At 39.0% G+C, this 72,089-nt stretch overlaps 1 protein-coding gene across 1 annotated transcript; it reads left to right on the top strand.

Moving 5' to 3' along the window:
* Positions 1-31,327: 31,327 nt before the first annotated feature.
* Positions 31,328-66,233, top strand: LOC117409353 (ankyrin repeat domain-containing protein 50-like). The gene is made up of 5 exons (XM_034015272.3): positions 31,328-31,764; positions 32,715-34,115; positions 41,598-41,827; positions 60,430-63,992; positions 64,432-66,233. The coding sequence occupies exons 2-4, from the start codon at positions 33,628-33,630 to the stop codon at positions 63,987-63,989; spliced, it is 4,278 nt and encodes a 1,425-aa protein (XP_033871163.2). The 5' UTR covers positions 31,328-31,764; positions 32,715-33,627; the 3' UTR covers positions 63,990-63,992; positions 64,432-66,233.
* Positions 66,234-72,089: the final 5,856 nt, after the last annotated feature.

The following is a 72,089-nucleotide window of genomic DNA, read 5'->3' as shown; positions in this document are numbered from 1 at the left end:
TCAAAGGAACTGTGCTGTGAAATAGGAAGGAACTGTGCTGTAAAATACGAAGGAACTGTTCTGTAAAATACGAAGGAACTGTGCTGTAAAATATGAAGGAACTGAACTGTGCTGTGAAATATCAAGGATTGCAGGGGTCAAACCTAAGAGGTTCTGCCAATTCTGATTTATTTTTTCCCCAATAGTTCATATTCTTTAACACAGTTCCTGGAACACAGGAACTGCTTGTCTTGCATATAGAATATAATGGAGCCCATACAAAGAATAAGACAAACAAGAACAACTGCGTTAAACCACAGTACTGGTAGATCAGGGCCAAATGTACATAGATAATAAGGGCATTGTGTCCATGCCAGAGACAGAACTTGACACAAACCACATCCAAAATGCAGCCATACCAGAACTATGATTCTGGGCAATAAATTAGAAGTCTGAAACTTAAAGCACAGTCGTTTTCTCAATATCAGGTTACCATTGATATGATAAAAATGCTCCTTTTTCCATGCATTGTTTGTCTGCTGTGCAAGTAATGGATATGCATATTAACATACTGTAATATACTTATGGCTTGAATTTTTCAATATATATGTTGCCCAAAATACTGCAAGAAATCACTTACCTTTTAGAGGAGCATATTTATTTTGGGCCAACTCCAGATTAAAACCTGAATGAAACCTGTTGATTGTGAAACATGTGTCTGAGGCTATGCCAATGTGATAACTTCTCTGCTATATCCCCAGGCTCTATGGATCATACAGCAATATTCCAGGTGATGTAATGTAGGAATAACAAGACTTTCCAGTAGGCTGTTAAGTAGCTACAATGGTCTACTGTTGTTTTAGGGTAACTCATTAAGAACGGGTACATTACAATTACCCACCTTCTGCTTTTGAAAGGTTCCCCATATAAACCCAAAAGAGTCATACAGTTGTGTGACAATACAGTCTCACTACAGTAACACCATTTTTCCAGCAACATTTTAGCTTTTTCCTTCCGTCATTGTTGGCCTAAATGCCCATGTCTTTATTTTGAATGAATTTATCTGCTGTATTGTACTTGGATTTGGAAAAATAACAATGGGCCAGTTTACATGTGTGTTTTTTTTTCACTTGAAGTGGCCATGCGCGTGCATGTTGGGAAGAATAACCTGTGAAAGTGCTCCAAAAAACGGCGCAGTGTTTCACCAGGAAATTCTTTTACCCATGAGAATCAAGGAAATGCTCGTGAAATCAACGCCCACTTACACATGGAAACACGAGTTTCTCATGAAAATGTTAATAAGCTTGTTCAAGTGCCTTACCTAAAGCTGCTATAAAAGTCACAAAGGTATACGTAAGTTACCATGGTCCAAAGATGGCAGCAGGGAAGTACGTTTTTTGTTTGTAGTATTTTCCTTATCAGATTGATGTTGCAGTTAAACCCACTTTTTTCTGCGTCTTCCCTGAAGATTGAAGTTCCTTTGTAAATACAGATTGTTCAGTGTACAGTACTTCAGAATACACTTGTAAATAGCTTTCCAAGCAACTCTCAAAATGTCTTTACTGTAAAGTACTACTAAGTACTACGTTTAAATGTGTAAAACTATACTCCCATGCAATTTGTCCTAGTTATGTCTGAGCAAACCCCATGTCCTCAGAGACTCAGGTGCTACTATCCATAATAAGGGAACATGTGATGAGGCAGCTTTATCGCCCAAAGCAACGGAACAGTTTTGTCTACCAAAAAGTAGTTGATGCTCTTTCTAGGAACAAATAACTGAATGTGCAAAACGATCCAATTCAGGAGGAGGACAGTGCCAGTTTCGATTCTAGGAAGAAATGGACTGCTTGTTGGTACAGCGGCGAGTGGCATCTGCGACTACCCACTTGGTTGCCACCTCCCAGCCTTCAACATCTGCAGCGTCATTCAGCTCTCCTAATCAAGGTAACTGGAAATGGCATTTCTTGCTTGCTATTACACTCCCTAGTTCTGAGCCGTCTCAGAGATGTTTCAATTTTTGTTTTAAATACCCTTTCACACAGCACGAAATTGCACAATTTATGCCGGTATAATACCGTCATAACCCTTTCATACAGGCAAAGGGATCATGTGAGGACAACTTCCAAACCTGTCAGTCAACAGATCTTTTTCATGGCAACCGAAACCAAACAAAATGTAAAACAAAAGAAGTAAATTCAACTGCATTTTGTTTGCTTTTAATTTTCAGTTATATTATACAATGTAACAGCCTGTTAAGTGTCAAATTGCAGGAGCTTCAGGCACAATGTATCAGTGCTGGTCTGAACCGTCATAAGTCGTGTGTGAAAGGGGTATCTTGGGCAACTTTAAACATGTTTTAAGCATGTGTTTCATTTTCAATTTTTAAGAAGGCTCCAGCACTAGCACCGCTCTTCCAGCCCACTCTAGTCAGCAGCCGGAGCATCGTCACAGTTTGTCGCACAGCATGGTGAACGCTTGGGGGAGCTCTGTAATCCAGATGCTCCTTCTGTGTAGCAAATAGAGGCAGGAACCAGCAGATGGGATTTCACATCCTCCTTTGCATACATAATGTGGTGTTACGGGTGACCAAGGACGTCTGTTTATATTTCATATAACTGCAATAGTTTTATTTTAAACAAGCTGTATGTATTTATCATATGTTCTTTATCCATTAATAAATGTATACTGTTCAATGTCTGTTGCATATATATTTATTTTTAATCACCCATAGGACGTCAACAATACCCTTCAGCGGCATAGTAAAGGCGATCCAGAGTACAGGCGATCCAGTCTCGTGGAAACGAGACTGTTGAGAGACCAGATGCAGGCCATGCTGCCAGACAACAGATGTTGTTCCAACAAGCAGAGCGTCTTTGTCAGCGTGACTGGGCTAGGTGGATGAGGCAGCAACCAGCAACACCAGCAACACCAGATTTCCTACAGTGCATTGCTGAGACTTTGAGACCAGCAACGCTTATGGTTGATGTTGGCACTGACCCAATTCCGATTCCCAGAATTGCCTTTTCTGGCAGGGGACGATCTAGCACCATTCGCCGGTCCGGTCGCCTTTCTCGAGGCATTCGCACCAGGCGTGGAAGACATCATGCCTTGTAAATTTTAATTAAATAAATAAATAAATGTATATACTTTATTATGGTATTTTTCTGTATTTTCTTTCCAACAACTATTTTACATTGGTATGTTTTAACCATTAATATAAAGAGATACAAAATAAGCTAATGAAACAACAACAAAAATGTGATACATTTAGACTGCAAGACTAAACACACAAGATAGAAATGTCTCGAGCAAGACTGCAAGACTAAACACACATGTAAACTAAGCCAATGACACAGGAACTGCTATTACTGGTATTACTGGATTGTCATTCTTCTCATATTACTGCATATAAACATGCAGAACACAAGGATAGATCTAGTCCCCTTTAAATGAGACCCAGGACACAGAAACTTGAATTTTAGATGCTAACGCGCTATTTTTAATAATACAAAAATAGATAAACAAACTGAAACCTAGCTCTTTTCGAGCACTAACTAAACACAAACAGGAACCTAAACTAATAACCGGACAGGTAAGCTGTTTAACCAGTTTGACTAAACAAAACACACAGGTTTACAAAAACACATTTCACAAAAAAGGCTTTACACAGTACCCTTTTTTCCTACAATTGAGCACACCTTCAATCAGGCTCCTTCACTCAGCAGCAGCCCTGAGCAGACTGCTTGCTCTCCTTTAATACCCTGCACCTGGCTTTAAGGTGCAGGTGATAATTAAACAATAAATAATAATTAAACAATAATTAAACAAATAAACAAATACATGTTTCTGGCAAGGAGGATATAAAAATAACAACCTCTGATTGGTTAAACAGCATCACATGACCGTGCATATATATATAGTGTATAGCACGGCTTGCATACTAATGAGCCGCTTCACACTGAATAAATCACTAAGCATCACTACATTCTAAATTCCATGACAAACTGCCATTTTATTTGTTATTAGTTACAAAACCACTGCCAAAAAATGAGTGGCATTGACCTATTTCCTTTAATATATTTGGGGATGAAACTACACACAACTGGAACAACACCAACTTTGAGTGAAGACAGCAGTCCATCTGGAAAAAAAAATAGAAAAATAAGGGCACCAGCAACAGCAGACACATAACAGTAGATGAGGAACAGCTAAATGAAATAGAAGAAAACAAAGATTAAAAAAACACTAAAAAATGTTCTGTTAATGTACTTAAAGAAGGAAATAAGTCCAAAAAATCTCAACAACATTAAGGGAATTTTATGCCAGTGCAAGAAATTCAACTGGGGACCAGTATTCAGTCTCCAGTTTTATAACGCTGAGCTGGACTAAATACATATTTTAACAGTAGAAGTTTTAACATCTCTGCTGACAGCGATTTTACAACCAGAAATAATGTATTCCTGTCAGTCAGGAAAACTTTTAGAAAAGCAGGATAAAAAGGCCAGACACCCCCCCCCCCCCCCCCCCCCTGAATTACCGGTCTGAATTTGATGTGTCTGTGGGAAACGGAGGCACTGTGTTATTTGAAACTCCGCCCATCATCACAGCTTGTGCTCAGTCCTCTAGTTTCTAGTGAGATGACACTTTTCATGCAGAAATTCACAATAAATGAACATGTGCAATTTATTTTTAATAAGCAAACAATGGACTATAGTACACTGCGGATGTATACACAATAAAAGTTTCTGTTTTTGTAATAATTTAAATGTGTTTTAATAATTCTAATTGTTTTTCATCCCCCAAAAGGCAGGTAGCCGTGTTATAAGCGGTATAAAGCACTTCGGTTCTGATGATATATAACACTTCTGGGGTGGTCGCCTCGGACCTTATCACCACCCCAGGTCATGATATACATCAGGGGAACCGCGCGGCCGTCATGGTTTATACCTTACTGTGGCAAAGTGGTGAGTGAATACAGGTGAGTGCAGTGCAGAGCGGATACAAAACAGACAGACAATGATTTCCAGGTGCAAGGGTGTTTATTGATTTAATTAACAATGTCCAGAGCCTTATGACAAACACCTGTAAATAATAATGTTGGAGTGATACAGCGGCGTGTATCACTCGGTATTTGTAATTCCCCGGGTTTGACCCGTAACCAAAAGTCCAGTTTTACACACCAACACTAAACACAAAACACGAACACAGTTCTTAGTGATAGCGAATACATGCAAGTGGTGTAATACAGTTCTCTGTGAAATGCAGGGGTGAAAATGATGTCTGGGTTTATGCTGGCTTTCGCTACAGCTCCGGATCGTGCAACTGGTAGTCTATTAAAAAACAGACGACAGACACGAAACAGCACACAGACTCCTTGTAGGTTTTCAACACTAACCATTTACCAAGGAACAGATCACGTCAGCTATGACCCCTATTTATATCCTCGCTCATGACCCCTAGGTTAACGAGCGCATCCGCTCCTCCAATCCTCAGATGCCACACCGTTTACCGTCGGGGTCATTGAGTTTGGATACCGTAGCTGCGCCCCTTTTCCTAAATGACCAACTTCCACCTACCCTACGGAATAAATTGTCGTGCCATTTAGTTAAGGGTACTCTGTTCCCGTTACACAGTGTCCTCACAGGTCGAGAGGGAGATCTAACACCAAGCAGCACTCAATCTCTGTCACACTTACATATATATATATTTATATATATATTTATACACACATCAGAAGCATCTGCCTCTCTAATGAGTTCAATCTCAACAAAAGAGCATCCAAAACCAATTATGGCAAGCAATAAGATTGACTTAATGTGCAGTGTGTTCTGAAAGTCATCAGATCCAGATTCTGGAGTACAACTAATCGATATGCAAAGATAATACTTTGCCGAGAAAATGTTTATTAATGGGATGCTAACCAGCCCCCTTGTGATATTGTTATTTATAGCGCTGCAGTGAATCTAGCACGAGTTGCTCCCTAATTGTATGTTGCTCTTGAACTTAAACTGTCACAGGGTCTGTAAATGATGATAAATAGTAGCTTGAACTGTGAAAAAAAAAAAAAAGTATCTAGGTCAAACTCATTAAATTTACAATGAGCAGCCAATAATTTATACCACATGCTTCATGTCACCTTTGAGTTCTGTAATTTAACTGCTGTTGGATATGTAATTTACCCTTTTTAGAGTATACCAGGATTCTAATTTTATTTGAAGTGCCTTGTTGTCAATCACATGTTTCCTTGGTCCAAACTACATGCGAAAATGATCTAAAAATGCCTTAAAGCTGCTCACTACACTGTGTTGAATGACATACTAAACAACGCTCATCCTCTCACAGCATTCCTGAGCAGGTATGAGGAGGAACCTTCTGGAAAAGGATTTAGAGCTCCATCTGCTCGCAGGACTTTGACCCCCATGCCCTGAGCAGCTGCAGGGGACTGTGTTGGTTGAAGAGGTTAATGAAAGAATGCATGAAACCTAAATTGGCAGCATGTTTTTTGAGGCATTTAATAGGATAACAGTCCTATGAGACGTAACAACACTGAAGAGGAGGGGTTGGGCAGGGCTGCGGGTTTGGATTGGGTTGTACAACATGCTTAGGTCAAACTGTTTTAAAGACAGTATGGTGTTCTTTAGTAAGACCATCTTTAAAACTAACAGAAACAATGTCAACTGCCCAGTGACGTGGTTCCTTTTGTCGCCTTTGTATTGGGAACTTCCTCAGCTAAGGACTGACTGTTAGGTCCATGCATTAATAAACAGACTGTCTCAAGAAGGTATTATTTTGTAAAATAATAAAATGACTTGTGGATACGGACCAAAGTTAGGAAATCCCTGTACCCAAAAAAACAATCAGGACTGAAGGGGATAGTGTAGGAGAGACCAATGGCAAACAGCAGGATACTCTGTGTCAATATGAATGTTACCTCTTTAGGACAAAATTATAACGGGACTAAAGAATATCCCTTTAGCATACCATTACAATACCAGTGTATAATCCTGATAAAACTATGAACTGACAATAGCATTATCAACAATGAAAACACCATACCAGCTTTGATAACAAACTGGTATGGTATGGTAGCCATGGACAGTATTGCAATTATTTCCAATGTGTATTGTTAAGCCATTGTGATACCATTGATGTGTCAAAATCTGCTCATTTAGGTACCATTCTAACAATGGATCACAAGTGTAACTATACTGTTACAATAACTGTTATAAAATTAACAAAAGGCTAATGATGTTTCTGTATTAAAGAAAAATGATAGAAAGCATCCCTGAGCTTGCATTTAAAAAAGAAAAAGCCCAAGTCATGTGATTGGTTTCTAAAGTATGTTGTACTATAAGCAGTAATGCTGAGAGCCTATTCTTGTAAAACAGAAAGGAAATAACGTGCCTTCTCTGTTGGTATTTCAACATACAGAGCAATAAATCATACATACCAGGCTTATCCAGTTCCTTCAAAATGAACTCCCATGTATTACCTTTCAAATCTGCATCTTTATAATTGAGATGATCTTTGTCATAAAGCTCTGGGTATTTTTCCACGGCAAGTATTATTTTTTTTCATTTTGGATACTGCTTCACCCTGCTGGACCACGTGCATTGAAGCTGTTCTCTGATTGGTCAATTCCCTAGTTGTCGCACAACAAATCACAAAAAATAGGATTCAATTCTATTTATTTTGCATCGCCCTGGTACCGCCTCCGTGTCGCCTGTCATGTAAAAGATTATCAGAAGTATAGGTTCTGTTCATTTTGTCACATCGCTGCACAGTTTGGCTTGTTGCATCGCGTCTGGTGTGTAGCAGCTTTTTACAGTCTGCTGGTCTGCGGTATTGCAAGCATGAAAACATTCGCACTGAGCCTTAACACAGAAACGTAAAAAAAAAATCATTCCTGATGTTGCTGCAGTATTTAGTTATCAAGAAGTCAGAAGAAAAAACAACCTTTTCTTTTGTTTTTGTAAATTGCCATCTAAATTTGTGCACAAAAATCTGTCTGATTATTTAGACAAGGGTTGATTTTCAGGTCCTTCTGTAGTGGCCCTGCTGTAGAAAGCAATGTATATAAAGTATACACATGATTAGGCCTAAGATTGAGGAACAAACAGCTGCCTAACCCATTTAATGCATTGCTACAAGCCTCCTCTGCAGGCCCATGAGTGTTGTGAAGAACAAAAGCATAAGCCTCCTTGACATTTTGTTCTCAAAGGAAAACTGATAATAGATTTGTCATTGTAAACTGGAAAAACCAAAGATAGAGTGCTGAGAAAACAGTTTCTCCTGCCAGCCTGTCTCAAAGACAGCACATTCAACACACCTTCAGTCAACCTTACCCTTGAGTAATGTGAACCTGAAGATGTTCAGCAAAGACCTGGGTGTGTATGTCAAATAAACAACAATATATACATGCATATTAGTCACTGAGTATTCTGGATGAAGCAATGAAAGGGGTGGCTTGGAAAAAATGCATTCCTTTAATTTCATCGAGAACACTGTATGTTTAAGATACTGATAACATGAAGATTAACTTGGAAATGTGTCATGAGTGATTCACTTTGCGATTGTGTTTAAAATATGAAAGACAATGCAGATTTCTTGAACATTAAAAAGGTATTCCCATCAAGATGTAATTAAAGTGTTTATAGCTATACACAGTTCAATCATTTACATGTCTAGCTTAATGTATGCCACTGGCTCCATGAATAGGACATTCAAATAATGTAATTATCTATCTATCTATCTATCTATCTATCTATATATATATATACATTATTATTTGCTTATTTAGCAGACACCTTTATCCAATGCAATTTACAGAGACTAGAGTGTGTGAGCTATGCATCAGCTGCAGAGCCACTTACAGCATCATCTCACCCAAAAGACAGAGCACAAGGAGGTTAAGCGACTTGCTGAAGGTCACACAATGAGTCAGTGGCTCAGGGTCACACAGTGAGTCAGTGGCTGAGCTGGGATTTGAACAGGGGACCTTGTGGTTCTAGCCCTTTTCTCTAACCATTGGACCACACAGCCAGTCGTTGTCACTAGATGTTTAAAATATACCGGTTTCATTAGATGTCTACTGATTAACACTGGACATCATCTACAGTCCCACATTATAGCATATCACTGCTAACAAAAGCACTAGGAAAACAAATATTTCCTGAAAATCACGCATGTCCTTTTTAGATTACTGGCATGCTAGAAATTAGGGTAGTCAAATCAGAGCAAGACCACATCTGTATAAAAAGCTTGTAATGTAATGGCTTTTTGTATTATTATTAAAAAGTATTATTTTTAATAAATCTGCGAGATGCATATTCTATTTACTGTGGACCTGTGTCATAGTTACTAGAAAAGAAACCTGTTCTAAATTGTATTTTCGTCTCATAGACAATCTGCAATGGGGACCTTGGTTTGGTTTAGTGCTTGCTTTAGCACTAGCTTGTCAAAAGCAACCTGCTCTGGAAAACCAAGATGGTAATACTTGAGTCACAAGTGGATGCTCTGGCCCCACAGCACGAGAGGAATCCTGTGAACAGGGCTTTGCCAAGACTGTGGTGTAATGAGCACAATGAGCTTTGTGCCAAGCCTGCAGCTCTGAGGAACAGCAGGACGCCCTGTCTGTTTGTCTGGTTCACATTCTACTGAACTGTATTCTCTCTTAAGTCCTTCAGAGTAAACTCCACATTCTTTTAAGCACTGCATCTGCTTTATAGAAATGTTTGCCAGTGACCATGTATGTCATAATCCTTTTGTTATTCTATAATAGCTGCTTTGGTGGCTAATACAGGATCTTAACACGAGTCTGGCTGGAAAAAGATCAAGTTAAAATCTTTGTTTTATGTATTCTAATTTGTTGCAGTGCTTTGCCTAGCTGTAGAAGTTAATCACTGCACAAAGTCTATTCTGCTTTGACTGACAAAGATTTCAGTGTAGTTGTTGGGTTGGGTACCATTGATATTCAATTTGTAAACTGATGTACAGCCATGCACGTTTCTAACACATGGTTTTCCAGCACTAAGGGATTTAAAGCCAAAATAATGTTACACTTCAATCAACTCCTGTTAGTCATTTTCAAAATGCCATCATTCGTGTCCAACAGGATTCTTACTGGAATGTAAGCAAAAAGGCTGTTATCAGCTATTGCAGGTGTACAGTCTATACCAAGAGAAATGCATGCAGAAGAACTTGCTAGGTGATAGCAAGGGTAATGCAATCAAGAAGAGTTTCCTTTCATTTTTCAAAAATTCCACAATTGTAAGGAACTAGTGACCACTAATGCTTTTCATGAATGTATTGTCTGCGTTTATTTAAACAGGTGATGTATGGTATGATTTAAATGTGATATTGTGGGTTTATTTAAAAGAATGCGTTGCTGGTGTAATTTTGCTGTGCAAGGATTGTTTTTGTTTAATTATTTTATTTTTAAATATAAACGGCGCACCAGCGCTTTTCACCTGCAAGTCCCTGCCTGTGTCTGTCAGCTTACTGGTTTGGGGATGTCACGAGGAGCCAGCCTGACACACTCCTTTTTAACAGAACTGTATCTAATTCAATGAGAATAAGCAGATGCCCACAACTATTTTATTTTCTATGTCTCATGTTCATGCTGGTGTATTCACAGAGTGGGTGTGGTTATAGGCATTGCTTCAACCCACACTGATGTAGGGTAGTACATCTAAATGAGGCAGTTCAAAAGTAAGGTCACCAATGCCTCCAGAAGCAATATGTGCTTCATTGCCAGAAGACAATGAAGGACTTCACAATGCAAATTATATCTCTACTGTACTGTAGAGATATAATTTGTTTAACTGTATATGCAGAGCTGGTTAAAGAAAAGGGCTTGTAACCAGGAGGTCCCCGGTTCAAATCCAGGCTCACTCACTGACTCACTGTGTGACCTTATGTGAGTCACTTAACCTCCTTGTGCTCTGTCTTTCGGGTGAGACGTAGTTGTAAGTGACTCTGCAGCTGATGCATAGTTCACACTCCCAAGTTGCCTTGGATAAAGGCGTCTGCTAAATAATCAAATAATAATAATAATAATGTAATGTAGAATTAAAATCCACTCTTTGAGATGTACAAGTCTTTGTGCTCTTACAGTTCCTTATTGAGAATCTGATCATAGCCAGCTTACGTTTGTATTTCCCAGTGAACTGCCTTTAGCTGGAACACAATAAACTAGTCTGTGAAACTCTTTCCATGTGTCCTCCTATTACAAGTTGAAAGTGAAGTACAGAACAAAAGAGCATCACTGTCTTTAGGAAATGTTATCCATTTTGTATTTATTTATTCATTTTTATCAGAAATGGTGTCTGTCACTGTTTAAGCCTCCCCTTATCTCTGGAGGTGTTTAATTGACTGTGAAGGAGTCAAAGACCTGAGGAGCATCTTAGATACTGAGCTTTAAGCTTTCCAGAAGGAAACTGCAAATCAGCATTTTCAGCTTAAAGGTAATTATGCAAGTGTGTATAAAACATGTTTTTATCTAAGCAAAGCAAAGAGCTAAATTCATAGGCGACAGTCATTCATCTTTCACAACTGTAGTGGGGAAAAAATGTGAAGAGTTTATTATACGGTTTTACATTTATTTTTGTACTGTGGAAAAAGTGAAATGATTTTTCAACTGGGCCTCATGAAAGATCTACACTTTAAAAAAAAAAAAAGTGAAAGATTCCTGTGGCTTGTGATTATGATCAGTGGGTAGAAAAAAGATACAAAGATACAAATCTGTAAGAATAAAGATGAATGTATTTTATTTTCTTTATAATAAGTTAGATGGTTTGCTAGGTCCACACTGCCAGTGCTCACTGCAAAGTTATTTTTTGGTAGAGGAAGCAGAGATTTATTTTGAGCTCACCTTGCCATGATTACAGTGTTGTTGGCACTCTAGAGCAATGTCATGCAGGCTTGGTTTTATGATGCATCATCTCGGTTTGTGCCTCTTAGATGTGTGGCACTGTCCTTTTTAAACTCTCCTTTTTAAACAATACTCTCACATATCAACTGAAGTAACTGCATTTTTCATTTGCATAAAGAGAATTGATTTTTGAGCTCCATGTATCTCAAGTGGGGTAATTACACCGCTGCTTTCATGACAAACAAATAAACTGCTGGAATGTTATCACATTAATATACCATTTTAATGGATGTACTGAAGTACATACATAACAGAGCAAGGTGTAAACTAAAAGCATGAATCGCCCCCTTTTCAGTTTAGTATCTGGACCTGTTTTGTAATAACCAGTTGACGTGCATGTTTGTTAAATAACACACACCTGCATATAGAGTGACAGGCATATGTCACAGTTTCCCTATTGTAGTACAAAGAGATTCACGTTCAATGAGAAATGAGACAACACCCTTGTATAATGAATTGCATAATGTGCATATACTTATAGCAGCAGCATTTTAGGGTCAGCTGAATGTAAAGGTGAGTGTTATTTGCATAACATTACGGTAACTGTTTTCTCATGAAATCAAATGGACAGAAACACATTCTCCCACTGCTTATTACTTTTTTGTAATGTAAGCTCAAAATACATTATTTTGGTGAGGTAGCCGTTGTAGATAAAAAAAAATAATACCAGCCATGTACTTCCATTCGCTCTACATGTGTCAGATGCACAGTTTTATTGTACAAGAATTTGCATGGTGTTTGAAGGCTGTAAAGCATGCAGGTCAGTAACTGGTAAGCATTGAAGGGCCTGACAATGTCACCTTCCCAGTGGAAAAATAACTGAACGCAACAAATATATCCCAGTGTAGTTCCAGATATATATTTAAACATGAAAAATGTGTTGTTTTTGCTGTTTCATTCTGCACATTAGAGAGCTATGATCAAATAAACAAAACAAATTAATTGTATGAAATAGTGTTTACTGGACTGTGCATTTAGCTTATCAGGTTCTCATGTAGGTATTCATAATGCAAAGTATCCTGCTAATTAAAAACACATTTAACACCAAGTCTGTTAAAAATGTCTCATCTATTAAACTCAACCAGCCCCCTACTGTGAATGGAGGTCAGCCAAGTCTTACATAAAATACTCACTGCGGGAACCTTTCTTACATTGTAATCTGCATGTCAATCTGATAATATAAAACAAGGGAAGAAAACTATGACATCACAGCTAGTTTCAAAATGTTTGGCTTCAATTTGTAATGACTAATATGTTCAGCATGTGTAGTTTTACAGATAGCAACAGTCTAATGGTGTACACAATTCATAAGGGTAGGGTTGCTCATTAAAATTGTTTGCATGCATTTTGATATTGGACAGTCATTGTATTCAGGGATATCAAGATATTTACAAATCCAGCTGTGCTACCGAGGAATGAGTAATACATTATCCATTTCCTTGGTTGCTCTGCATCTAATCATCTCAGATTGGTTTCCAGGAGCATAATTTGCAATGTAATGAAGTGTATTAGCTTTCTTCCAATGAATGTATTCATATGCTGTCCACATACCAAACACTGTCCAATACACATGGACGTCACAGGGGAAATCAAGAGTCAGCTGAAAATGCTAGCTAAGTATCATCATGCGAGATTCCCAATACTTACAATGCAAATATTATAAATGTAATAATAGCTCTTCTTAACCCCGTATGACACTGTTTCAATGACATTTTACTCAGGACTGGCCCTGTACTATTAGTGACGTGTCAGGAAAAATGGAAACAAATAAGGATGCACATACCAAACGAGAGAATGCCTATATTGACTAGCTTTTCTACTGTAAAACACACAAAAATAACCCCCTTCTTTATCCAGATGCTTCAATCGTTTGTTTTCTTTTACAATTACTTTTACAATCACATCATGTAAAGCACTGCTTCCCAAACTTTGGGTTGCAAAAGTTTTTTTTCGATATGGGGGAAAAGGTCAAAAAAGTGTTTGTGTTTTATACTTTTTTGAAATGGAAGTTTGTGACCAGGAAGGCTGAAGAGGTGACGTCAGACCAGAAATATAAACCACAACAAGCAATGGCGGACAAAACTGAGACGCTATGGCGCTCAGCTTTTTATTGAATGAACAAAAAAAAAACAGTTGAACAAAACAAAGACTTACAAACAAAAGGGCACGTTGGCCAAACAAACAAACAACAAACGGTAACAAGTATCGTGCTGGTTTAGAAGCCAGGACGCGTAGCAATTGTTTTTTCTTCTTATTGTTTTTACCTCTCTCCAGACCCGTTCTCCACTCACGAACACACTTCTCTGTGTGCAGCCAAACTGCAGATCTTTTATAGTTGTGACTGGGGGACTAACTAGCTATCAATTATTTTATTATACCTTGGTCACATTTGGCACGGGTTTAATAATCTGTGTGACTGCCAGCCAGTTAAACAAGCAGTAGCTGACAGTCACGCAGTCTCACGAGGTAATTAAAATATAAACAAAGAATGGCAGACGGCATTTCGCTCGTCCTGCCAAACAATAATAACACATTGTGACAGGGTGACTAAGCGGTGACGTCACGGCAGAAGCAGGAAGGGAAAAAACTGACACCAGGGAAGTACTGCAGTTCAAAGAAAGAATCAACTGGCTGCCATTTTTATTAATAACAAAAATAAAAAAAATATTTAAACCAAAAACACACTGTGCTCAAAGAGCAAAATAAAAGGGTTGAACAAAACAAACTCACGAACACAAAATTAATAACAAAACCCAGGTCAGGCTGAGCAAATGCCTTCACTGTTCCTGGAGTTTTAAGTTTTAAGTTTTAAGTTTCGTTTCGTTTCGTTTCGTTTACGCTCTTCAATCGCCGTCTCTCTCCTTCCAACACCCACCCCGAGTGCCGAGAGCTGCAGGCTTTTATAACAGGTGCTATACTTAATATTTTATGGGATGCCATGTGTAAAAAAAAAGCCTAAATATTTTTTCCCCAGAGTTATAAATGTTGTGAAAATAAATAAATATTTTTTTATATGTGTACATTCAGATATAATTTATAAATCTAATTACAAGCTATGACAGGGAAGGACGAGTGGTGACATCAGGCCAGCAGCAGGAACAAAAACAAAAAGGCAGTACTGCAGTTCAAAAAGACGAAAATAAAATAAAGATTTAAACACAAACACTTGGCTCACAGAGCGAAATATAAAAGATAAACAAAACAAATCACGAACACAAAACTAAACAATACCTTCACTGCTCCTGTATGTCTTTCTATTCTATTCTAAATTCCTCTCGCTCCTGAACACCCACCCGGAACCGAGAGCGCTGCAGGTTTATATGCAGCAAGAAATTAATCACTTAATTAATTCAGGCGATGGCCACCTTATGCACAAGGTTGACCAACCTCGCCTCTGCCAGAACACGTTTAAATAAAAACAAAACGATAACAAACGATGCGGCTACGCCGTCATATATATATATATATATATATACATACAGACGTGCTCAAATTTGTTGGTACCCTTACAGCTCATTGAAATAATGCTTCATTCCTCCTCAAAAGTGATGAAATTAAAAGTTATTTTTATCATGTATACTTGCATGCCTTTGGTATGTCATAGAATAAAGCAAAGAAGCTGTGAAAAGAGATGAATTATTGCTTATTCTACAAAGATATTCTAAAATGGCCTGGACACATTTGTTGGTACCCCTTAGAAAAGATAATAAATAATTGGATTATAGTGATATTTCAAACTAATTAGTTTCTTTAATTAGTATCACACATGTCTCCAATCTTGTAATCAGTTTAAATGGAGAAAAGTAGTCACTGTGCTGTTTGGTATCATTGTTTGCACCACACTGAACATGGACCAGAGAAAGCAAAGGAGAGAGTTGTCTTAGGAGATCAGAAAGAAAATAATAGACAAGCATGGTAAAGGTAAAGGCTACAAGACCATCTCCAAGCAGCTTGATGTTCCTGTGACAACAGTTGCAAATATTATTAAGAAGTTTAAGGTCCATGGAACTGTAGCCAACCTCCCTGGGCGCGGCCGCAAGAGGAAAATCGACCCCAGATTGAACAGAAGGATAGTGCGAATGGTAGAAAAAGAACCAAGGATAACTGCCAAAGAGATACAAGCTGAACTCCAAGGTGAAGGTACGTCAGTTTCTGATCGCACCATCCGTCGCTTTTTGAGCGAAAGTGGGCTCCATGGAAGAAGACCCAGGAGGACTCCACTTTTGAAAGAAAAACATAAAAAAGCCAGACTGGAATTTGCTAAAATGCATATTGACAAGCCACAATCCTTCTGGGAGAATGTCCTTTGGACAGATGAGTCAAAACTGGAGCTTTTTGGCAAGTCACATCAGCTCTATGTTCACAGACAAAAAAATGAAGCTTTCAAAGAAAAGAACACCATACCTACAGTGAAACAGGGAGGAGGCTCGGTTATGTTTTGGGGCTGCTTTGCTGCGCCTGGCACAGGGTGCCTTGAATCTGTGCAGGGCACAATGAAATCTCAAGACTATCAAGGCATTCTGGAGCGAAACGTACTGCCCAGTGTCAGAAAGCTCTGTCTCAGTCGCAGGTCATGGGTTCTCCAACAGGATAATGACCCAAAACACACAGCTAAAAGCACCCAAGAATGGATAAGAACAAAACATTGGACTATTCTGAAGTGGCCTTCTATGAGTCCTGATCTGAATCCTATCGAACATCTATGGAAAGAGCTGAAACTTGCAGTCTGGAGAAGGTACCCATCAAACCTGAGACAGCTGGAGCAGTTTGCTCAGGAAGAGTGGGCCAAACTACCTGTTAACAGGTGCAGAAGTCTCATTGAGAGCTACAGAAAACGTTTGATTGCAGTGATTGCCTCTAAAGGTTGTGCAACAAAATATTAGGTTAGCGGTCCCATCATTTTTGTCCATGCCATTTTCATTTGTTTTATTATTTACAATATTATGTTGAATAAAAAATCAAAAGCAAAGTCTGATTTCTATTAAATATGGAATAAACAATGGTGGATGCCAATTACTTTTGTCAGTTTCAAGTTATTTCAGAGAAAATTGTGCATTCTTCGTTTTTTGTGGAGGGGTACCAACAAATTTGAGCACGTCTGTATATACATGAATAAATCATAAAACAAACATAAAATAACACAGGGGTGGAGGGGGAGACCCTGTTCTAAAAATAAATAACAAATAAATGTACAGGTCTTTCTACAGCCCTGCTACATATCCCACCCCTTATGCAACGCACACTTGGCCCCAACGGCCACCTCCCCCCTCAGTCTCAAAGTCCCGGAAGAGGGGGAAGCAAGGTGTTACAGAAGGAAGGGGGCAGAAAACAAAAAAACAGAAGGGAGACCACATCATAACAAAGGCAACAACTCAGGTAAGACAACTATTAAATGTATTCATCTTAATGCTAGAAGTCTAAGAAACAAAATGTTAGAACTTGAAGCTACTGCACTAAGTAACTACTATGTGATAGGTGTTACAGAAACCTGGTTGTCTGAGAGTGATGGAGACGAATATAATATTAGTGGGTACACACTGTATAGGAAAGGCAGGACAGAAGAGGCCGAGGTAGTGCGATACATAAGAAATAGTCTTAAAGCACAGGTGTTAAATCTGGACAAAGAAAACAACGCTGAATCAATATGGGTCAGAATAATGGATAGGGCATAATAATAGGAGCATGCTATAGACCGCCAAAATTCAGACGCTGAGCAAAATAATCTGTTATACAATGACATTCGCAATGCGTGTAGAAAAGGAGAAGCCATACTAATGGGGGATTTCAACTTCCCCCATATAAAATGGGAGATCCCGGTGGGGAGCACGACGGACGAAATTGAAATAGTGTAAATGACAAATGACTGCTTCCTAACGCAATTTGTCAAGGCACTGACTAGAGGGGAGGCATGCCTTGATTTAATCTTTTCAAATAACGAAGACAGAATAACTAAAACAGAGGTCAGAGAGCCATTGGCAAACTCAGACCACAACATGGTCTCATTTGAAGTATTTTTTAAAACACCAAAAGTAATGACTAAAGCTAAGGTTTACAATTTTAGAAAAGCAAACTATGAAGGTATGAAACAGACACTAACAGAAGTAGATTGGAGTAAATTAGAGAACACATCCACAGAAAAAGGATGGCTGTTTTTTAAAAATGTAGTACTAGAGGCGCAAAACAATTACATCCCAAAAGTAGACAAATCTAAATCTAAAACAAAATGGCCAAAATGGTTTAATAGATCAAATAAAAAAAATATTCAACGAAAAAAGGCACTTTACAGAGGTTTAAAAGGGACCAAAAACAAAGTACACAGAAAGAGTACTTGGAACTGCAAACACAAGTCAAAAAGGAAGTTAGAAAGGCCAAGAGAGAGATCAATATTGCTAAGGGGGCTAAAACCAATTCCAAAATGTTTTTCCAATATTATAACAGCAAGAGAACATTCAAAGAGGAGGTTAAATGTCTAAGAGACACAAATGGCAAATTCATAGATGAAGAAAAAAAAGTAGCAAATATATTAAATGATTACTTTTCACAAGTTTTTACAAAGGAAGACACAGACAACATGCCCCACATGTCCTATCCAGTTTTAAATAACTTTAGCATAATAGAGGCAGAAGTGTTAAAGGGACTAGGAGCTCTGAAAATAAACAAATCCCCTGGGCCGGATGAGATCCTCCCAATAGTACTCAAAGAAATGAAAGAAGTTATTTACAAACCGCTAACCAAGATCATGCAACAGTCTCTTGACACAGGGGTTGTACCGACAGACTGGAAAATAGCAAACGTAATACCGATCCACAAAAAGGGAGACAAAAACGAACCAGGTAACTACAGACCAATAAGCCTGACTTCTATTATATGTAAACTTATGGAAACTATAACAAGATCCAAAATGGAAAATGACCTATATGGTAACAATATCCTGGGAGACAGTCAGCATGGTTTTAGGAAAGGGAGATCGTGTCTAACTAACCTACTTGACTTTTTTGAGGATGCAACATTGAAAGTGGATAATTGCAAAGCATACGACATGGTTTGTTTAGATTTCCAGAAAGCTTTTGACAAAGTCCTGCATAAAAGATTAATTCTCAAACTGAACGCAGTAGGGATTCAAGGAAATGCATGCACATGGATTAGGGAGTGGTTAACATGTAGAAAACAGAAAGTACTGATTAGAGGAGAAACCTCAAAATGGAGTGAGGTAACCAGTGGTGTACGACAGGGATCAGTATTAGGTCCTCTGCTATTCCTGATCTACATTAATGATTTAGATTCTGGTATAGTAAGCAAACTCGTTAAATTTGCAGACGACACAAAAATAGGATGAGTGGCAAACACTGTTGCAGCAGCAAAGGTCATTCAGCGACCCCAGGGGAAGCAGAGCCGGCAGCGACCCCAGGGGAAGCAGAGCCGGCAGCGACCCCAGGCGAAGCAGAGCCGGCAGCGACCCCAGGCGAAGCAGAGCCGGCAGCGACCCCAGGCGAAGCAGAGCACAAAGTGGGCGGAGCTCATTTGCATACAAACTCCAGATTTAGCTGGATGCATCCTAATTGCAAAAAATGGTGAGTTAATTTTAGAAATATCTGTATGCCCACAATTAACAGTGCAGTTTTCTTGAACCTGATTAATAATGTATTCCTGATTTATGATGCTATGTTTTTTATGTTAAATCTTGGTATATTCCCCACTGTGTAAGTGATAGCGGGTCCCTGCAAATCGCCTGGATCTTCACTTTTGTTGTGTGTTGGGAAAGTTTAACAGCCCCTGTTGTAAAGCATGGTAATCTCTGAATGCAGAACGTTCAGATTTGTGGTGTGGCTAAAATTACATTTACAGCAGAAAAGGGAGGGGGGTAAGGGGGGGGGGGGGGAACAGTGTAGATAGTCAACCCTCATAGCATACAATGGCTGAGAGCACTGTTGCCTTAAATACTTTTATTGACTGTGATTCTGAATATGTCTAGTTTCCTTTTCATAAGTATGTAAATTATCATAATGACTGTGCTTTTCAGTGACTCCATGTCCATTGTATTTTATAGACTGGGCTTTTTCCAGCTGACATTTTGCAGACAGGAATAAAATTGCTGCAATTATCCACATTTTCCCTGATTTGCCAGACGGATTCAGTCCCTTTAGAGCTATAGAATTTAGGGAAAACTGCACTACATGCTGCTTTAGGACCATTTAAAGAAACTTGTAACACAATCCCCAGTGAAGCCAAAAACTGCTGAGGAACTATTGCTTGCTTTTTATTGAAGAAAAATGCATGTTATTACACCAATGAAAATTCACTGGGGTTTAGTTGTGTATATAATACATTATTTTGTTCACACGAGGTCTAGTAGCTGAGGCACTACATTTATGACTTGTGGTTTGCTTTGTATTTACCATAAAGAACCGGCAACTCTATCGTTTATCAACATGCATGACAAGTACAGGCAAGTAAATGGTAAAATGTCTCTGAACCACAAGTGTAGATTTTACCTTATAATATATGCTTTACAAGAACACTTTGTTGTTCTTACAAGTGAAATAAACTGATGCCCATGCTTTCCATCAACCAATCACGTCGACACGGCAAACGGAATAGAAGGATCCTGAATCTTTAATTAATTCTCCTTGCACATCATATTATTAGACGCTATTGTCAGCACAACTGGCCTTCTAGAGCAGTGAGAAGCAGAAGAGGAAATTAATTCCATTTCCAATTTGCAGCACTGGTGGAATTGAAGGAGATTGCATTTTAAATCACATCATTATCTTTTACAGGAGGTTGGTCCAGTCACACAGTATTAATGAACTGTCAGTTTACATCAAAGATTTATACAGCTGACGAGCTGCCAAGATCAGCAGCTGAGGGCTGTTCTGTAGTGAAGAATCAGATTGATATCCAAGGACAACCCAAACTGCTCCATAACCCTATTTACATTGCCTAAATAATGCATGTGTAGAAGACAAAAGATGTTCATCTAGGAAGGAAAGCAGATTGTGTATTGCACAATCATATCCCACCAAAACCAAAAGAATGAATTCAGATTGAAGACATGTTCCCCAATCAAGCGATCATCACACTCCTGTAAAATGAAACATTACGCCTGTAATGTGGTTTTACTTATCTCTCCACCATAGAACCAACGTGGAGATAGTGGGATCTTAAAGAGTCCTCCAGCGCTGCTCTTTATAGTGAATAGAATACATTTGAACTGTCATTATTATTATTATGTATTTCTTAGCAGACGCCCTTATCCAGGGCGACTTACAATTGTAAGCAAATACATTTCAAGTGTTACAATACAAGTAATACAATAAGAGCAAGAAATACAATAACTTTTGTTCAAGCAAAGTACAAGTGTGACAAACCTCAATTCAATAATACAGCAGGTAATAGTGATAGTTACATCAGGATATGATTAAATAGTGATAGTTACATCAGGATGTGATTAAATACAAAGTACTACAGGTTAAACACTTGGCAGATTACAGTATTCTGAAGTACAGGATTAACATTGTACTGTTGCACAGGGTCATTCACATTGGCAACATCTAATAAGCCAGGTGACCACAGGTAACACAGACTGGGAGCATCACAGAGCAGTGTTCTTCAAACACTCTAAATGGATTATTTGTGAAAAGAAAAATATATTAATAAAGTGTATCTGTATATAAAAGTTATCCAATACTTCTACTCCAGCAAAAATACATGAAAAAAAGTAAATTAATGCATTTTTCATTTATTAAAATAGTGAAAACTGTCTTGCCAATTCTGTTGCCTAGGAGGTACTCAGGAACACTACCCTAATACACCCTGTATTTACTGGGGTGAGACCCGGTCTCAGTAAACCAAATGTCTTTCTTTTAGTTTGTTTTTCTTTCCCAAACTCTGCTCTGCGGCTTCCTGTCTCTGTAGTATGGGATATTACAACCGTTTGGTTTACCTAAACCTGCTGATCCTGGCTGGGATGTTTGTCAGGTGCTGATTTTATAAGCAGGTTAGAGATTCACAGCCAGCCATTTTCAAAATAATCACAATGGCTGACAGATGTTCTCATGCAGAACTTTTAGCACCACCTACATTTCAATAACAAAGCTTTATTTACACAAAACAATGACAAATACAACCAAAACAAAAAACAAACCCTGTTGTGTTATGCAAGAGCAAAGGCAAGAGCAGATTTTCAGCAAGGAATAACACTATAAAAGTATCAGGAATGATAATGAATGGCTCCTTCCGCTAAGTTGTTTTTTGTTAGTTTTCTACCATTGTTTCTCTTAGAAAATATACCTTTGCTTTTTGCGCTTGCTTTAATATAGGGCTGTGGCAGGGCAGAAGCCCTGCCCGTGTAAATACTGTCTTTGTGCGTTGTGTTTAAATAAAGTTATTATTTTTTTATTTAAGTTTGGCAGGGATGGAGTTAATTCCATCCCTGTGGAATATGGCTGGGTCTTGGTTGAATCATTGATCATCAATCAAGTCCCAGCCACATGGTATAAAAGAAAAGACGCATCCTTTGTTTAGGTGGAAGTGTTGGGAGAATGTTTGGAAAACCTGTAGAGAAACTTTAGTGAAAGCTACTGCCCAGCCTAAAGGTAAATATTGTTTTGATGTATGACTCGTGTTTTGTTTAACCCTTTAATTTGGTCCCTGTACCTTGTTTATTTTGTTCCTGTGCGTCTGCTTGTTTGATGTTAATAAACATGCACAACAGTACTTTAACTACAGCTCTCCATCTCTGAGTCTCACCCCAGCAGGTAACAGCCTTGGCTGTGATGCTATCCCGTCACAAGCGCCCCATAGCCTGATGAGCTTTATCATACCCCCAGTCTAAGGGTTGGGTGAAACCAAACCGCAGCTTGTTTTCTTACATATTGTACAATTTTGTCATAACAACCACCCAGCCCTAACCGCGACCTGTGACCTGAGCTCCGCTAATCCTTTGATTGTAAAGAAACGTCTGTAATGCAGAAAAGTACTAAAACTACACATTTCTTTTTATAGAACCTCATATCTTCTTAAGTGCATTACCATTCTAATGGTTTTTATGTAGCTCTAAACTTTGTTTGTGTTAGGCTCAAAAAACAGGACTTTGTACTGAAGCCCACAATGGTATAAGCAAGCCTAGGTATGAAAGAGGAGGTCTGAGTTCAGTGCAGGGATCCAGTGCTAATAAAATTTAATGCTTGAGTCTGCAGTTTATGCGCTCCATCACAGACCATTATTAGCCATGTTTTTTAAAGAGCTTGAAGATAGATGCCATAGCCCGAGTCCAAATTGACAAACAAAACAAAAATTGCCATAGTTAGCAAAAATTTTAGTCTGGATGATAGAACAGTCACCAGATAACAAAATGTGGGTCATGTTATCAACAAGTGTTTTCCAATCATCCGTTGAAGTCTGCATTCTATATGTTTCAATGAGCGTAGACATAGAGCCCCGGTGGTCATTTTTCAAACCACCTTACTTCGGAAATTAAGCTATTAGGAAGTCTTTTAAAAAGCAGATTCAGTGGTAGATTCAGTTTCATGAAAATGTTGATTGTAAAAGGTTAACAAAAGAGAAAATGCAATAGTTTACAGAAATCCTATATTACATATCCTACCTTCGGAAATGACTGAATATAGTTTGGAGTTGTGGGTTGCTGTACCCGTAGGTCACTTCTAAGTGCATCTGCAATAGATGCTGATTTTTACATAGGTACTTGCTATTGTATATCTTAATAGCTTCTGCTTAAACTAATCATGTGAATTATAGTGTTTTTGAGTTGTATTTTTTGTGTTTAGAATACAATGCATTGTGCTTCTGTACTGTACATTTTTTAGGAGTATGCATTAGACCTTTATGCACCACAGTAGCATTTACTATTACATGATAATAACATGGTAGCGTCAAAAGCTTTTCCTAATTACTATCATCCTAGCTGCCCTAACTACTGGTTCACACAATGCACAGGATGAGAGCAGATTCCTGGCAGTCTTCTTTTCTCAACAACGTTTTGTTTTGCTGTTGACTTAGTAAACTTCTCAATCTAGTGAGTCTTGTTTTCAATTACATTTACAACAGTAAACATTAAACAAAATATACTTTAATGGTGTATTTAACATGAACCCAAAAATAAACACACTGTCTGCAGTGTGTACAGTATGTGTAGAAGATATAAAGTCATTATCATATAATGTCTGGGTTGCCCAGAAAATGCGCATTATTTTTCATACATGTTGCAAATATTAAATACAATGTTGCAAACAGGGACATACTGTATGATTAAGTATTTTGCTGAGAACTACAACATTTTAAATCAAGTAGTCTGTAAGTTTGAAAAAAAAGGTTGACTACCAAACTGTATTATATACAGTACAATGATTGTTGACTTGGTAATGTCAGAGCATAACAAGAGTGTCCAATACCCTGTCCTTTGGTTTCTGCTTTTAGATTACCCCCAAGGACTGCAGTTTCACATAGGAACTGCATCACTTTGTTTGATCTGATCAAACACTACCCTTGTAATTGACCTTGTCCTGCAATCCTTTTATTATTTTAAGTAAATTAAACAAAGGACTTATGTAAATAGTACATTTACTATTAAGACTCTGCATGTAGGCTTAGAGCCCTGACCAACCCCAAAGATCATTACCTGACCTTTAAGGGCATCCAGCATTGGCCATTGACGCCTAATTAAATGTTAACACATATATTTAACCCACATTAACAGAAACCTGCAAGTAGCGTTACATTTACCTTGCTGTCTAAATCCAAGACAAAGGAAAATATGGATGTCAAAACAGAAATACAATACAACCCTGCACTCCACTCAGGGTACAGAATTATGATATGAAATATACCCTAGTGCTACATATCCCAGCCCTGACTGTCAGCGAGGCTTAGACTGGCGAGCATGTGTACTGCATGCAAAAGAGCTTTGTCATGCAACGTATCCAGTTAGAAAGACGTCATGGTGAAAGCTAATGAGACATTACATTTACACAGGCACTGAGCAGCAATTACCAGCCTTGGAACCAGACCTAGCCCTTAGCGTTCTTGGCAAACTCGAATCCATCCTCATTTTATGTAAAGAGCAAAGTATGGGTCCATTGGAATGCAATGCTTTCAAATACAATATGCACATGGAGATTGCTGTTTGGCATTTTACAGCAGCTTTTGCTTTTGCCTGTGTGCTACAGTATCTACCACAAATACCGGTTGTTTAAAGGTTCAGCACCAGTGGCATTTATACCCCTAGTACCAACAGACTAAAGGTCACCGACAAACAACTGCTGTTTTAGTACTGTGGAGTTGTTAATCATTGTGATGACAAGAATGTAAACACAATGATGACCAATGTGTCTGCCATAGCGAAATGCGTAGGAAATTGCTTACTGTCTATAGATGTTCCTCGTACAAACTGGAATTATAACTCTTACTGTTCCTCTGAAATTATTTTAATCAGATAACTACATCAACCATTCACTTTCAATGTTATATCAACCTTCATGCACCACTAAATTAACCACAAGAATGCTTTTAGCAACAAAGTGAATTTAGACTTTTCATGCAGCAGTTGAAATCAAGGCATACGCTAACCATACAAAAGGTAATTAATTAAAAATATAATCAGCTTTGATTATTTCTCTTATTTATCTCAATTAAAAAATAAAAATAAAAACAAAACAAAAAAATGAAAATAGGCGTCTGGCTTTAATCCCTGTTATCACTGATTCTAGTCAGGATCCTCAAAGTAGGCATTCTGTATTTCACATGTACCTATCAGTGTGTAATTCTACATCTAAAATGACTTTAGGAACATGATAACGATTCTTTATTAGAGCCAAGGTATTTCTCATTTCATGATATAATTGCACTTGCAGCATTATTCTTACATAATAAAGCCAGTGCAGTTTGGAGTATCATGAATCATACACTATTTCAAGAATAGAAGTTTTAATAGGTGGGCATGTTGTCAAACGTACCACACTTGCTGTGTTAGACTCTATATGTCCAGTTTATTCTGGGATATGACTGTGTGAAGGTCAGGGAATTATTCCACTGTGCTAAAATAAAATACCTTTCATTTTAGTATGGTCTACCACACAGCACTGTAGTTTTATAATCTGCTCTATCAAAGTCCCTCTGACACCACTGATTGCATTTGAAGACCATATAAGCCTTTTATTATATGTAAAAACGAGTCCAGCCTAATGCAAGTGTTGATGGAGGTCTTGATGTTAGCACACAACAGTAGTGTGGGAATGAACATGTATATTCTGCCATCTGCCATAAGCATGTCAGTATTTTAAACATGTCCTTTAAACTGCAGGCACTCCCATAAAAACAACTTCAAAAGATGAATTTAGCAATTGAATACAAAAATATCAAGTTTAAAATATCTCTGCATTAACTGTGAATTGTAGGCATGGGTATCCAGTTGGGTGCTGCTTAGCAATGACATTAGATACATATACAGCTATAGGACCAGCTTGGGGAGCTCAAGGTAAACCTGATTTTAAGAATTTAAGACAAATGCTGCCGTCCATGTAATTCAACATACGTAAAACACACTAGAATATCTTGCTGTATCAAGTACATGAATGACAAAACAACACCAGTCAACTGTTTGATATTAACACTAATTTATAGTAATACAACACATTCCTGAATGTTTAATTAAAACCTTAACAAATGTAAAGGGTAATACACCTGGATGCAATGGTTTGAAAATATTTTTGGGAAAGACTATTGGGTAACACTTTAAGTGTCTCTAATTACTGTGTATTTACATAGTAGTTACTTATGTGTGCACTCACATAGTTACAATGTTATTTTGCAGACTTACAATGTACTCAATGTGTCATTTTTTGTGCACAATATAACCCTAACCCAAAACCCAAATCCTCACCCTTTTCTGAACACTTGCGTACTTACATATATTGTGCAAAAGGATTTACACATTAAGTACAATGTAATTATGCATAATAACACTGTAATATGTGTAAGAACACATATATTTACTATGTAACTACCAGGGATGAAATTCTGCCAGTACTCACTGGTACTCAGTACATGCTGCTTGCATTCTGTTTCCTCACACAGCTTCTGTTTCTGTTAGCTGCTATTGGCCAGCATGTCAGTATAATCCCTGAATGTTGATTGGCTGAGCTTTCATTCTGATCAGATTTCATTTCGGCATGTGTCACAAATTTCTGTGCATTTTGCTTTGTGTCAGTGCTCATTCACGCTTTCCAAACACTGGCCCAACTTGCAAGGTAAATGTTAAGTATAGGGATCAAAGTTTTGTTTTGTTGTGATCCTAGCATTTTCTGTTATGAGGACTGTAATTAGGGTTGCTAACTGGCCCCATAATTCTAGGACACTTTAAAACAGGTTTTTCAATTCACCTCTCGAAACGGCAAATTAATTGATTTTAATGAACATGTAACGTGAGTGTGAATTACATGAACTGCCACTAAGGATTTGAATTGTTTTTCTTACTAGTTACTGTGGTAAGCTGGAAGTGATGCCTTTTATTTGAACCTGTAACAGAGAAACAGAATGATCTCCTGTCTGGGCTGGCTGTTCTATCTTGGGATACATAGAGGAGCCTGTCTGTCTGTCAGTCTGTATGTGACACACATGTTTACATGGTGTGGCAATGTGCCCCGCCCCTGTGTGCATTTCTGTGTTGTATGTTGCGTGTGGTATGTTAATGTTGGTGTATAGATATGGCTGCACGGGATATAAATGGGTGTGTGCAGCACAAGTTATTTAAAATGTATAATTGTATTTAGACACGGGATTGCACTTCACTTCACATGCATTTAAAGTACTTTAAAATGTGAACATGGGGTTTTCACAGATTAGTTCACGTGCTGGGATTCAAGTGAATAATTAATTGGTAATTGATATCCCAGCACAATTGTATATATAGATGCACATTTAATTCACTCGGGGTTGTGTGTTCGAGAGTGGAGAACGGGAGAGAAAGAGGAGAAATGAAAATAACAAATGCTACTCGTGCGAGAGGGCTCGCACGATATTTGTTTTGATTCTTCCACGTTGTTTGTCTGTCTGTCTATTTACTTTGGCCAACGCACCGTTTTTGTTTGTGCAGTCAGTGTTCTCTGTTTTGTTCAACCTTTTTATTTGCAATAAACCGGGGCAAGCAAGCGCCTTCATCATTTCACCGTGCTGTGTGTGTTTCCTTTCCTGGGTCTGACGTAATCACTCAACCAGCCTTGTCACACATGGACATAGCTCATGGTGATCTACTTCATATGATACTGATAGGTCTAAGTATGTATTTACATGATGTATGTGTGTGTGTGGGGGGGTAATGTTACTAAAATGATTGTTATATTATGCAAATTGTGTTTGTACAGCAGACTCCCTCTTTTGTGACCATCTCCAAATTAACACTAACCGTTAAGACTACCCTCTGACAAGTCCTTTGAGTCTGGAGACAATGTGGAGGCCTTCTATCCATCAGGACCAGCTCTCAATCAGGAGCACTGCACTCCCGTGTAAACCAGCTATCAGCTGTGGGATTTCAAACCCAAACCTGACTAATGTACCACTGCCTTGATGGGTTGTATGTATTCAAAGTATTTGCCTAAAATATTATTAGGTGCTCCCGAGTGGCGCATCCAGTAAAAGCACTCGCTAGAGTGCAGGATGCGCTCTATAGCCTGGATGTCGCGAGTTTGAGACCAGGCTATTCCTTTGTAGACCGAGGACGGGAGCTCCGAGGGGGCGGCGCTCAACTGGCCGAGCGTCGCCCGGGGGGAGGGAAGGTTAGGTCGGCCAGGGTGTCCTCGGCTCACCGCGCACCAACGACCCCTGTAGTCTGGCCGGGCGCCTGCGGGCTTGCCTGTAAGATGCCCAGAGGTGCGTTGTCCTCCGAAGCTGTAGCTCTGAAGCGGCTGCACGGTGAGTCTGCAGAGTGTAAAGAAGCGGGCAGCTGACGGCACACGTTTCGGAGGACAGCGTGTGTTCATCTTCGCCCCTCCCGAGTCAGCGCAGGGGTGGTAGCGGTGAACTGAGCCTAAAAATAATTGGGCATTTCAAATTGGGGAGAAAAATAATAAAAAAATAATTGGCAACGACTAAAAATTAAATAAATATATATATATATATATATATATATATATATATATATATATATATATATATATTATAAGAACATAAGAACATAAGAACATAAGAACATAAGAAAGTTTACAAACGAGAGGAGGCCATTCAGCCCATCTTGCTCGTTTGGTTGTTAGTAGCTTATTGATCCCAGAATCTCATCAAGCAGCTTCTTGAAGGATCCCAGGGTGTCAGCTTCAACAACATTACTGGGGAGTTGGTTCCAGACCCTCACAATTCTCTGTGTAAAGAAGTGCCTCCTATTTTCTGTTCTGAATGCCCCTTTATCTAATCTCCATTTGTGACCCCTGGTCCTTTTTTCTTTTTTCAAGTCAAAGAAGTCCCCCGGGTTGACATTGTCTATACCTTTTAGGATTTTGAATGTTTGAATCAGATTGCCGCGTAGTCTTCTTTGTTCAAGACTGAATAGATTCAATTCTTTTAGCCTGTCTGCATACGACATGCCTTTTAAACCCGGGATAATTCTGGTTGCTCTTCATTGCACTCTTTCTAGAGCAGCAATATCCTTTTTGTAACGAGGTGACCAGAACTGAACACAATATTCTAGGTGAGGTCTTACTAATGCATTGTAGAGTTTTAACATTACTTCCCTTGATTTAAATTCAACACTTCTCACAATATATCCAAGCATCTTGTTAGCCTTTTTTTATAGCTTCCCCACATTGTCTAGATGAAGACATTTCTGAGTCAACATAAACTCCTAGGTCTTTTTCATAGTTCCCTTCTTCAATTTCACTATCTCCCATATGATATTTATAATGAACATTTTTATTGCCCGCATGCAATACTTTACACTTTTCTCTATTAAATTTCATTTGCCATGTGTCTGCCCAATTTTGAATGCGGTCTAGATCATTTTGAATGACCTTTGCTGCTTCAACAGTGTCTGCCACTCCTCCTATTTTTGTGTCGTCTGCAAATTTAACGAGTTTGCTTACTATATCAGAGTCTAAATCATTAATGTAGATTAGGAATAGCAGAGGACCTAATACTGATCCCTGTGGTACACCACTGGTTACCTCACTCCATTTCGAGGTTTCTCCTCTAATCAGTACTTTCTGTTTTCTACATGTTAACCACTCCCTAATCCATGTGCATGCATTTCCTTGAATCCCTACTGCGTTCAGTTTGAGAATTAATCTTTTATGCGGGACTTTGTCAAAAGCTTTCTGGAAATCTAAATAGTCCATGTCGTATGCTTTGCAGTTGTCCATTTTCAATGTTGCATCCTCAAAAAAGTCAAGTAGGTTAGTTAGACATGATCTCCCTTTCCTAAAACCATGCTGGCTGTCTCCCATTATGCACAACTCGATTCATTATTAGGTTTTTCTATTATTATTCATAGTCTAATATCAAATCAAATCAAATTGTATTTATATAGCCTTTCGTACAAAAAGTATATCAAAGCACTGTACAATACAAAGCAAAAAAATCACAATAAAACACATTTGTATGGATCCCTGGGCGTGTCACACACATACACACACACACACACACACACACACACACACACACACACACAGATGACAACAATTAGACCATTACATTAAAAACAGTCCAAATAAAGAATATGTTGAAAACAGCAATTAAAAGAGAGACAAAAATAAATTATATGTAGCTTGTGTATTTGAACTTTCAATGTACTGTGCCCTTATCAAATAAATGTGCATTTTGTGTCTACATTTGTTATTTTATAAAGAAAAGTAACATTTTAAATACATAGATGTACTGTATTATGCTTTCTATTAAAACAGGTGTTAAACGCCTCGAGGGTTTGACCTGACTGACCAGTTAAATAACTAAATATGTAAAATGTCACAATAGGCATTGCCGCACAATCTAGATTAGAATATTTCTTGCCTCTGTTTATTTAAATAGCCTCAAATAGAAGTCAGATTAAACCAAGATGTTCATTTTTGTTGAATGAAAAATTGTAACATGAATGTGAATGTAAATAATGTGAAAATTCTGTTAAAACTGAAAAATCACAACTGCTCATTTATTTGTTATATTTTGCAATGCTGTAAATGTCGATTTCCGATTATATTGAACTGTGCAGAAGCAGCTATGTTATGGCAACCTCCTGCAGATATCAATCACATGTAAATTGTAAACCATCTGGATACCGTGTATTTGCATAATCATATAGGCGTATTGAATAATTAATCATTGTTGAAATAATGAGCAGTGCGTTCAATCCTTTAATAAACAATTCGCCCATATACACTTTGTAGTCCACGCAGTCAAATAAGGGGTAATGACTACATCTCCCATAATGCAACGTGTCTGTTTTGTGTCTGGTCTGTCTCTGCGCGAGAGAATCGCTTTGAGCATTTGGAGGTGGAGATTTCGCTTCAGTCTGGTTCTGTGTTTGGTGGAAGTAGGATCACGACAGTGAGAAAAGGGGACAAACAGAAAGGAGCAAACAGACAAACTAAAAAGAGAATTGTGGAGACACGGGATGTTTGACATAGCGGTATTGAAAGCCTGCATGAAGTTCAGGGTTAGAAAACGAGTAGATTGAAATAAGCATTTTTTTTTTATTATTATTTTTTTTTTTTAAACCTAGACCGTGGTGCAAATAGAAGGAGACAGCTGGTTTGTGACTGGGAAACAAGAGAAAAAAAACAAAAACAAAAAAACGCAACCAGCACGAAAAGTGTGCACCCAGAATATCGAACACAAATTGGGACAGCCGCTGTGATAAGGTATTTGCAAAATACTGCATACAAATACATGCCTTGCTAAGCCTTGTTTAGATAACATTGAACCTACTGATTGACTGTAACATGGTAACAAAAGGGGTGAGGTTTATCAAAAGGAAACTAAATAACGACTGGTGTAGTCGTTAAAATAATTAGACCCGGCGCAGTGTTTTAAGGTATTGGTAGTAACTGAGGAAAAGAAGATGAATGGTTAAACAAGCGTGCAATAACTGAAACTCGGCAATTAAAAAACGAAGCATGCTGTGCTCAAATATTAAATGATGGCACTGCGAAGGCTTGAGACTTTAAAAAATAAATCCAAGCAAAGCAGATGCATTAAGAAGCGCAGGTGGAAAACGATAGCCCACTCTGCAAACTGTACTGTACTTTGTGAAAATCACCGAGGCGAAATATAAGTGTTGAGTAGGCTATTTATCACGTGTGGAGAGTACACATATTTTACACTCTGCTTTAAAAAAAAAAAAAAAAAAAAAAAAACATTCTATACAGTAGCTGAGTACATGTTAAGTTATATTTTTATAACTGTTGTAGTACTATGATAGGATAGAAAATAAGAAAAAAAAAGGTGTATGTTGAGTAAGGTCTTGTGTGCTTGCGGTTTTTTGAGGTTACTGTAGTACCGGGTCCCAAGCAGGACGGATGTGAATAATTGTTGGGGATTTAAAGCCACAGAGGAAGGAAGGAAAAGATCAGTGGGTAGAGGAAGGATAGAAACCATGACAAGAAACCTTTCTCATGAGAGAGAATGAGAATGAATAATTATCCAGCACTTGCAACAGAACGCTGGGTAAGGCACAGTTAATAGCCAGTGGGTGTCACCAGATGCAACGTGCTAGAGTAGACAAAGGCTGTACTGTAGCATTACCCCAACAGTGTGTTAAATATACATGTGTAATGTTAACAATGCAGCGGTTTATTTTTTTTCTTTTCAGTATTCTGGAACAGTGTCCTTAGTTTAATGGCCTCGGATTCAATAATGTGACAACCCTTTGCTAAACTGGATGCAACATAGTAACTTGAAACATAAGGATGACAGACCAGACAGATAATAACCCAACGTGAACAGGATTTCCAAGTATTGTGCACACAGATGTCACTTGAGATCTTTAGTGCATGGACTCTAAAGCAACCACTGCCTTATCACTTTGTGTGAATCATAATGAAGACTGTGTTTTGATTGTGTGGGTCATATGCAGCTGTGACATATTGCTGCAGTTCAGCAAAACCAAAATAAAAACTTCAAGCCTGCAGCTTGTTCCACTCTTCTCTAAACATCAACCTGAAATATCTCGGTGTTCACCAGGGGGAAGCAGCCAGAAGAATGTTTCCAGGTTTTCCAGATGTACGGTATTTTGTTAACCCTGTAAATGAACACTTGGAATGAAACAGTACTTTCAGGGCACATTGAAGTGTTGACATTACTCCCTAGTTTTTTCCAGATGTATTGTCCATTCTCTTCACTGGAAGCATACACGTTGTTATAGGAGATCCAGGGGGAGCTATGGGGTTGACCTACAAAGCCATATGAAAAGTATTATCTGACAGTGGAATCAAGCAGTGCTTTTTAAAAACATGACTTCTTCAAATGATACCTTAGCACTTAAATATCATCACTTCATGTAACACACCATCAGAGAGAAGATCTACATCTTTGAATAAAAGAAGCAAAATAGGGGGCATCTGGCCAGCAGTCATTACAATTGTGAATTACCTTGAAAGTACATACTTGGAGCTGTTGTGGCAACAAGATCAAAATGAGTGCTTGAGAGAGATCTCTTGCTTCAGTTTCCAGCCCAGAAAATGAACAGGTCCATATGAGGAATCTCTGTAACAGCAGGATTCAAGATGGCACAAACCAGTTTGCTGCAGGGAAAGAGGTTTTACTGTAGGGAGTGGGTTTTCCACAAGCTCCTGCACTGCCTCCAAGAGAAAACAAACAGCATTATCAGTGTTAATAGCGCTCCTCACAAGCAGACTAGTGTAGCAAACCCTGGGAGCAGTGCCAGTACGGCCCCCAGCAAGGGAGGACCCTGGGGAGTGCTGCTGGTGGGGGGTCCTGGCAGTGGGAAGAGTGCTGTGTGCACGGAGCTGCTGTGGCCAAGCTCTCCTCAGGGATTGCAGAGGGGGCTTCACCGACAAGGCCTAGCTTTCCATTTCTGCCGGGCCGACGACTCTGACACGCTCTCCGTCAGCGGCTTCATTCGAGGGCTGGTGGCTCAGATTTGCCACGGTGGACTAATACAGGGATACGAGGAGAAAGTAAGAGACCCTGCAGTTCAGAGTGCTTTGCAACCTGAAGAGTGTGAAAGGAACCCCGCTGAGGCTTTCAGGAGGTAAAGCAACGTTGATTTTATTGCATGCAGATCCTTCCATGTTTATAATACATGTTATGTTGTGTATTAATATGAGGATTGTCATTTTCTGACAGGGATATATGTATAGCAGGATGCAAACTTTTTCTTGTAGTTTCTTGCAAGTCTAAATGGAATACAGTTTTAGTTCATGTGTGTGTTTGTGACACCGATTTCCAATATGTCCTGGTGCTTACCTGTTTTCAATGTAGTAGGATGGCGAGCGAAGTATCACTAGTCACTAAAAGCACCAATCCAACCATTTGAAAGCAAAGTGGAAAACCAAGTCAAATGTTTAAATGTTTCAGTTTTCAGGCAGTTGTTCAAACCTTTTTGGTAGACTAGTTTTCAATCTAGTTTATGCTGTTCATTATCACAACTTTAAAGCCACAGAGAAACCTGTTTCCATTAGACTTCCGTTTAGGTGACCCTTTAGCCTTCCTTATTTGACTAACTGCAGACACACACATTATATATATATATATATATATATATATATATATATATATATATATATATATATATATACACTCTTATGACACAATTGGTTCCTGAAAGTCGCTTTGTAAGTCGAAGCATATGTTCCCATAGGAACAATGTTATAAATTGGGGTTACATTCCTGACTCTTTGGCCAGATAATATATTTTTACAAAAATGACCCGTTATATTATACTCATGCAAATATTGATTTAACTCTTTACACTCAGCCCGTTGATTTCGGGGCGCCAGCACCCCGGTGGTTACGTGCATATTACTCAGGCACCTACCTGGCTTGTTTAAAAGTGCAGACTCAGGGCTTTCCAATGACATATTCAGTGTGTGTATGCGGTACTCCTAGCCGGAAATATGATCGCCTGAAGTTAAGCTCAGAGTTCACAGCTTGGGTTTCGTTTTGAGTCCATTGCTCTTATCAGACATTGTTAAGGGCAAATACATTCTAAAAGAAAAAACGCTAAGTGACTGAGTCAAGGTGACGATGACAGGTACTGCGATTCGGACACCGAGCATGTGTACGTGAAGCATGGCTCGTGTCTCGCCGTGGCAATATCGTAAAGTCGAAGCAGGGTAATAATGCAAGACAGTCGAAGCCTTGTAAGTCGAGGAGCACCTGTATATATATATGCTGTATCCCTGATATCAACCACATGCTTACTGAGATCTTAGTTGTCCTTTAAATTGGAAAATCACACTTGCCTTGTAATAAGTTCAATGAATATAGTTCTAAATTAAGGTTAGCATCCTGGGTTTAGGTGCTTTATTTAAATATTTCTAGAAATTGGACATAGTAGTTAATTTAGGATGTTTGTGTTCGTCTTATCCCATATGTTATAATAAAATTACGCACTAGTATTTGTCTTCAAAGGAAATGTTTCAAAGCAAAATTGCTACACAACCACGATGAATTCAGACCCCCCTAAAATAGCAAATATTTCACATCATTTTTAGGTTCTGTCAGAAATAAGGCAAATTGGTACTGACTTTGGGCTATTGCATTGTTTATTACCAAGACATACAAAAAACACACAACTTGAATGTCATTGGCAACATAAGCTTCCCTGTGAAGATGAAAGTTAAAATGAACTGCCTTGTCAAAGTGCAGTCCAGTAAATTACACTATACTTACTCTAGTGTACTGCATTGTGCGTCTTTCCTTTTGCTTTGCACTGTCAGTAATGTGTTCTTAAAATATGTAAAACATGATGATTCATAATGGTGTGTGATAACACTGTAGCAGTGTATGGTGCTGGCTTATGTGCAACAGTAAAACTTTGATCTGTGTTGAGTTTTAATATAAGAGTATAAGGTAATGGTTAGACTGTTGCTTCAGTAAGCACCTATGGTACAATACCGGAAGTTTCTGAAATGCAACGTTCTGTTCCCTTTCTTCACTGTTAAGTGGTTCGCTGTTGGTCGATCCTGCACTTCAAAGTTGTAGTTAATAATACAGTGTGGGTCATTCCAGCTCAAATGGACTGGTCCACACCTCACCATCTCAGGTTATCTCTTTGATATTGCATATGGTTGTACCTAGAAATGTGTTGGTAAGAATCCCACCATATTCACTCTCAGCTCTGTTATGGATCTGTACATGTGAAAAGGGTGTCTGAGACGTCAGATCTTTCAAAGCACTCAAGATCTCTTCTGGATACTTGCTGCACACACAGAACTCATCTAGTTGAATAATGTCAATGGATGCTAATGGAATGAAGGCAAATGTAGAAAGAAAGTGCAAAAGTGCCAGTAAAAATGGCATATGTTACTTGTAGTTATTGCCTTCTCTGTAGTTTCTCCAGGTTATCTAACAAAATACTCTTGTGTTGTCAGTGTCACAAGGTAATTGGTTACAGAGCTATGATCTGCCAAAATGGACGTCAGGCCAGAAAGAGCATCCCTTCAGCACCCATACAACTCAAAAGGCACAGCAGATACACACTTGTAAGTGTGAGCAAATTAGAATTGTGAAATGCGTGCTTATACTTAGTGTACCCTTAGAATAGGCACACTTTTCATACACTCCCCAATGGTATTTTGTAGGTTCATGCATCTAAATAGCGCAAACTGATATAACAGATAGTGTTTTCTAATACATTTTTGGAACTCTGTATAGTATTTACAGTATTGTATACAATTAGGCAAAATTGTATTTGTGTCCATCTCTTTAGTAGACTGGTCCCTATGGCAATACAGAATGGTGTTTTAGTTTTTATAAATCCTATAATAAAACAAGCATGTGGCAGCAATGTGAGCATCAAGCCCATGCTAAACATGCTTTGAGCTGGTTCAGGTAAACTGCTTTCCCTTTATGGCGGCCTGGATCTCTTTGAACAGGTAAATCAATTGAAAACCGACGGGCTCAGATGAGATTGCTTTATGGCTCGATAACATATGAGTCTTATCAGTTAAGAGCAGATGACATTGTGGAACAGGATTATTTTATTAATGGTTTTTTTTTTTTTACCTTGGCATTACATATTGCATAATCTTTGTTAGATAACCTGGCGAAACTAAAGCAACGGCGTAAACTACAGTGGTTCAAGAGCTCTCGCAAGTACAATATAGCATTTGTATTGGCGTCTAGATTTGCCTCCATCACATTAACACCCATGGTGATCAATAGGTAATATGCTAAAACTGTACTAAACGAGAAGAGCAGTTCATGTGCGCTGACCTCTTTTCAGTGCTGTTTCCATCCTTCACAGGCACTTTTATTATTATTTTTATTTGTTTATTTAGCAGACGCCTTTATCCAAGGCGACTTAGAGTCTAGGTTGTGTGAACTTTGCATCAGCTGCAGTCACTTACAATTACGTCTCACCCGAAAGACGGAGCACAAGGAGGTTAAGTGACTTGCTTAGGGTCACACAATGAGTCAGGTGGGATGTGGGACTAGGACCTCCTAGTTACAAGCCCTTTTCTTTAACCACTGGACCGCAAGGCCTCCTATACCACTTGGGGCAGTGTTATAGCACTCCTCCCCCATTACAGGCCCACAACTTCAACAGTAATGAGAGTTGAGAGCTAATGTTTTGTGATTTTTCCTGAAACACTTCCAGGTACTTCAGTGTGTGATATCAGAATAATCTGAGACAGTGAGGTGGGGGAGATTGCAAAATGTAATGACTCATAAATGTTTATTTTGCAACATTGTCATAGTGAAGTATGTACCATAAATACAAGTACTTTAGAAGCTACTGTACTTTCAAAACTTTATTTATTTTTTATTTAGTAGTTTGTCACAGATCGTTGTGGAACAGTATCGCAATGTCTGTTCACACTGGAGTCCGGTATAACTGTATCGATATGAAACCCAGACAAGCACGCTTCGTACTGCCACAGTGTGGACAGGTGGACCGGTATGACAACGGGATGGACGAGTCTGAGGCATGGCACACCAAGGATATCCATTCCCGAGATTCTCAACTCCACCTTTACTTCCGTCATGCTTGTTTAATTAATGTATTCTTTTTTTTTTATAGTTACAGATGAGTTACAGTAGTAAAAACTGATGGCTAATACCAATAAATCCAAGTTCTGTAACTGCACCTGTCTGCACTGTATGAAACGCTCATTTGTTTTCTGCGTTCAAAAATGTGCATTTGTCGTATAGATTACATTGTGTCATCATTACCACGGGCAAGGCTTGAATTTCATTTCTGTGTGCTGGGGGGGATTTCCCCCCTATGCTGCAGCCAATGGGGGGATTCCAAAATTCTAGGGGGGAATGGCCAAAAAAAAAAAAAAAAAGAGGCACTTAAATAAATAAAAAAAAAATAATATATATATATATATATATATATATATATATATATATATATATATATATATATATATATATATATATATACTGATACAATAACACTTTCTGTCCTAACTCACTGAACAGGGCTTCAGTCTCAGACCAGTGCATAAAGCTTCAGTGAACGGGGCTTCAGTCTCAGACCAGTGCATAAAGCTTCAGTGAACGGGGCTTCGATCTCAGACCACTGCATAAAGCTTCAGTGAACAGGGCTTCAGTCTCAGACCACTGCATAAAGCTTCAGTGAACAGGGCTTCAGTCTCAGACCACTGCATAAAGCTTCAGTGAACGGGGCTTCAGTCTCAGACCACTGCATAAAGCTTCAGTGAACGGGGCTTCAGTCTCAGACCAGTGCATAAAGCTTCAGTGAACGGGGCTTCAATCTCGGACCACTGCATAAAGCTTCAGTGAACGGGGCTTCAGTCTCAGACCACTGCATAAAGCTTCAGTGAACAGGGCTTCAGTCTCAGACCAGTGCATAAAGCTTCAGTGAACGGGGCTTCAATCTCAGACCACTGCATAAAGCTTCAGTGAACGGGGCTTCAGTCTCAGACCACTGCATAAAGCTTCAGTGAACGGGGCTTCAGTCTCAGACCAGTGCATAAAGCTTCAGTGAACAGGGCTTCAATCTCAGACCACTGCATAAAGCTTCAGTGCACAGGGCTTCAGTCTCAGACCAGTGCATAAAGCTTCAGTGAACAGGGCTTCAGTCTCAGACCACTGCATAAAGCTTCAGTGAACGGGGCTTCAGTCTCAGACCAGTGCATAAAGCTTCATTGAACGGGGCTTCAGTCTCAGACCTGTGCATAAAGCTTCAGTGAACAGGGCTTCAATCTCAGATCACTGCATAAAGCTTCAGTGAACGGGGCTTCAGTCTCAGACCAGTGCATAAAGCTTCAGTGAACGGGGCTTCAGTCAGACCAGTGCATAAAGCTTCAGTGAACGGGGCTTCAGTCTCAGACCACTGCATAAAGCTTCAGTGAACGGGGCTTCAGTCTCAGACCACTGCATAAAGCTTCAGTGAACGGGGCTTCAGTCTCAGACCACTGCATAAAGCTTCAGTGAACGGGGCTTCAGTCTCAGACCACTGCATAAAGCTTCAGTGAACAGGGCTTCAGTCTCAGACCACTGCATAAAGCTTCAGTGAACGGGGCTTCGATCTCAGACCACTGCATAAAGCTTCAGTGAACAGGGCTTCAGTCTCAGACCACTGCATAAATCTTCAGTGAACAGGGCTTCAGTCTCAGACCACTGCATAAAGCTTCAGTGAACGGGGCTTCAGTCTCGGACCAGTGCATAAAGCTTCAGTGAACGGGGCTTCAGTCTCAGACCACTGCATAAAGCTTCAGTGAACGGGGCTTCAATCTCAGACCACTGCATAAAGCTTCAGTGAACAGGGCTTCAATCTCAGACCTGTGCATAAAGCTTCAGTGAACAGGGCTTCAGTCTCAGACCACTGCATAAAGCTTCAGTGAACAGGGCTTCAGTCTCAGACCTGTGCATAAAGCTTCAGTGAACAGGGCTTCAGTCTCAGACCACTGCATAAAGCTTCAGTGAACGGGGCTTCAGTCTCGGACCAGTGCATAAAGCTTCAGTGAACGGGGCTTCAGTCTCAGACCACTGCATAAAGCTTCAGTGAACGGGGCTTCAATCTCAGACCACTGCATAAAGCTTCAGTGAACAGGGCTTCAATCTCAGACCTGTGCATAAAGCTTCAGTGAACAGGGCTTCAGTCTCAGACCACTGCATAAAGCTTCAGTGAACAGGGCTTCAGTCTCAGACCACTGCATAAAGCTTCAGTGAACGGGGCTTCAATCTCAGACCTGTGCATAAAGCTTCAGTGAACGGGGCTTCAATCTCAGACCACTGCATAAAGCTTCAGATTAGTTCTGTTGTTATGAGACGTGCAAGATCATGTATGCGCAGTGGTGTGAAATGTGGGTTGAAAATGTTCATGCTTGGCATAGTCCTGATAAAACCTTATTTACAGTATAGTAAAGCTGAAATGTGCACTACCAGTAGTGGTATGTAAAGCTTCATTACACAGTGGTTACAGTCAAAGAATCCCCACATGTTCCATAACATGTATCTTTTTAAGCACTGTTTAGTTAATGTGGCTAAAACATATATTCCATTTGATTTCCATTGACCGTTTTGAGGGTTCATGGAAAACAGTGTCATATTTCTATGGATTCACTTGTTACAGTAAGTGCAAATGCTATCATTTTGCAGTGGCTCCCGGGGGCGTTTGTGCTATTGGCGCTCAGTCAGTCTTGCTTGTTGCTGATTCAGACATGATTGTTTGAGCCTCTCAGGAATTTAACAATGCAGTGATTGAGTGCAGAGGTTGCTGACTCCTCTTATCACACTCTTTCACTCCTGCAGTAATGTCAGTGTTGGGAGAAATATTCTATCTGCTTCATATTGAAAGTGCTTCAGTAGTGGTTTTTAATTTAGCAAGACTGCAAAACAAATCAATAAAATAATACCCTGTGACTTACGACCTCAAAATGATTTCCCACCTGTTTGACTGTGCTGCTGTATCTGCAAACTATTTGCTTAACTATAAATAATGTTTGCAAACCTTCTGTACCTCAGAGTTGTACTTGCTACTGGGTTATAATGGAGTGTTTCAGAGCCCTGCAAGCATATCACTAACCATCATTAAAGATGATTTGAGCCTTGATACCTGCTTTACATACTGTACTGTGTTATAATGAAGAGTAAATCTTCCCAGCAGTCATTCAAAAATAACAAAGTGTTCAGAGTGTGTTTGTGATTGACATCATGGTCTTTGAACTTTGCCTGATTTATGGACTTACTGGTGGATCCCTTCATTAGTCAGAATGTATGTTTAATGTTTCTTCTTTTCTACCAGGAGCCGTTGTAGTCTAGTATTACCAGGGTGTGAAATAACTGATGGCAATTTCCGTAGTGCCCACACCGTTTGTCATGTTTAATGTACCCTCAGACCATACCAACTTTGTTAACATTTATGTCAATCAGTTTAGTTAGTTTGAGTGTCTTTTCATTTTCCTCCCAGAATCTAAAGCATCAAAGCCGCCTTCTTCTTCTTCTTCTTCTTCTTCTTCTTCTAATTAATTTGCCCCAGGTTTGCAGTTTATTTGCTTCCTTGGCGTTTCATCCTTTGTTGGTCTCTCCACAGGTGCATTCTCCTTCCACTCCAAGCAGCGAAGCCTCCACAGCAGTCTGTCTTCATCCTGGTGGATTCAGTTGATGAGGGGTGTCACTTTGCTGAAGGGGAGCAGCGGTCATCAAGCTCCTCTCGAACTATAGCAGAACTTTTAGCAAGCCACCATGAGTTCTTCCCTCCTTGGTTGCTGCTTCTATGCTCTGCCCGGAAACAAAACAAAGCAGTCACAAAACTCTTTACAGGTAACTCCTGTTTTTCTACTTCTGACAGCCAAATCATTTGCAACCTAAACATAATGGTGATTGATACAGTACACATTGAATGCATTTAAAAAAAGGGTTGTAAATGTTTGCAGTCAGGGTTGTATTGGCCATGACTGAGTGCACAGGCAGGTATTATGCTTGGGTCGGAAGATCATTAAGAAGAAGAGTGATTATTAATTCCCCCAAGGGACTGGGTTGATTTCAAACAAGAGAAAGGCAACATACCCAGCATTAACTATAGTGTCCTATAGTGTATTTATTAAATTGTCATTGGACTTCTTTGCACCTGTTTATGTGACAGTATGTCCAAGTGCAGCTACTGTTTCCATGCAAACTGAGCTCGCTGTGCCATATAACGTTCTCTCAATGGAAAAGGGAGTTCATGTATATGGGCAGGAGGAAACAAAGTAAGAAATATTCATAAAGCAGACATCTGTTTATATTTTCACAAAAGGAGATTGCATGAAAGCTTTTTAACTTTCATTCTTCGTATTCTTTCATTAATTATTGCAGCCCTAATACCTGCTCGGCACAGCAGATGATTATGTACAGTATATGATGGAAGAGCAGTTGTATGCTTTTGAGTCATTGCTTTCTCTTGCAGGAAACTAAAGATGCACTTTCATCATTCAGTATTGGAAAGTTAATCTAGTATGTTCCTGGAGTAGTATGAGTCGGTTAATGTGTTTCTGTAAAAGCCAATGTGCCACTGTGACTGCACAGGGAGTATGTATAATCACCACTGTGCCTGACAGTACTGGGTTTGTGGCAACTTCTGTTGAAGAGAAGTGTAGGTGGTCTCCAAGGGGGCTCTGGATAATGTACATGTATTGAATTATTTGTGTCTAATCTTGGCAGTCAGGATCTTGAGACTTTGCCAGATTTCGCCTATTTGTGTGTCAGAGTGCATTTTGCAGCACCTCTCGTAAATCTGTAGTTTCTTGCTGCGAAATGATAATGCTCCTAGCATGATTCCAGATGGAGGGGCAGGACTTGAGCTGTGAGCAGAATTGCTGCTCTGTGCCTCAGGAGTCCATTACCTGGAGTATGAAACATGTTCCAAGTAGGATTGCGCAGGGTTCCCTTGATTGTTATCCCCGTGCTAGGGATGCATGGAGATGGGGGTACAGTGGAGGCATCTGTATGTATTACATTTTTTTTCATCATTTTATCATTATATCCAATATATATTTCACACCCTGTTCCTGGATTGCTGTATTTAAGCAATAAGCCACCACTGGGTGTATGCTGTTGTCGAATTGATCTTTTTTATTTGCATAATAAAGGTCCTGTATAGTTTACTGTATTGTCATAGTTTACATGGATTTAAGCAGTTTTTTTTCTATTTATAGCATCCTATAAAAAATGCCCAGTTGACCAGGGCAATTAGCCTTAGTACCTGTGTTTTTTCCAGCCTGATTGCTTTTCCTTAGCTTCCCTTGCCTGTTAAGTGCTTGTACACAGCTGATTGTCAGGTAGTCTGAAGGTCAGTCTTCACAACTCATTACAATACGGGTCCTTCTCTGTGTATACAATGAATCCTACATTCACTTGATTTGAACTGTCAGAAGAGGAGGTCTGCTGTGTCAAAGGAGCAATGATTACTTTCATTCTTTTTTTAGAGGGTGAACAGTCTCTCTTGTTTTCTGTTCTCCTTTTGCATGCCACCAGGTCTTTGTCATGCTGTTGTTGAAACGTCAGGAAGTTTGAGATACACATGAATGAATTTCCACTGTCTGCCAGTAATGCAATGTAAATGTTTTCATGGTCCACAACCCTTTTGCCAGTCATTCTACAATCTGGTGAATGAAAGTACAAGATTGTGTTTTATTATTTTTCCACGATACCAGATTATAGATATAACTTAAATGGCAGAACATGGATGGCATTTTCCAGGCACTAGACACTAATGTGTCTGCATTGCCTTAACTGTGTTTGTTTTAGGTACTGATTCTGCATCAGATTTAAACTGTACAATCCATGACATAAAGATTTTATTTTGGTACAGGTCTTATGACCAATTGTGAGTGACTTCAATCTGGTAGCTATTGCATGCTTATGGTATTGGAAAAACTGAGTTCTATATGTTTATGTTGGTCAAAAGCAGGAGTCCACATTTCAAAGTCACCACTTAACTCTGTGTAAACTCAGAAATGTACGTTCCAGAATAACAAGAGATAATGATGTCATTGAAAGATCTACAGTGCTGAGAAAAAGTTTGTGAACGCCTTAGGATTTTCATATATTTCAAAACTAAAATATTATTAGTACTTAATCTAAGTCCTAATAATAGATAAAGATAACCTGATTAAACAAATGACACAAAACATGATACTTTTTCAACATTTATTTATCCACAAATGATTCAACATTCAATATCCATGTGTGAAAAAGTATGTGAACCTTTAGATTCAGTAACTGGTGGCACCCCCTTGAGCAGCAATGACTTCAACTAAGCATTTCCTGTAACTGTTGGTCAGTCTCTCACATCGATTTTGAGGAATTTTGGCCCATTCCTCCTTGCAGAACTGCTTCAACTCGGTGACATTTGAGGGCTGCCTTGCATGGACAGCTCGCTTCAGGTCCTGCCAGAACATTTCGATGGTTTAATTCCAGACTTTGACTAGGCCATTCTGAAACACAGAATTTCTTCTTCTGCAGCCATTCTTTTGTAGATCTGCTTGTATGTTTAGGATCATTGTCTTGCTGCATGACCCACTTTTGGTTCAGCTTCACCTCATGGACAGATGGCCTGACATTCTCCTCTAGAATCTTCTGATACAGAGCAGAATTCATGGTTGTGTCAATGATGGCAAGCCGTCCAGGTCCTGAGGCAGCAAAGCAGCCCCAAACCATCACACTCCCACCACCATGCTTGACGGTTGGGATGAGGTTCTTCTGTTCGAAGGCAGTGTTTGGTTTTCGCCAAACATAACATTTCTTATTGAGGCCAAAAAGTTCTTCAACTCGTCTGTCCAGAGAACATTGTTCCAGAAGTCTTGTGGATCATCTATGTGCTCTTTGGTGAACTTCAGACGGGCAGCAATGTTCTTTTTAGAGAGCAGTGGTTTCCTCCTGGCTATCCTTCCATGAACACATTCTTGTTCAGTCTTTTTCTGATAGTTGAGTCATGAACACTCACATTAGCCAAGGCGGGAGTGGCCTGCAGATCCTTGAATGTTTCTCAGGGGTTCTTTGTGACTTCCTTGATGATTTTCCAGTTTGTTCTTGGAGAGATTTTAGTAGGATGACTGCTCCTGGGTAGAGTGACTGTGGTCTTGAACTTGTCTGACAGTGGATTGGTGGAGCCCCAAATCCTTAGAAATGGTTTTCTAGACTGATGAGCATCAATAACTGTTTTTCTGAGGTCCTCAGAGATTTCTTTTGATCGTGGCATGATGTGTTTCCACACACCTGTATGGTGAAGCCCAAACTCACAAAGTTTCTGATCTTTATATAGGGTGGGGCCTCCCAAACTCACCCCTGAAGAGCTACCTAATTATTTAAACACCTGATTCTAATTATCCCCTTAATTGAGCTGATTAAACCAGGGGTTCACTTACTTTTTCACATACCCTGAATCTCAATTACTCATTGTTTATCTAATTCATACATCATTTTGTTTCAAAAGACATGGAATTGGTTAATATAAACCCTATTAGATATTTTAAGAAAATACTGGTTTTGATTCAAGAAGGCTATCATGGTAAAACTATGGAATTTCCATAATTATCATTGGGGTTCACAGACTTTTTCTCGGCACTGTATACTGTTCAGTGCAGTAGAAGGTAAAAGAAGAGTACATTGGTGCTAATTTACTGCCTTCAAAATAGTTCATCCTTAGTAGTCTTATAGTGTAATAAAACCATATTATAAATGAGGCACTGTGGTTTAAAGTGCACAGGTGTAGAGGTGATGCAGTGATTAGAAACAACAGTCCAGCAACAATTCAATGGTGAAAATTGCTTTAAATGATAATACTGACATTGATGTGTAAAGGCAGTAAAACCACGGGGTTCAGTCCCGAAATAATAATAATAATAATAATAATAATAATAATAATAATAATAATAATAATAATAATACACACACTTTCAAACACCTACATGTTCACCAATCCAACAGTGAGTGCTCTGGGTGCAAGTGGTGTATGTACGTAAACAGTGAATACAATGGTGAAGTGAAGTCTGGGTTTGATGCTGGCTTAATAGCGACAGCTCCCACATTTTAACAGTTAATCAGACAGACAAGACAACACTAACACTCACGGTTTCGCTTTACTCCTCCGGTTGTATCGTAACCATAACAGAGGAACAGATCGCTCGGCCACATCCCCGGATATACCTTCAGTGGTATTGTGTCTCCACCCCCTTCCTGAATAGCCGACTTCCATCTGACCCTGGAATGAACTGTCAAACCATCCAGTCCGGGGCGCACTGTTCCTGTTACACAGCGCCCTCACAGGTCAGGAGGGAGATTGTTGACTAGGATTCATTCACTCTCTGTCACAGGCACACAAAATGAGGAACTGTTCTGCACTGTTCCTGTTACACAGCGCCCTCACAGGTCAGGAGGGAGATTGTTGACTAGGATTCATTCACTCTCTGTCACAGGCACACAAAATGAGGAACTGTTCTGCACTGTTCCTGTTACACAGCGCCCTCACAGGTCAGGAGGGAGATTGTTGACTAGGATTCATACACTCTCTGTCACAGGCACACAAAATGAGGAGCTGTTCTGCACTGAACTTACACAATGTACAGCAATTTGTCTTATTTGACATCCCATTTAAAAATGTATTTTGCTGGATTTAATTATGAATGATTTTCAACTTGGAATTTATACCAATTGTAAAAATAACCCAAATGGAAAGAACTGCTTTTAGAAAAATCTATTTTCAGACCATGATATACAGTATTTCGTTTTACAGACCTATGAAAATGATCAAAACAGCATTGTCCTTCTAACTTTATTTTATTCCCCCCAGGCAATGGTACAGGAAGAGTGCTGAGGTTAGTGAGACCCCGTGGTTGAGTCTGTCCACTAATGGAGTGAAGAACACGAAACCTCTTCACTTGCTGCAGACATAAAACTGCATGAAAAGGAACTATTTCATAAAGGAGGCTGTGTGGTCCAGTGGTTAAAGAAAATGGCTTGTAACCTGGAGGTCCCCGGTTCAAATCCCACCTCAGCCACTGACTCATTGTGTGACCCTGAGCAAGTCACTTAACCTCATTGTGCTCCATAGTTCACACACCCTAGTCACTGTAAGTCGCCTTGGATAAAGGCGTCTGCTAAATAAACAAATAATAATAATAATAATATTAATAATAATAATAATAATAAAATACAGACCTCCCTGCAAGATTAAAAAAATCAAATCCAAACAAAGCCTTGTTAAACTCCAGGCCATAGTGTTGCAGGCCAGTAAGAAAAAAAAACAACAACATGCATTACAGTATATTATCAGAAATATCTTGATTGACAGTTCCCCCAAGATAATGTATGAGCTAGATTGCACAGATCTCTGCTGAGCTCACTGACTCTGTGCTGTAGTCAGTGTTACTGTTGCCATCAGCAGGAAAGTGGAACAGTCGGCAAACTTGCTTTTAAAGTACAGCAGATTTTAAGATAGTAGAAACGGTGCCAAGTTTGGAGGAGCTGGGGTAAAAGAGAGGCAGCACATTCTAATGGTTTAGAAAGAGATCTAAGAGGCCGTTGATACTCCATTGACTCAGCATCTTGCCCTAGGCATATTACTTGACCCCTTTGTGCCCCTTTGTCCAGCTGAAAGAATGAGCCTAGACGAAGACCCCAGTATTTAAGCAACATGAAATGACAGCTTCTAATAATCCACTGCTTTGCGCCACGGTGTTTCAGAGGATGAAAAAACTGAATGTATTAGCAGCTGAAAGCCTGCATTGCTATAAGATACGTTTTGTACAGTGGCTGCATCTTTGAGCTGCGACCCTGCTACACACAATGTTTGTCAATTTACTTTGGGAGTTATTGTTATTATTATTATTTGTTTATTTAGCAGACGCCTTTATCCAAGGCGACTTACAGAGACTAGGGTGTGTGAACTATGCATCAGCTGCAGAGTCACTTACAACAACGTCTCACCCGAAAGACGGAGCACAAGGAGGTTAAGTGACTTGCTCAGGGCTGAGGTGGGATTTGAACCGGGGACCTCCTGGTTACAAGCCCTTTTCTTTAATCACTGGACCACACAAATGTAGTTCGGTGACACGTGTGCTTATTCAAGTTTAAGCTTTTACATGTTGACTTGAACATGTGCAGTCTAATCTTGAATTTGCTCTGGTTCTATTTTTTTTTTTATTATTAATATTTTACGATTGGAGGATTTTGCTATTTCAGGTGACACATTGCCTGTTGAAAAGGGCCAAGTTCTGTGATGGTGTTTAATGAGCCTGCCTGCTGCATCTTATGCCTTGGCTGATCAGGAATGTCAACCTTTGTCTGACTTCTTTGAACAGAGTTGTTTGATTCATTCACAGCCAGATGAAGGGATTCCTGCACCTAAAGTATCCCAGGGTCTGCATACACTATACAGTACTTGTACCCTGAATTCCCCCCTCCCCCCTCCCCCCGAGACAGCTAATGACAGTAAATATTCTGATGTTGTTTAATGTCCCGTGGGAATATGGACAAGGCCTGAATATAAACACTCCAGATGTTGTTTTTCTTTCCAGAATATTCCCATGTGAACTGTTGCCTGCATTGCAATTTTAAAAGATCTGACTTAAAATAGGGACTAAACTGTGTAGCCCTGTTTATGTACTGTGTTATAACTCCCACAGAGCGGTTTCTAAGCTGCTTGTGTTTTGGAATGGCAGTAGCACATGTTACAGTCAGCTGTCTTCAGCTCTACCTATACTAGCAGACAGCTGGTTCACACACCTTGGGAAGGGGCCATTTTTTTTTAGAAACTACAATTAAGGCAAAATAATGCTTTGATCCAAATATTTGTAAACATGTAGTGTTTGCGCTTTGAACATTAATTTAAAATGCATAAAGAATCAACCTGGGTACCAACCCTCACACTGAAAACATACAAAATATTAGTATTACAGTAGAAAATTAAACTGGAAGGTTTACATGCATAAACGTCACACCACAAAAGCCTGTTATGCATTACAAGGTAGTACAAGGTTGTATTACTGTTGTATACACTTCACTGACCATAAGCCAGATCTGCATTCGGATGTTCTGTAAATCTATACTTCTAAGAAAATGTACCGTTGCAAAAAAAAAAAAAAAAAAAAAAACTGCTTGAATTAAAGCTCTCTGTCTCAAAACAGGATTTTTAACTAATCTTTGTCTATAGTTGGCTATAGACCACTTGAAAACTGGCCTGAGATTTTCATCTCCTGTTTTTGGCACAGACTTGCAGAGAGCTTAAGAGTCTGGCTCACTGACAACATAAATTCAGCAGTAAACAGGTACAGGTTTATTTTATTATTGTTTCATCTCTCAGCTGTGTGTGTTTATTATTGTTTCATCTCTCAGCTGTGTGTGTGTTTATTATTGTTTCATCTCTCAGCTGTGTGTTTATTATTGTTTCATCTCTCAGCTGTGTGTGTGTTTATTATTGTTTCATCTCTCAGCTGTGTGTTTATTATTGTTTCATCTCTCAGCTGTGTGTGTTTATTATTGTTTAATCTCTCAGCTGTGTGTGTGTTTATTATTGTTTCATCTCTCAGCTGTGTGTGTTTATTATTGTTTAATCTCTCAGCTGTGTGTGTGTTTATTATTGTTTCATCTCTCAGCTGTGTGTGTTTATTATTGTTTCATCTCTCAGCTGTGTGTGTGTTTATTATTGTTTCATCTCTCAGCTGTGTGTGTGTTTATTATTGTTTCATCTCTCAGCTGTGTGTGTGTTTATTATTGTTTCATCTCTCAGCTGTGTGTGTTTATTCTTGTTTCATCTCTCAGCTGTGTGTGTGTTTATTATTGTTTCATCTCTCAGCTGTGTGTGTTTATTATTGTTTCATCTCTCAGCTGTGTGTGTGTTTATTCTTGTTTCATCTCTCAGCTGTGTGTGTGTGTTTATTATTGTTTCATCTCTCAGCTGTGTGTGTTTATTATTGTTTCATCTCTCAGCTGTGTGTGTGTTTATTATTGTTTCATCTCTCAGCTGTGTGTGTTTATTATTGTTTCATCTCTCAGCTGTGTGTGTTTATTCTTGTTTCATCTCTCAGCTGTGTGTGTTTATTATTGTTTCATCTCTAAGCTGTGTGTGTGTTTATTCTTGTTTCATCTCTCAGCGGTGTGTGTGTTTATTATTGTTTTATCTCTCAGCTGTGTGTGTTTATTATTGTTTCATCTCTCAGCTGTGTGTGTGTTTATTATTGTTTCATCTCTCAGCTGTGTGTGTTTATTCTTGTTTCATCTCTCAGCTGTGTGTGTTTATTCTTGTTTCATCTCTCAGCTGTGTGTGTTTATTCTTGTTTCATCTCTAAGCTGTGTGTGTATTTATTATTGTTTCATCTCTCAGCGGTGTGTGTGTTTATTATTGTTTCATCTCTCAGCGGTGTGTGTGTTTATTATTGTTTCATCTCTCAGCTGTGTGTGTGTTTATTATTGTTTCATCTCTCAGCTGTGTGTGTGTTTATTATTGTTTCATCTCTCAGCTGTGTGTGTGTTGATTATTGTTTCATCTCTCAGCTGTGTGTGTGTTTATTATTGTTTCATCTCTCAGCTGTGTGTGTGTTTATTATTGTTTCATCTCTCAGCTGTGTGTGTGTTTATTATTGTTTCATCTCTCAGCTGTGTGTTTATTATTGTTTCATCTCTCAGCTGTGTGTGTGTTTATTATTGTTTCATCTCTCAGCTGTGTGTGTGTTTATTATTGTTTCATCTCTCAGCTGTGTGTGTGTTTATTATTGTTTCATCTCTCAGCTGTGTGTGTTTATTATTGTTTCATCTCAGCTGTGTGTGTTTATTATTGTTTCATCTCTCAGCTGTGTGTGTGTTTATTATTGTTTCATCTCTCAGCTGTGTGTGTGTTTATTATTGTTTCATCTCTCAGCTGTGTGTGTGTTTATTGTTTCATCTCTCAGCTGTGTGTGTTTATTATTGTTTCATCTCTCAGCTGTGTGTGTTTATTATTGTTTCATCTCAGCTGTGTGTGTGTTTATTATTGTTTCATCTCTCAGCGGTGTGTGTGTTTATTATTGTTTCATCTCTCAGCGGTGTGTGTGTTTATTATTGTTTCATCTCTCAGCTGTGTGTGTTTATTATTGTTTAATCTCTCAGCTGTGTGTGTGTTTATTGTTTCATCTCTCAGCTGTGTGTGTTTATTCTTGTTTCATCTCTCAGCTGTGTGTGTTTATTATTGTTTCATCTCTCAGCTGTGTGTGTGTTTATTATTGTTTCATCTCTCAGCGGTGTGTGTGTTTATTATTGTTTCATCTCTCAGCTGTGTGTGTGTTTATTATTGTTTCATCTCTCAGCTGTGTGTGTGTTTATTATTGTTTCATCTCTCAGCTGTGTGTGTTTATTATTGTTTCATCTCTCAGCTGTGTGTGTTTATTATTGTTTCATCTCTCAGCTGTGTGTGTTTATTATTGTTTCATCTCTCAGCTGTGTGTGTGTTTATTATTGTTTCATCTCTCAGCTGTGTGTGTGTTTATTATTGTTTCATCTCTCAGCTGTGTGTGTGTTGATTATTGTTTCATCTCTCAGTTGTGTGTGTGTTTATTATTGTTTCATCTCTCAGCTGTGTGTGTGTTTATTATTGTTTCATCTCTCAGCTGTGTGTGTCCTTTCCTGTGTTGGGTAGTAATGTACCCCTGTATAGTGTTTTGAGATTGGATTTATTAATAGTGAAATAGTGAGTTTTTGGCTGGTTTGAGATCCTTTCATATAACATTTCTGAAAATATAACTCTGTTCTTTGCAAATGTGTCAAGTAGCATTTGAGTGTGATCAAATGCTACTTGGGTGATCTTACTGGTGCCAGGCAATTTGAAATCTAGAATTTCCATCCCTGATTAAAGGTGGTTTTCATAAAGGTGACTTTTGAGTCCTGTAAGATTGCCAAACTTGACAAACGGTGCCAGAGTTTTGGACAGATGAGTCAAAATAAGAAAGTGATTGTTGGCTTTCTCCCCTGCGCTTCCTCCATTACTTGAAAAACACTTCATCGTAGATTGTAAGATTCAGTACCCTGATGAAGGCACTTGCTGAACTGCTTGACTGCGTGAGCTTCATCTTTAATGGGCTTCTTGAGGGATAGCACCCCATGTACTCCTTTAGGCAAAATGGTGAACGAATGGAAAGGGACAACGTGGGCCTTCCTGAGCCACACACAAATCCACAACTGCTTTCATTGGTCTTGCCAGATTTAACTTTTTTTTTTTTGCTGCTTATAAAGTTAAAAGTATTGCCTTGGATAAATAGAAGGACTTCACTGGTTGCTTCACCTAGTAATATAATGGCATCACTTAAAAAATCTGAACATTTTCTGAACAATGGCTAAAAAGAGTTGGTCATTGAATAGGCAAGCATTGTGCTGTGCCTGCAAGCCTAAAACAACTGAGAAGTACCTGACAGGCTTAGTTTGGCTTCAAAGCCAGGCTCCCCCAATACTCTACAAAATCCCCTGCTCCAAACTGATTCCAGATTTTGTTGGAGGCCAGTAGCAGAGGTATGTGTAAGTAACGCTTCTGAACTGTTAATAAACCTCATTTATCTTTCATTTATTTATTTTTAATATAGCGCCTTTCACAATAAGAAATTGCTGCATAGCGCTTCACATGAATAAAAAACAAATATCAATAAAAAGAAAAACTAAAAACAGTAAAACAAGGCAGAAAATAAAAGGAACATCATTTTAGCATAAAAGCACTACCTTATAAAAGTGTGTTTTTAATCTTGTTTTAAAAGCAGTGCTTCCCTTCCAGAGCTATGCAGGTGATTCACAGTTTTGGGGCCCTGTAACTGAATGCTCTACCACCTGTGTTTTTTTAATTTTTATTTATTGTATTTTATTTGTGGGACAGTTAGCAACGTGGCATGAGATCCAGACTGCCCCCGAAGCAGCATTGCTTGTATGTGACTATTTAATAGCAGAGCAGTGGTTGTGAAAATCTTAAAAGGTTAAATGTACAAACATGGCTAGACTTGCCAGAAACTCAGCACTGCAGAAGGGCTTTCGAAGCTTGTATGTTTCTGTAGGCTGTAATACACAGCATGTTTGCCTGTCCTGTTTATCAAGCAATCTCATAACTTTTATGAAATGGGCCTCTGTTTACAAGCCTGGCACTTTTGAAAAACATTTTCTGCTTTTGTTGGGAGGGGAAGGAGTTTCGTCTACTTTTCCAGAGGCTCCTTGTGTGTTTTAAATGAAGGGTGCTTAAAATGAATGTCAACACAAATGTGACAACGACTAGCATGTCTGGACGTTTGATTGAATAGAGCCACAATACAGGGAAATAACACAGGACATAAAGCACCACTGGCTTTTAATTTTGTATTATTAAATCTTCTTCTATCCTTATGTTAGAAAGTCCAGCATTTGGCTCTTTAATCAAACCTTGGTGTTACTCGATCACAAGAGTAATTTGATGTGCTTGTTACTGTTGACCTGCTATTGACTTGCAAGGCATAACAAACTGCATTTTTCATCGTGTTCATAGGCCTGTTTTTACTGAAAAGTGGAAACATCCCTACAATGCAAGAACCTACTATGGTAGCCCCTAACACACACACAGCTGTTTTTAAAAACCTGCGTAATGAAGTATTCCCTGAAGCAGCTGTGCAGTATGGTAGAGGTGCACTTCAAGCTCACAGCTGTGGTAGGCAGCATGAAATAAAGTGAGCTGCTATCAGCCATAGCCTGTGTTCACGGGTGTGCTGTAATGCAGGTTAAACGCAGAGCTCTGAGCTAACTTGCCCTCAGTGTACTAGAGGGCCAGCAGTAGTTTTTCTGTGAAATATAATGAAAGGTTTATTCAATATTAAGGAAACGTGTATGTCAGTTTGATCACTTTCAGTGCTATACAGTTTTTACATTTTTTTCCATTAATACAAGCTTTTTTTTTATTTAAAGATGTATAATAGACATCTTTAAATAAAAACGACACAAAGTCCTGCCGAGCATTAATCTGAAGCAGATGTTTTGCTGCAAGAAAAGCTTTGTCAAGGAAAACTGATGCTGAACCGGATGGTTTAAGCTACTTGTGCATGAAAAATCACTTGGTCCATCAGATATTTACTTCCTTGTAATGTTATGCTGCATATGAGTTTGTCTGACAGGAGCTACTTTCCTGGCCTCAAGATTCTTGAAGTCGATATTTAAAAGCCAGTATTGAACAAGTCTAGGCTTGACTGTGCTTTTAAAAATTCTTCCAGCTAGTCTGTTGCTGTAATATTATGAGTTCAGGGAGGGTTTTTTTTTTCTTTTGTACTTTCTGCTTCGCAAGCTTTAATTTCTGTGCTAGACAGCTTTGAAAGTCCTCATACTGTATATAAACAAATTGTACATCTATGATAAAGTATTTAGTAAATGAATATGACTTGTTTAAAAAAAACAAAACAACATGTACTGTATTCATTTTTATACTTAAAATGCATGCATCAAGTGCTTTACGAAGATGTAGTATTACTGTAAAGGTAGTTGCATTCATTATTGTATTTCTTAAAAAAAAATACTGATTCTCATGTGTCTAAACATTATTTGCAACATTGGGTTAAATGCACAGTAAAGTATAATCCATTTGTGGTTTGGCATACACTACAATGAGCAGTGTTTGAATTTTAATTCAGTAGTCTAAGATAACACCCCTCAGGAAGCAAGCAAAGTGTTCTCCAAGACAGAGTTAGCCACCAGACACAATATGAAATAAATAAATAAATACACATGGATTACTTGTCATGACGCACGTGCATCAACATATGAAATGAACTAAATAAAAAAGCAAAATAGGCAAGCGTATGTTAATAAACTATAATAATAAACTAACAAACAAACTAACGTTAATAAACCTAAAGCAAAACAACACTGTCAAAAAGCTTAAATCGCTATGTACTGTGAAATTAGCTGGCGTGTGTGTTTCGGGCTATCACAATGGCAGAGGCAAAAATAATGGACATTTCTTAGGGTTAACTTAACGTTAATAAATTAACTGTCAAACTAAATTAACACAGCACCCCTACAACACATTACAAAATGCAACAGCAATATAAAAGACATGCACATTATTTAACAGAACGGTGAAGCAACTCGCCAGAACGGGAAACACCAAATTGCTTTGCGATTCAGGTTTTCTTCAAGAGCTCGAACAATTTCCAAACTTTATGTAGCAAGAGAAACAGCAGCGCATTTTACTGTTTGTTTACATGCAATTTTGTAGCGATGAGGTGGACTCTTGTAAATCAGACTACAAAACAGTACAATGATATGACAGCGATTCTGGAAAGATTTAATAAACCAATCCATGTCCCTCAAGGCACTCTCGCGATGACAAGATGCTTGTTTACAAAACAGTACTGTATCCATTGTGAATGAATCGTTATCGGTGCCAAGAAGGTGTTCTTTTAAGCAAATTTCCTGTTCCTTTAGCCGGAGCATTTGCAATGGGAAAAATAAGTTTCGCCACAAGGGTGTTCCCTTAGGTGAAGTGTTCTCTTAGGAGGTGTTCCTGTACATGGAGACTACTGTGGTTGTCTAGGTCTCTACTAAAAGTGTGATTGACAAAGTACATGTTGCCAGTTTGGAATGGTCATGGTTAACGCTTTCATTATTCACAAATCTTCATCCATAGTTTTTTTGTTTTGTTTTCTTTGTCACAGGAGTTGCAGTTTTCTCAAAGTGTTCTTTGAATGAATGTATCTGTGCCAGAGTTTATAGGGTCGAAATATTGTTTTTAGTTTGTGATGAATATTGGTTTTATTTCAAAGTTTCAAAATTGCCTAGTTTTGAATGTAGTTCTGCAGCATGGGGCTGGTATTTACACACCCAAGAGCCCCATGCGGGGCAGCAGTGTGGAGTAGTGGTTAGGGCTCTGGACTCTTGACCGGAGGGTTGTGAGTTCAATCCCCAGTGGGGGACACTGCTGTTGTACCCTTGAGCAAGGTACTTTACCTAGATTGCTCCAGTAAAAACCCAACTGTATAAATGGGTAATTGTATGTAAAATAATGTGATATCTGTATAATGTGAAATAATGTATAATGTGATATCTTGTAACAATTGTAAGTCGCCCTGGATAAGGGCGTCTGCTAAGAAATAAATAATAATAATAATAATAATACTCTGAAGTGTAGGTTGCTAGCATAGACAAATTTGGTTCAATGATTATTTTATTTATACATTTGGCAGTTATAGAAAAATAGAATCTTGTTATAAAGCCTTATTATTTATATATATATATATATTTATTTAGCTCAAAGAGCCAGCTGCCCAACGTTTCGATAAATAAAGCAAGCCTGCAAGACAATATTTATTTCTGCACTTAATTCCTGTCCCCCCACAGCTCCTTGCAGCCTCTGGTGAAACATGAGCAGCCCAGCTGTTCCCGGTGGTGGGGGAGGGCACCGTAAAATGAACTTGCTTTATTGTTGCTTTTTGTTTCAGTCAAGTTGCGCTTTTGCATTAAAGCTGAAATAACACGTGTCACGGATGTGGATATCATGTTGCTGTGGGTAGAAAAGAAGTGGAATATTAAGCTGCACTGTGCAGAAAAACCACAGGCTCCTTTATCATGTGGAAGATGAATTAAAGTAAGAAATGCAGAATTCTCTTGTGTGCATGTCAGAGATTTGCTGTTGTCTCTGATGGTGCGTTTCCTGTTTTGAGATAGAGGCCCGGTATAGAAATGGGATGCATTCCACCAGGACCCAAGAGGCACATCCTGCAGAAGCCTGTATAAATACATTAGCCAGCATGATTTCCATTGAAAAGATATAGAAACGCGTCTGTACATTTACAGCCTTCTAATAGTCTGCCGTACAGTACTTAACCTCTGTTGTGTTTGTTCTTTTTCACAAAATATATTCAATAGGATAATAATATTATATATAGTATTGTTTTTAAAGAACTTATGGGGTTATTCTGTCTGAATACATATGTATGTCAGTACTTTATTGGTGAACTACTTATTTAATTAATGTGGAATAAATCATGCAGCAAACATCTTGCGACTGCCAAGATAGCATGTCCTTAACCTAGTGAGGCCAGACTACAGAGTGAATGAAGGACGGTTTATACCTGAGGGTACTGACATCACAGTTTACATATCTCTGCAAACCCATAAATGTCTATCGTTCTGAAATTATCCAAGGGGTAAGACATTTTTTCTTTATAGTTTGACCAAATACTTTCCTGTGTCAACAAAAGCATTCTTGGAATAAGTTTTGTTTTTGCGTAACGGGTATTGTTTCTTTTCATTTAGAAAGCATGTTCAGTCTAAACACAAAAGAAATGAAAGATAACCAAAACTATTTTAAACATAACTAGTGTTTAAATACCGAAGCCTCTTGTATTTGCTAAGAATGTAATACCTGTTTAGCTTCTCTTTGTTTATTATATCATGTTAAGTTCAGATACTGCTGTACCATTTAGTTCCTAACAGTGGCTTTGGGTTATACAATACTTTCATATTGCTTCCTAAAATTTAAAACAATAGCACCATCAGCAAAGTAAACTTTTAAAGTGACTTAGCCACTGCTGTAACTAATATAAATAAGAGGGTTGGATTTCTTTAAAAAGGCTACACCAGTTATCACATCTTGTTTACATTGTGTTCTCTGTCTTTCCATGATAGCAGTCTGAGTCACAGCGATGTCAAACACCAGGGCAGGTAGGGTAGAACATCCAAATGCCAATGATCCACTTTGGAGCGAGACCTGGGAAAATGTAGGCCACACAAATCAAGTGCCTGAGCTGGGAATGGAGCTGCATAAAAGTCTTATTTCCTCCCCAGGTATTCATTGCAAACCACAATGTCCTGCATGGTAACTAGAAAGCTTACCAGGCTTAGACATTTCAAGCATTATAAAAGTAAAAGAGGCTAGGGCACAATGAACCTGATGTTGTTCTGTATAATGTGTGAAGCATGTGTTATCCCTGTACTCTCCATCCTTTTCCTCCAAACTAGACTTCCTGCTCAGCCTGGGCTTGTCCCAAATGTTTGAAAGCATTAAACAGTGGAGGGCCATTGGGTCACTAACTGGAAATACTGGGTGTCTGCTGGGAGTAGTAATGGAAAAAAGTTCACAGTGATGCAGTAAAATGTTATCATGCACTGGATGTGTATCATTTAAAGACACTTGATAATGTCATTTCCACTAGCAGGCTGTAGATTTCACTGTGTGATGAAACGTGTGAGAGCTGGAGGATTGTTTTGAGGCCCTGCCTGACGAGCTCAGTCACGTAATTACAGTAGGTTGTCCCACACTGGTTTAATAACTAAAGATAAAGAAAAGATTAAAGTATGAAGAATTGTGGAAAATACAGAGCCTTAAATAATCTTTATTGTGAAGCTGTGTTTGTTGTGGAGCTATACACAAAGGCTGTGTGTTCTCCCTCTTGGAAGTTCAATGTAGATTGACTTCTGTAATGACCATGAGCTCTGTAGGAAGCCAGGAAATGCATTCAGAGCAGAACTGTTTATTGAACAGCCAGGGAATTGAATACATCAGAGAATCCAGCACTTCTGTTTCCACTTCTGTCTACATATTTTAGCAATGCAGCAGTAGGGAATGTGCTGCTGGGTGTTTTGTTAGCGGTGCACGTTTGTTTCATTTTGCAGTGCGAGAGACCCTGGGAACAGTTACAGTAGGCCATGTATAAATATGGTCTGCTCTTGGGCATTATGGCACTGAAGAGATTCCAGTGCATTAGTGAACAAACCATTTCTACCTCGGAGTTGAATTTATTTATTGCTAGAGGGTACAGATTTTTTTAAAACTCTTGTACTGTACATTGCATACAAATATTGTTCAAGTATAAGCACAGGTTATGTTCTATGTACCCGATCTTCTCATTAAGGAAGGGGGAAAGCGTTTTCGTTTCTAGTACTTGATTTGCAGCTTCAAGTTCTCCTCAAGGGGGATTTCATGGCTTCTTGTTGGTGTCAGTAGCTGCATGCCGACCTTTGCCAAGTCATGCTTTAATCTTCAGGTACTTTAAATAGTACCAGTGGCGGGCCGACTAATCTGATGGACTTGCATCCTAAAATATATCGTTACAGTACACTTGTACATTCAATTCATGGAACAGGAAAGCTTTTGTTTTTCTTATACATATTAAGTATATATAGTTCTTTTTTTTTTGCAACCCCAAAACTTTTTCTTTTTGTCTTTCTACCCTTCATACAATTCATCGTTTGAAAACTGTTTCTCGTCTGTCAGAAAAAAAGTACTTGATGTGGTGTAATCTGGCACAAATGAACTGAGTATAAGTAAGACAGTAAAAAGCTTTATGTTCTTCAGTTTTCTATTGAGTTTTCTAACTCCTTTCTCCTGTACATCAAATCACAGCTGGCTTGAATTTTCCTTTTGTCAGTGTCAATCTTGTCACATTTCTGTAGTCAACCAAATAATTTTGAAACCACGCATTGTTTAAGACACCAGTGTATGTTTTATAAAGAATTAAGACCACAGTGCTTACTTGCAGTTGCCAGTTTACAGAGAAAGATCAAATCATGAAACATTGAAACATGAAACATTCTGGGTGATTCCTCCAAGTTATTTTTAGTAAAAAGTATGCAAACTGTAGATACTGTTGTTGTTGTTTTTTTTTTTTTTTTTTTTTATCTGGGCCTCTGAGTGCCTATGGAAACTCAAAGTATAACCCTGTTTAGACAGCTGTGTGAGATGCACTGTCCAGCAAAAATAAATAAATAAAAAAATAGGTTGATTGTGAATACCCTTATTTATTTCTTAGCAGACACCCTTAACCAGGACGACTTACAATTGTTACAAGATATCACATTATACATTATTTCACATTATACAGATATTACATTATTTTTACATTCAATTACCCATTTATACAGTTGGATTTTTACTGGAGCAATCTAGGTAAAGTACCTTGCTCAAGGGTACAGCAGCAGTGTCCCCCACCTGGGATTGAACCCACGACCCTCCGGTCCAGAGCCTAAGAAACTGACTATTACATTTAAGCAAAACACTGGCTCACAGTACAATTTTGCTTAAACAATGTGCCGCTAGTTTTAGGTAATTTCTAATTTAATACAGGCATTGGTACTGTAAGAGTAAAACTAGTTAGTCAGACATGTCTTATTCCAGCAACAGAATATTTTCATTGCTGTTACTTTTGCAGCGTAATTTAAACTTGGGGCTTTCTAAACCTTGGGTCTTTTTGAAGTATTGGATCTTAATAGGCCTTTGTTTGGTTGAGAATATAAAACTTAAAAGTAAGGTGTTTTAAATAGAACACAAATGAAACATTCATTTTAAACTTAAAAATGTTGCTCCACAATCTACTGCATGAATTTAATGTTCCTCGTTAAAACAAAGAAGTGGATCATTAGGAGTACTAAGAACTGAACCAATCCGATTGTTATCTGTCTCTCTCTTTGTTTTTTTGCAGGTTTTCGTAAAATCAGTCTTGATGACCTCCGTAAAGCTTACATAGTCAAGGATGTTCAACAGTATATTCTTCACCGATTGGATCAAGAAGAAGCGCTGAGGCAACACCTCACGAAAGAAACAGCAGAGATGTTAAATCAACTCCACATCAAAAGCAGCGGATGCTTCCTTTACTTAGAACGAGTACTGGATGGAGTTGTTGAAAGTTTCATCATGCTGCGAGAGATTCGTGACATCCCAGGGACATTAAATGGACTCTACCTGTGGCTTTGCCAGAGACTGTTTGTGAGAAAACAGTTTGCGAAAGTCCAGCCAATCCTGAATGTGATTCTGGCAGCATGTCGACCCCTAACAGTCATGGAACTTTATCACGCAGTGTGGACAAAAAATATGTCATTGACAGTGGAGGAATTTCAAAAGAAACTAGATATTCTGTCAAAGCTGCTTGTTGCTGGCCTTGAGAACACTAAAATCCTTTTTCATTACAGTTTTGCAGAGTGGTTGTTGGACGTAAAGCACTGCACACAAAAATATTTGTGTAACGCAGCTGAGGGACATAGGATGATGGCAATGAGTTACACTTGCAGAGGCAAGGAACTTGCGCCACTAGAAGTGCAAGAGTTTGCATTGCACCTCATTAAGTCCAGCCTACAGTTAGAGCCCTGTAGCCTAGCACTGTGGATGGTATGGAACGACACCCCTACAAAAGACTCATTGACATCCTCAATTCCCAAAGAACAGGAAGTGTTACAGTTGTTGGTGAAGGCTGGTGCTCACGTCAATAGCGAAGACGATCATGCATCTTGCATCGTACAACAGGCCTTGGAAAGGGAGGACTCCATTAGGACTTTACTAGATAATGGAAGTTCTGTAAACCAAAGTGACGCCAGTGGAAGAACTTTGTTAGCTAATGCTGCATACAGTGGAAATCTTGATGTGGTTAACTTGCTCATTTCCAGAGGATCCAATTTGGAGATTGAAGATGGTCATGGACAGACTGCACTTACACTTTCTGCGAGGCAGGGGCACACCAAGGTGGTGAACTGCTTAATTGGCTGTGGGGCGAATATAAATCACACAGATCAGGATGGTTGGACAGCACTGAGGTCTGCAGCCTGGGGAGGACACTCTGAGGTGGTATCTGCACTTTTGTATGCTGGTGCCAAAGTAGACTGTGCTGATGCTGACAGTAGAACTGCCTTGAGAGCAGCAGCTTGGGGGGGACATGAGGACATTGTGCTAAATTTACTCCAGCATGGGGCAGAAGTCAATAAAGCTGATAATGAAGGAAGGACTGCTCTCATTGCAGCAGCATATATGGGTCACAGAGAGATTGTGGAGCACCTGCTTGGTCATGGAGCTGAGGTAAATCATGAAGATGTCGATGGAAGGACCGCTTTATCAGTAGCTGCACTGTGTGTGCCTGCTAGCAAGGGGCATGCCTCTGTAGTCAGCCTTCTTATTGACCGGGGAGCAGAAGTTGACCACTGTGACAAGGATGTCATGACTCCGTTGTTGGTAGCAGCCTATGAAGGACATGTTGATGTAGTTGATTTGCTGCTGGAAGGGGGAGCAGATGTTGATCATACAGACAATAATGGGCGCACTCCTCTTCTTGCAGCTGCTTCTATGGGCCATGCCTCGGTTGTAAACACCCTCTTGTTTTGGGGAGCAGCTGTGGATAGCATTGACAGTGAAGGAAGAACTGTATTGTGTATAGCCTCGGCACAAGGGAATGTGGAAGTTGTGCGGACTCTGCTGGACAGAGGATTAGATGAGAATCATAGAGATGATGCTGGCTGGACTCCATTGCATATGGCCTCATTTGAAGGGCATAGATTAGTGTGTGAAGCTCTTATTGAACAAGGTGGCCGATGTGTTGAAGTTGATAATGATGGTCGAATTCCATTGATATTGTCTGCCCAAGAAGGTCACTACGACTGTGTGCAGATACTGCTTGAAAACAAATCCAGCGTTGATCAAAGAGGCTACGATGGAAGGAATTCATTAAGAGTCGCTGCCTTAGACGGTCATAGAGACATTGTTGAACTGCTTCTTAGCCATGGAGCTGATATAGACGGTAAAGATGCTGATGGCCGCCCTACTCTATACATCTTGGCACTTGAAAATCAATTGGCCATGGCAGAATACTTCTTAGAAAACGGAGCAAATGTGGAAGGGAGTGATACAGATGGAAGAACGGCTCTTCATGTTTCCTGCTGGCAGGGGCATTTAGAAATGGTGCGGTTGTTGATTAACCATCATGCTGATGTCAGCTCTGCTGATAACGAGAAGCGTTCTGCTTTACAGTCTGCCGCATGGCAGGGGCACATCAAGGTGGTCCAGCTGCTGATTGATAAGGGCACTCATGTTGACCACACGTGTAATCAGGGAGCCACTGCGCTCAGCATTGCAGCCCAGGAAGGACACTTGGATGTGGTTCAGATACTGTTGGAAAATGGCGCTGATCCAAACCATGCAGATCAATTTGGCCGAACGGCAATGCGAGTTGCAGCAAAAGGGGGTCACTCCCCAATAATAAAACTGCTTGAAAAGTATGGAGCCTCTAGCCTGAATGGCTGTAGTCCTTCTCCTGTACACACAATGGAACAAAAAGCCCCACTTTCTGTTACAGCAAAAATGCATTCAATAACGATAAAATCTAACAGCTCTGGCAGCACGGGTGTTGGGGATTTGCATCCTTCAGACCATGGCATGGCAAATGGACCTGTCCATGCCTTCAGCTCTCCTTCAGAATCTCCTGACTCAACTGTGGATCGGAAAAAGTCCTCACTGTCTAATAACTCTCTTAAAAGTTCTCAAAACTCCTCCTTGCGAACTACATCTTCTACTGCAACTGCCCAGACTGTACCTATTGACAGTTTCCATGCTATGACTTTTACTGAACAAATTCAGCAGCATTCTTTGCCTCGTAGCCGAAGCAGACAGTCCATCGTTTCACCCTCTTCTACAACTAGGTCTATAGGACAGCATCCTAGTTCCCCCTCCAGTGAATTTGAATGGAGCCAAGTAAATCCCAGTCTGAAGTCATCTAAAGGAAGTAAAACTGGGAAAAATGCATCAAATGGCTCCAGCAAGGGTGGTTCAGGAGGGAGGAAGTCCAAAAACAGTGGTTCCTCTCAGCCACACGTTTCAGAATATGAAATGACACAGTTCGACAAGAAAAAGGCTGTAACAAAGCCTGTATCAAATGTGGGAGTGGCCATAAAACAGATTTCTGCAGAACCTCAGTGTACAATTGTGGTGCCACCACCACAGGAAGACATCGGGAGATCACAGCAGCAGTTTGTAATTCAGCAGCAAAGCAGTGCAGAAAAGAAAAGGAACGGCATAATGACCAACCCAAACTACCATCTTCAAGGAAATCAGGTTTTCCTCGGAAGAGTTTCTGTCCCGAGAACTGTCCATGATCGAGCCCACCAGGAGGTTCTGGATGGTTACCCAGTGAGGGAGACGGAAATAACCCTTAAACAAGCTCTGAAACTTCAGATTGAAGGAACGGACCCCAGCTTCAGCTACAAAAAGGAAACTCCGTTGTAGCCTGTAAGTTTTGATTTCTTGTGAAATTGAAAGGTCTTGGAGGGTTAGGCTTTTTGTGAGTACATGCAGGAAGTGCTTCAATTGGACTTAGTGGTTCAGGCAACATTCTCCACTAGCTGCTATGAGCAAGCCATATTCTTATATTGTGGTTTGTTTGTTTGTTTGTTTGTGAGACTAGGGACACGATTTTTCCACAATGGCAAATGTAGGCCCTGGTCTTCTTTTCAAGTACAACCTTCTCGATTTCTTTCTTGTACCACGTTGTTTAAAGAAATATGGTACATTGCTGAGATACATTTGCAAGTAACACACACAAAAAAATGTAGCTAATATATATTTTTTTGTTGTTTCAATTTTCTTTTTCAGATGTAATAATAAAAAATGAAATTTTACATATACAGCGACAGGAAATCTGTAGTTACCTCTTTTCTTTTTATTTTAGACATCTTGAACAGAATCCATCATACAACAATTGGAAAGACCGGAGCCAAAGGAACCTCTTTTATCTGCAGAAAAACTGAACACTTTTTTTTTTTTTTTTTTTTCCACGGTCCAGAGTGAAAGCATGGAATACTTAAACATCTGGGGAAGAATGTGATTGCATTGACTGAACCTGCAATGTGCCTACGTTTGTGACGGCCTTTTCAGTGTAACCCTGCACGCTTGATAATTTTTATTTAATGTATCATGTATTTAATATGCAGAGTATGCACTTTTCAGAAAGTAGATTTCTCCCAATAGATCCATTGTTGGAAGTATGGGTTGCTTTTTCCTCTGCCAGCATACACACATCATGGGGAGTTGGAAAGTAGAGTGTGTTGAAGCATGTAACACATTGTAGGTCAAGAATTTGACAGGATAAGATTACCTTCGATAATTTGCTTTCAGCAACAGGAAGTCGATAATAATCCGCTCATAATACAACATATGTAAATGTACTATGGTTCTTGTGTATTGTATTTTACTTATGCTCATAGTAATGGTATTTTACAGTATGGGTATAATCAAACCTATTTATTATGGAAAAAGCCACTTGCATTGCATATTGTATGTTATACCATGGTGCTGTAGTGATTGTATACTGCAAGATATTTGGGGGCTGTGTTTGATCCCAGTTTTTGTTTTTTTCTTTGAACGCCATAGTATTATATTATTGGAACTTCTGAGGAGGTAGCTAAAACACAAAGAACAAATGCATTTACTTTGTCCCTGTGGGACCTTTACTACTTAGAAGAATGGGTAGAATTGATGCAGAAATCATTTTGATTTAAAATAGTGTGCCAGAAAATGTGTGATTTGTCGCAGAAACACGCGTGTAGTTAGTGCATTTTAGAATACTAAACCCACAGGGATCATTCTAATGCAATAGAAGATACTGCTACACTGTTCTGTTTTTAGGGTGATCTTGCTTGTCGTTGGGATTATATAGAAACATTTTTGGTTACACAGCATGAATTGTGGCAAAAGTTTACAGGTCTCCACGGTTTCACAAGAGGATTGGATTTCCAGACAGTTTTCAGAATTAGGTGCAGTCGTATTTGGTTTTGAAACAGATGTTGGAAACCCAATGTGTGTCATGACTCTGAAAGTCTAGGAAATAACGGAGAGAAAAAGTATTGTTTGCAGAGGCTGCATTTCCAATCCGCATGGGATGGGTCTGAAAAAAGCTTAGAATTGGAGCGTGAAGCGCTCTCAGAATTTCAACATCTGTTTCCACTGGGCCTGTTGAGTAGTAATCTCATAAATTTGCTGGCTATCCAAAATTAAGATAGAGCGTTCATTTATGCACAGCTATACTAAATGAATAACAAAGTGGAAAAACATAATGTATGCAGAACTTCATTTAATTTACGGAGGAAGGATCAGAAAACATGGCACTGCATCAAACAGCATTGGATAAAAGCAACTAACTAAAGGGTTTCAGTGTTTCACATTCAATGTGCAAGCCAGCACAAAGTGGGGAATGCAGATAGGAAGCAGAGGGTTTGTTTAAAGGGTTCCTTTGCCCTCAGTCATATCCCAGACATTATTCATAATCATGTTGCCAACTTTCCTTTTTTTTGTTTGTTTTTTTGGCTGTTCAAATGCCTGTTCATGCAATTTGGCAGTTAGTTGTAAATAGCTTATAATGTACATTGAATTTCTCATTTTAAGATTTTTATTTTATTCATTGTATTATATGGAGCTGAAATTCTTTATGCATATTAAAGTGCTTAATAAATACATTTGCTTTTCTGCATATAACTTGTCTGTCTCTTTATTAATTTGTTTCTGTAGTGACAGGTCTTTAAATGAATGTTGGCGATAATGGTAGCATTCCAATGTTATGTCTTGGTTTTTCATACCTTCGTGTGTGTGTGTGTTTTAATGAATGTGTGTCTGTTGAACATACTGCACTACTGACAGAGGCTAAGTAATTCACATTCACAATAGAAGCAGTTGAGAAGCTTTTCTGGCCAGTCTTCAGTTTTACCCATGATATTTACCCGGAAACACTGAAAACAGTATTTTTCTTTTGGGTGGGGGCGTTGGTTCCCTATCAAGTACGAAATATAACCGTTACCGTATAGGTGCTTACCTTGTGAAGACCCCGATCCTGAATAAATTAGACAGATTTATTTGCATCTGTATTTTGCTAATTGTGTATTCCACTAATTTATGCAATAATTACTTACATTGTTTTAGTTTTTCTATTTGCACATAATTTTGTGCACATAGGGCCTCATTTACTAAAGGGCTCTAAATGTAGTTAGTGCGCTCGTAAAGGAGTGAGCCTAACATGCGTGATAAATCTACATGTACTGCCCTTTTACTAATAGAGAACGCATCAATTTGTGTGCACACTATTCGACTCATTTACATGCCATAGTGCGCACACTAAATTTAGTGCAAGTGATAATTTAATTTGCACGATAATGTCCGAGACTACACGTGAACACCTTCATTTAAAAAGTCCCAGCAGTCCAGCAGGGGACAGGCAGAGGCAATGTAAAGTGAAACTGCACTGCTTTCCTTTTAATTTTTACATGTATTCCTTATCTGATGTAAAAAAAAAATAGAAAAAAGCCCTTTTCCTCAGTTTTTTAATGCATATATAATAAGTCATGTTGTGCAATGGCATATTTTTCTTTTTGTTCTGCTTACTCGAGAAATATCGATTGATGAGACGTAACCTCAATTCTCTTCCTTGTCAGCATTGCCACCCTGCAGATCAGGCTGCATCGACCGGGATGCCAGTGCTATGCGAGTACAATTATTATTATTTATTTATAAAGTAGTATAGTTGAACTGATATTTTCAACAAAATTATTTTATAGTTATGCATTTATATATACAACTTACTGCAATCTCAATTGTGTTTCTTTACAAATTCCTTTAATCCTTTTTGTTTATTAACTTTTTAAAGTATTTTAAAGTGCAACATTATTATTATTATTATTATTATTATTATTATTATTATTATTATTATTATTATTATTATTATTATTATTATTATTATGTTGTTGTTGTTAAGCACAATCTCAACAAAACCTTCTTCTTGTCACAGATTTGTGGCACAGAACAATTTAGTGAACAAAACAGTATTTATCATAAAAACAAACAAACCAAAAACAAACAAAAAAAAGCCATAGCTTAAAATTAGTTCACATGTTTAAGTTGTGTGAATGCTGGACCTTTTTTGTGTTATTTTTAAAAGCCAGCAAAAGTGCATATTTTTCATTTAAATGCTGGATATGTAGACTGCATGTATGCTCCGGTTTATTTTTGCTTATTAAAAAACCTATTTTTATGCACCTTGCATAATGGAAAGAAAATGTCTCAGTGCTGCTAAATGCACCACCCGCAAGCCACCCAGGCATTGCCTTTCTTCTGGATGTCTTTGTAGTCGTTCAGTTTACAATCATATAATAATGGATACTACTGCACCTCAGAAATTAACTTTTTCGTTGTCCATGATTAAATTGTTTTGAGGCGTGACATGTTTTGAGGTGTGTGTTTGACGTGTGTCAAGGGTGTTAATCTTGCTTCTGATTGGTCAGTTTCATTCCAGTCGCACGATGAAAAATAGAAACAGGTTCTATTTTAGCGACGTGAAATTTTCTCAAAGCGACGTCGCTCGCTGCTGGTGTGGATACTCCCATTTGACTGCAGTGACTTCTAAATGATTCGCTTGCGTCAATCGTGTCCAGTGTGGATGTAGCTTAACAGCTGTACATTTCTGATTCATGAAAAAGTTCATAATATTGGGTCAACCTAAGTGCTCTACGATAAAGCTAGTATTCATAATATTATTGTGTAGGTTGCATTCTTTTTTATGTGCATTATAGATATTATTCTGTCATTTGAGTTTTCCTCCCCTTTTCTTTATGTATAACCCTACATGGGATGTGACCTGTAGGGGTGGGAATCTCTGCTCCTAGCAGCCCTTCACCCCTTAATTGAACATTAATTGAAGATGAATGTTCCGCAGTCTTTGTGCTTCCCCTGACATCATGTGCAAGTGCTTCAATTAATCCATGGGGACCCTCTGGATTTGCATAGAGAATTATCTGTGTACATCAACTGCTGGAGTAATTCTAAACATAGTCTTTTAAAATCATACACAAAATACAATGAGAAAATATAATTAAATACAATGAGAAAATATAACTGTAAATACAATTAGGAAATATAACTGAAAATATAATTAGGAAATATAACTGTAACTACAATGACAAGATTCAGCTCCCACTCCCATTGCCAAGCCATACATTGCATTTGAGTCCAAGGGAGTGATGGATAACACCAATGTAATACATGTTGCAGGGGTACAATCTAAGGGTAATGTCATATCAGACTGAATGTTTTCTAAACATGATATACAAAAGGATATGCAAAAGATATCTGTATCCTTGTAATGGAACTTTATTGAGGGAAACATACAGCAGTGTGCCAGCTGTAAAAACAATTCCTGGAGGTGAATGGTCTTTATCATTAATATGGCCAGAGGTGAAAACGATGTAACACTGAAGAGGGTAATGTTCACTGGACACCGTCTGGAAGGGAAATAGCAGGGAAGGGTTAGTTAACAATGAAAACATCAGGTCACATGGCCTCAATATGGCAGTTATCTTTGGGGCACAGGTCAGTGAAGTGTGCCAGATGAGTTTCCATAATGGATTAAAAACAAGAACAAAAGGGATGCAATTACCCAAAAGTCAAGCAAAAGCGCTTTTAAAGTCATGATGGACACAGTGGGAGAGCTGCTCGGAAAAACAGTCTCCCTATCTTGGGAGCTGTTTATTTCCTTGTACACTTAACCAGCCTTAACCCTTTGCGGTCCATTGTCGGATCCTGTCCAACATCATCAAAAAAACGGGTTTCTAGTCGTTTTCTCTCTGGAAAAAGCCGAGAAAACCATTCCATGGCCGAGTGGGAGCGACAGGAGCTGAGACAAGCCGATAAAAAAAAACAAAAGGCGTATCTCATGACTAGTCATACTTGCCCTTGGCATCCCATATGGGTGGTCATAAGGAAACAAGCTGTCTGATACTGTATCAGCGCACAGAGACTATCACGGACATTTGCAGAGCTTTTTTGAGATGTTATAGTAATAAAATAATGACTTGGATTGCATTATTGAGGAGTTTGGTGATAAAACGAGTGATCAGGAGATGATTGATTGATCGGTATGTACGACTTATTATTATTATTTATTTATTAGCATATGTGAAAGCTATAGCGAACAAAAGGGTGGGGCGGGGCTGGAGATGCCTAGTGAGTGCTTTGTTGATATGCAGGGCCTTTTAAACCTGTTTGACTGTGGAAAAAAATACTTTTAAACAGCGCGTCTAAAATTAACTGCGCGTGTGAAAATAAATTGGACCTGATGCGCCTGACACACACTTAATAAATGGACTGCAAAGGGTTAAAGTTACCATAACATATCCACGTATGTCTCCTGTTGCCTGACAGTATTAACTCATCCTTAACCAGCTTAGTCTCGAGGTTCTTCCAGAGCGTCTGGTCAGTTTGGTATATAGGTCGTTCATTATCTTGGTTTGAGATTCTTCCAGAGTGTCTGGTCACTCTGGTATCTGGGTCGTTCATTATCTTGGTTTGAGATTCTTCCAGAGCTTCTGGTCACTCTGGTATCTGGATCGTTCATTATCTTGGTTTCAGGTTCTTCCAGAGCGTCTGGTTACTCTGGTATCTGGGTCGTTCATTATCTTGGTTTGAGGTTCTTCCAGAGCGTCTGGTCACTCTGGTATCTGGGTCATTCATTATCTTTGTTTGAGGTTCTTCCATAGCATCTGGTATCTGGGTCATTCATTATCTTGGTTTGTTTTGTGGATGAAGTTGACCTCTAGGCGGTTCCTTGACCTCTGCAATTCACGCTTTGCTATTTTAACAGGAACAATTACAGTGCAGTGAAAAAGTATTTGCCCCCTGTCTGATTTTCTGCATTTTTGCATATTTCTGACACTGAATGTTATCAGATCTTCAACCAAAACCTAATATTAGATAAAAGGGACCATGAGTGAACAAATAACACAAAAATGTGATACATATTTCATTTATTTATTAAAGAAAGTTATGCAACACCCAATGCCCCCATGTGAAAAAGTAATCGCCCCCTTAGACTCAATAACTGGTTACGCCACCTTTAGCAGCAATAACTGCAACCAAATGCTTCCTGTAGTTATGAATTAGTCTCTCACAGCGCCGTGGAGGAATTTTAGCCCACTCCTCCATGCAGAACTGCTTCAAATCAGTGACATTTGTGGGTTTTCGAGCATGAGCTGCTCGTTTCAGGTCCTGCCACGACATCTCAATGGGGTTTAGGTCTGGGCTTTGATTAGGCCATTCCAAAACTTTAAATTTCTTGTTCTTCAACCATTCTGATGTAAAATTGCTTGTGTGTTTCGGATCATTGTCTTGCTGCATGACCCAGCTGCGCTTCAGCTTCAGCTCACAGACGGATGGCCTGACATTCTCCTGTAGAATTCTCTGATACAGAGCAGAATTCATGGTTCCTTCAATGATGGCAAGGCGTCCAGGTCCTGATGCAGCAAAACATCCCCATGACACTACCACCACCATGCTTGACAGTTGGTATGAGGTTCTTACTGTGGAATGCAGTGTTTGGTTTTCGCCAGACATAACGGGGCCCATGTCGGCCAAAAAGTTCCACTTTTGACTCATCTGTCCATAGAACATTGTTCCAGAACTCTTGAGGACCATCCAGGTGCTTTTTGGCAAACTTGAGATGAGCATTCATGTTCTTCTTAGTGAGCAATGGTTTCGGCCTTGCTATTCTGCCATGAATCCTATTTTTGCCCAGTGTCTTTCTGATGGTGGAGTCATGACCACTGACCTTAGCCGAGGCGAGAGAGGCCTGCAGATCCCTGGATGTTGTTCTAGGGTTCTTTGTGACTTCCTGGACGATTTTACGCCTTGCTCTTGGAGAGATTTTGGCAGGACGGCCACTCCTGGGAAGATTCACTACTATCCCAAACTTTCTCCATTTAACTGTGGTTCGGTGGAGCCCCAGAGCCATAGAAATGGCTTTGTAACCCTTTCCAGACTGATAGGCATCAACAACTTTTTTTTCCGGAGGTCTTCAGGAATTTCTTTTGTTTGTGGCATGATGTGCCTCTAGAACCTGTGTGCTGAGAACTTCACTCTGATGGTAAGGGCCAAAGTTAGCCAGATTTATATTGGGCAGGGCTGGTCCAAATCAGGCCTGGTTGTTAATCAAAGTACTCAAACAGCTGACCCTAATGACCTAATTATCCCTTTAAATGGGTTGAGTTAACTAGGGGGGGGGGCAATAACTTTTTTCACACCTGAAGATTGCATGTTTGATTACCTTGCACACCAAACAAATGAAAGAAGCACCAAACTTTGGTGTATTTTTTTTCTCTCAGACTCCCTCTATATACTACTACAACCCACAAAAAAATCTGACCAAATACAATGTGAAAAATGTGCAAAAATGCAGAAAATACTTTTTCATGGCACCGTATAATAATACAATCACATTTATAGTATTCACAACAGTGTTACTGTACTCCTAAAACTGAATTAGTAGCACTGTATTTATAAATACTTGTGGAG

The sequence above is a fragment of the Acipenser ruthenus genome, chromosome 2 (assembly GCF_902713425.1).
Source record: "Acipenser ruthenus chromosome 2, fAciRut3.2 maternal haplotype, whole genome shotgun sequence".
NCBI lineage: Eukaryota > Metazoa > Chordata > Actinopteri > Acipenseriformes > Acipenseridae > Acipenser > Acipenser ruthenus.
This window is presented reverse-complemented; position numbering and strand designations above follow the sequence as displayed.

Coding starts and splice junctions, on each gene's coding strand:
- LOC117409353 (XM_034015272.3), top strand. CDS start 33,628: ATGGCACAAACCAGTTTGCTGCAGGGAAAGAGGTTTTACTGTAGGGAG. Junction 34,116..41,597: donor CCCGCTGAGGCTTTCAGGAG/GTAAAGCAACGT, acceptor GTCTCTCCACAG/GTGCATTCTCCTTCCACTCC. Junction 41,828..60,429: donor AGTCACAAAACTCTTTACAG/GTAACTCCTGTT, acceptor GTTTTTTTGCAG/GTTTTCGTAAAATCAGTCTT.